This window comes from Podarcis gaigeae (assembly GCF_964106915.1).
Source record: "Podarcis gaigeae genome assembly, chromosome: 4".
Taxonomy (NCBI): Eukaryota; Metazoa; Chordata; class Lepidosauria; order Squamata; family Lacertidae; genus Podarcis; species Podarcis gaigeae.
In genome coordinates, this window is record NC_139677.1 from 94,057,420 (window position 1) to 94,129,508 (window position 72,089).

Here is a 72,089-nt window from a genome sequence, read left to right on the forward strand (position 1 = left end):
AATGGCAACTAACCACGACATTATTATTATTATTATTGCTCTTCTCTCCATTTGCACCAGGGATGCAGGTGGCACTGTGGGTTAAACCACAGAGCCTGGGACTCGCCGATTAGAAGGTCGGCGGTTCGAATCCCCGCAATGGGGTGAGCTCCTGTTGCTCCGTCCCTGCTCCTGCCCTCCTAGCAGTTCGAAAGCACAAAGTTCAAGTAGATAAATAGGTACTGCTCCAGCGGGAAGGTAAACGGCATTTCCGTGCACTGCTCTGGTTCGCCAGAAGTGGCTTAGTCATGCTGGCCACATGACCTGGAAGCTGTACGCCAGCTCCCTCGGCCAATAAAGCGAGATGAGCGCCGCAACCCCAGAGTCGGCCACGACTGGACCTAATGGCCAGGGGTCCCTTTACCTTACCATTTGTACCAGTTCACTAGTGTGGTGTACCACTCAGAATGTCAAACTAGGGTTCAAATCCCCACTAAGCCACAATGAAGCTTGTCGTCTTCAGCGACAGCACCATCTAGACCAGGGTTTCCCAAACTCAGGGCTCCAGCTGTTTTTTGGACTACAACTCCCATCATCCCTAGCTAGCAGGACCAGTGGTCATGGATGATGGGAATTGTAGTCCAAAAAAAACAACAGGTGGCGACCCAAGTTTGGGAAACGCTGAGCCTCTCAGGCTTGTTGTTGGAGTTCAAATAACGAGGGGGAGAACCAGGCACCTTGAGCTCCTTGGAGGAAAAGGTGGGCTAGACTTTAAACGCAAGAGAATGGATTTAACAATAATTAGAGCCTGTCCTAGTAGAGCTGATTCGCAGTGTCACGAAAAGGCCAGCAAATTGTTGGTTGCTTAATTGTTGTCTTCTGTGCACTTCGACGCCCTTTAGGAAGGAAAGCGCTTGTGTGACTTAAAAAATTCAACACCCCCCCCCCCACCTCAGGTCGTCACCAAAATAACTTGGTTATATCGCCTTGGAAATACATTGGGCTGCCTGCGGTGCTGGCCCTACTCCGAGTAGACCCATTGGAAGGAACGAGCCGAACTTGGCCAGGTTTCTGAATCCCAACGCAACTTGACGTGGTTGAGGCGGGGAGAGGAGAAGAAATTTAAGAGTCGCCCGCCTCCCCCCACCCCCGCTGCAGCAAAGTGGTTTAGGCCAACCCCCAGACCCGAATCCCGAATCCCACTCCTCGGGCGGAACCACTGGAGAGAAAGGGGCTGCAACTTCGGAGCCACGGCGGCGCGCGCGCTGACCCTTGAGGGCGCCAAGAGGTTTCTCCCCTTCCCCCCTCCTTTGGAAAGTGGGCGGGGGGCGGAAGGACCCCTCCCTCCGTCTCTCTCCGCCCCCCTCAGGTATGGAGTTCCTCAGGAAGCGCCTCAGCCCCGCCGCTCGCCGCGGAGCCCGCGCTTTGCGCCCGAAGGAAGGCGCGCGCTGAGACCCGCGGCGGCGAGGGGACTTTCTCTGCCTTTCTCCCAGAGATGCAACCATCGCCCGGGGTCGGCTGAGGCTTCTCTCGCCAGCCCCGCTTCTGGTCGCCGCTACCGCCGCCGTTCCTCGCCGCAGCAGCCGCCTCTCGGAGCCCGGAGGACCATGCTGAGGGAGGCGGGCAAGGAGAAGACGCCTCCGGGGCTGTGGCTGCCGTGGCTGCTGCTCCTCTTTCCCTCCTCCGCCGTGCACGGTGAGTGGCCAGCCCGTTTCGGGAGCATCTAGGGAGCGGGGAAGCCGGGACACCCCCCCCCCGCCTCGCCTCGCCCCTGGCCCATTTGGCTCAGTACTGCCTGCACTGACTGGCAGCGGCTCTCCAGGGTTTCAGGTGTGTGTGTGTGAACACACTTTATAGCTTTACCTGGAGCGGCCGGGGATTGAACCCGGGCCCTTCTGCATGCCAAAGGGATGCGCTAACCACTGGGCTAGGGCACTTCGTTTGCTGGGAGGTGCCTTTTCCTTGCCAAAGGCGTTATTTGTCTGAGGTCACTTGTGGCTGGAGTGGTGGGGCAAGGGGGCCAATCTAGGTTTGTTTCTGCACAGCCTGCAGCAAAGAATATTTGTTGGGTTGGATCTGGGTGTGCGGTGCAAGTGTTGTTGTTGTTGTTTAGTTGTTTAGTCGTGTCCGACTCTTCGTGACCCCATGGACCAGAGCACGCCAGGCACCCCTGTCCTCCACTGCCTCCCGCAGTTTGGTCAAGCTCATGTTCGTAGCTTCAAGAACACTGTCCAGCCATCTCGTCCTCTTCTCCTTGTGCCCTCCATCTTTCCCAACATCAGGGTCTTTTCCAGCGAGTCTTCTCTTCTCATGAGGTGACCAAAGTATTGGAGCCTCAGCTTCAGGATCTGTCCTTCCAGTGAGCACTCAGGGCTGATTTCCTTCAGAATGGATAGGTTTGATCTTCTTGCAGTCCATGGGACTCTCAAGAATCTCCTCCAGCACCATAATTCAAAAGCATAAATTATTTGGCGAGCAGCCTTCTTTATGGTCCAGCTCTCACTTCCATACTTGTGGTGCAAGTGTAGCCATGCCTATTCCGAAGTAAGTACCAGTTTTCGGTGACATTATCCAGAATGCATGTGTATCCTGTACTTTGTTGTAACACACTTGTGGGGACTGCCCAGCACAGACTGGGATAGTATAATTTGTGTTTTTGGACCAACACACTAAAAATCAGGTGAAGTCACTCCAAAGTCACATTTTGGTCCCACCTCCACCTCAGGAACTTTGGTACCACATTTGGCAGCGATATCACGAATGGTGGTCAAACCTATGTACAAAAAACGACGTCACACCACGGTCTAGGTTTAAGTGTGGTGTCTGGATCCAAAATGGCACCCAGCCAACAAAGACTGTCACCCCAACTCCCTTGTGCCAAGTTTGGCAATGAAATCTCAAGAAGCGGCCAAACCTATGCCAAAAATGTTGTGTTTCAGTCCACCCTCCTGGCACTCAACTATCATTGTAAACCTCTGGAACCCTTATGCCATGTTTTGTGACGATATCTCAAGAGGTGGCCGAACCTATTCTGGAAAACGAGCAAAATCACGCAAAGAGTTGTTTCGGTCTGCTATCTTGATTCAAAATGGTAGCTAGAATTCAAACACTGATGAAGACCACCTTTGGAAAACCACATGCCAAGGATCTCAAGAGGCATCTGAACACCTGTAGAGAAAAAACGGATAGGCAATGTCAAACTACTGTGGTTTGGATTGGTTGGTTCTCTAACCAGCTTATTCCCACCAATTGGTAGTCTTTAAGCTGTTCCTAATTCCCTAATTTGTTGCTAGCCAAGGTGTGAACATCTTTACATAAAGTAAAGGTACCTTTGCCCCCTCCCCCCCCCATAACACCTACTGGTGTGGAAACAAACAGAATGACACTAATGAAGCCCTACAGATGTAAGTAGCTGGCAGTGGCTGGCCTTGGGGTCTCACGTTCAGTGGAACCCTGTGACACCAAAATTGGGTGCCCCCTGCCTCTCACCTTCCATTCAAAGCTATGGTTGTGCGCCTCCAAGGCTCTGTGCCCAGGGCGACCAAACCAGTTGCACTCCTCTTAAATACGCAGCTGGGGGTGGGAGGGAAAGAGCTGTAGAATGCAAGGGAAGAACAAACCTCACTGCTCACAAAGGCTGTAATGTGAACCTTAGCCATGTTCAGAGTACCTCTGCTTAGGGCATTAGTCATGGAAACAAACCCATATGTTATTAAATCTTATTTTATTTCCGTATATAGTAGAAAAAGAGAAAAGAAATCCTTCTCCTAGGGTAGCGTTGCACAACGTAAAAATAAAATAGGGATGAGAAATTATCACTGTAATCATCACCGCAGTGTTTACTTAGGAGTAAGTTTCCTTTTGTCTAAGTGAGTCTTACAGTGTGATCATAGCCATGCCTACTCAGAAGTAGGTCCTGTTTAATTCAGCGGGGCATGCTCCCAAGCACGTAAGATTAGGGTTGCAGCCTTACTCCCTAGTATTAAGTGTACATTAGGCTGACAGCCCAAGAGATTTTTACTTTCCTTTTTCTGTCCCACTGATGGGACTCTGTTGTTAAGCTTCGGAAGTAAATTGTGGCTGGAGACAATCCCAGGAGCAAACTGTTCACAGGATGATAGCTTTCCACAGTTATTAATTCAGCTTAATAGCTTTAAACACACACACCTGGGGGAAATGTACTTTTCTTACCTGCCATGGTGAATTTAGTGTTTTGGTGACTGCGTGTTTTCTTCCATCAGTGGACTTGCTTGCAAGTAATTGAGGAGAGGTTTGCAGCTTTAGAAGCAAAGGCAGAGCAAGCTCATGTAGCTCTACAAAAGAGCACTCCCAACCTGCAAAATTCCTGTCTCTACACATCCATCCTCCTTGTCGATTTCATAGTTTGTGTGCCAAAGAGAATTTCAGCCACTGCAAATTTTCTCATCTCTGCACCGCTGCAATGTGACAAGATGTACTGCCAAAATTCACCTTCTGCACAACTGTCAAGGGTTCAGTAGCCCAGCCTCCCTTTTTAATCTGGTTATCTTGAGGAGAGGAGATGCAGGCATAGGCAAAAGAAGGGCTGTAAGGTTGCCAGCTGTTCGGCAAAAATGACCTGACCTGCTATTGCGCCTTTAACAGCTGCAGACATGAACAGGGAAAGCTGTGTGTGTGTATATATGTGTGTGTGTGCGTAAATATATTCCGCCTGCTGACAGATGCAGATCAGACATCCATTAAAGACACAGCTACAGGAGCTGCTTCAGAAGCTGCCAGCCCTACAAGACTTTTAACTTTGATTTTTGGAATGCTGTAGGGGTGTAGCAGATGCTGAGCTTTGGGTTGGCAAGTCGTGGGAGGAAGCTGCATTAGTAAAACCAACTTCTTTCCAAGGGAGGTTTTGCTGAGCCTTTGACACCCAGGGTGTCTGAATGCAGAATAACACAGGACTCCTGTGCCTTTTCTTTTCTTTTTTTTAAAAAAAGCCTATTATTTTACACTGATAAGCTCATATAATATACCATTTGCATCAAAATCTGTTTATTTATCCTGGCGACTTCCCATCCTTACATCTGTGATGGTCTAATTCTCTCTCCTCCCTGCTGCCTGTCCAACCTTATCTGTTTATCTAAATCCTATATTACAATCTTTTATTGCCATTGCTCATAGGTTTGAAATTTCATTTGGCTGTATTGCATTCTTATATAAACCGAAAAGGTTCTTGGTTCTTCCACATACTGTATGCAGTGGACGCTCAGGTTGCGAACGTGATCCGTGCGGGAAGCACGTTTGCAACCCGCAGTGTCCGCAACCCGCAGTGCATGCGTGGTTCGTGATTCGGGGCTTCTGCACCTGCGTAAAGTGCGATTTAACATTTCTGCACATGTACAAGCGCCAAAACCCAGAAGTAACCTGTTCCGGTGCGCAACCCAAAATCGCACAATCCGAAGTGTCTTTAACCCAAGGTATGACTGTATTTTGTCTTTCTAATTCCTTATTTTAGCTGTGGGACCTGCCATTTCTAAGTGCTCTCGTAGCTTGAGTACCCATTCCTATTTCATTGGGATTTCTGATGCTTTCCATTTTTTTGTGTAGAGTACTCTGGCTTACCAACTTTTGGGGGGATCTCTCCTCTACGTAGGGACGTGGGTGGTGCTGTGGGTTAAACCACAGAGCCTAGGGCTTGCCAATCAGAAGGTCGGTGGTTCAAATCCCCACGACGAGGTGAGCTCCCATTGCTCGGTCCCTTCTCCTGCCAACCTAGCAGTTTGAAACCATGTCAAAGTGCAAGTAGATAAATAGGTACCACTCCAGTGGAAAGGTAAATGGCGTTTCCGTGTGCTGCTCTGGTTTGCCAGAAGCGGCTTAGTCATGTTGGCCACATGACCCGGAAGCTGTACACCGGCTCCCTCGGCCAATAAAGCGAGATGAGCGCCGCAACCTAGAGTCGTCTGCGACTGGACCTGACGGTCAGGGGTTCCTTTACCTTTACCTCCTCCACGTATTCCCAGAAGAAATACTCCTGGCTTTTTGGGTATATCTATTTTGAACACCTTTTCTAGTTCGTCATACATCATCTTGCAATAATTCTCTGTTACACACATCCACCAGGTATGGAAAAAGGTACCTTCCACCTACATACACTCCCAACACTTATCTGAGACTGTTCTATACATCTTAGCCCACTTGCATGGTGTCAAATACCATAATTTTCCTTAAAGGCATAACAAGCGGTGAATTTCCATAGCTTAGTGGAAGAGGGTCACAGCAGGCAGGTGAAACTTTCAGGCAAGGATGAGAGAAGCTGCAGTTTCTCCCTTGGCTAAAGTAAGGAAGGCACAAAATCCTGACCAGCCTTCACCCTGTTGCACTTTGCACTAGCGAACCAATATTGCAGAGCCCATAGCAAGGAGCCCCAAACTGGCTAGTTTCCTTCTGTGGTGATGACTGCCAAGGCCACGGAAGTCCCAGCAGCATCTCCCATCTGTGTTTGCTGTGTATTTGGAAGAGCGTCAAAAGGAAATCTGAAAGCCTTTATGAGGCCGACCTGAAGGTGCTTAATTCATTTCAAGGCTTCCTTCGAACTTCCATGAAATGCAGCTGAAGATTGTGCAGCACTGGAAGGAGGGCAGGGAGACCCAAGTTAAAATCCACACTCAGCTGTGAAGCTGACTGCTTAACCTTGGGCCAGCCACCATCTCTCAGCCTAGCCCACCTTGTGAAGATAAAATGAAGGTTGTTGAGAGAACCATGTCAGCTTTTCTGACTGTCTTGGGGCAAAAGCAGGGGATAAATTTAGTGAGTGTATAAATTAGAATAATAAAAAATAGGGAGGGAAATATATAAGAACTAAAATAGGCTGTGGCCCCCTGGGCATGTGCAGAGTGGCTTTGTCTCTGTAGTGAGCAGCAACGTTTTGCCATCACCATGCATTGGGTAATAAAGGAGAAAGAAGGGTTTTCATCTTGGAAGGTGAAAAACTCCAAGACGTTTTCACCTGTCTTCTGAACCTCTCTGTTCCCTCAACCTTCTTCGTCTTCTTCTTCTTCTTCTTCTGTGATCACTTGTAGCCAAGTAAGATTGTCTCTCATAAACAGGGTTTTAACAATGAGTCTGTAAGTGACTATGGAGGCCAATTCTGGATCTACCCGGGACATAGGTTTCCGGGTAGGAGTTGATCACGGTGTGGATTTGCAAGCGTGCCTTCCTCTTAGCACGTTTCTCCCTTGTGTCCTGAGTTCGAGTGTCTTCAAAGCCCATGTCACCTTTTCGTAAAGGCTGTTCTCCAATTGGAGTGCTCACAGGCAAGTGTTTCCCAATTGTTGGTGGTTATAATACATTTTTAAAAATTTGCCTTGAGACAGTCTTTGAACCTCTTTTGTTGACCACCAGCATTACGCTTTCCATTTTTAAGTTCAGAATAGAGTACAGTGGTACCTCGGGTTAAGAACTTAATTCATTCTGGAGGTCCGTTCTTAACCTGAAACTGTTCTTAACTTGAAGCACCACTTTAGCTAATGGGGCCTCCCGCTGCCACTGCTGGGCAATTTCTGTTTTCATCCTGAAGTAAAGTTCTTAACCTGAGGTACTATTTCTGGGTTAGTGGAGTCTGTAACCTGAAGCGTATGTAATCCGAGGTACCACTGTAGTTGCTTTGGAAGACGATAACCAGGCATCCGCACAACATGACCAGTCCAACGAAGTCAATGTTGAAGAATCATTGCTTTGACATTGGTGATCTTTGCTTCTTCCAGGACACTGGTATTAGCTCGCCTGTCTTCCCAAGTGATGTGTAAAAAATTTCGGACACACCATTGATGGACTCTTTCGAGGAGTTGGAGATGGCGTTTATAAAAACTAGCAGTGAATAAGTAGAAGTGGGGAGACATGGGGATTGCAGAAGCGCCTCCCATGTGCGTTCACTCTGTCCTGTTTGGCCACATGAACGGGACTTCAGAAACAGCTGGATGTGCTGCTCACTAAAGCAGAATGGACATGCACAATTTTCTTTCTTAACTTTTGCAAGTTGGCAAGAGATTTTTTCATTTTAAACCCGAAGGAGATGAATCTATATGGAGCAGCTTTACTCTTTATAATGAAGAGATAAACAGACGTGCAGTTGCAGCCAGGAATATGTTTTAAGCTGCCACTGCAGGCAAGCTTAGGCATATACTCTCCTTTGATAATATTATTCATGTGTGATGCAGCATTACTAGCCGGCAACTGAATGTGGAGGAAGAGCCTTAACTGTTTAACACTGTCTCTAACAACACCAAGGAAGCAGTGATGTTGTCCCATGTCTGGCAAGTGCTTGCATTGCTGGGGTTTTCAAATCACGTTGCTGCTGCTACTGGAAACAAGTGATTCTTCTTCCTTGCACAAATGAGATTGTCACACCTGTTGAAAGAGGATCGCAGTTCAACCCAAGCTGCTCCTTAGTAATGATAAACGTAGGAAGTAGATAAAAAGAAAAACCAGGTTTGTTTTTTTAAGACACATGTTGACATGAGCCAACAGTGTGACGCGGCAGCTAAAAAAGCCAATGCAATTCTGGGCTGCATCAATAGGAGTATAGCATCTAGATCAAGGGAAGTAATAGTGCCACTGTATTCTGCTCTGGTCAGACCTCCCCTGGAGTACTGTGTCCAGTTCTGGGCACCACAGTTCAAGAAGGACACTGACAAACTGGAACGTGTCCAGAGGAGGGCAACCAAAATGGTCAAAGGCCTGGAAACGATGCCTTATGAGGAACGGCTAAGGGAGCTGGGCATGTTTAGCCTGGAGAAGAGGAGGTTAAGGGGTGATATGATAGCCATGTTCAAATATAGAAAAGGATGTCACATAGAGGAGGGAGAAAGGTTGTTTTCTGCTGCTCCAGAGAAGCGGACACGGAGCAATGGATCCAAACTACAAGAAAGAAGATTCCACCTAAACATTAGGAAGAACTTCCTGACAGTAAGAGCTGTTCGACAGTAGAATTTGCTGCCAAGGAGTGTGGTGGAGTCTCCTTCTTTGGAGGTCTTTAAGCAGAGGCTTGACAACCATATGTCAGGAGTGCTCTGATGGTGTTTCCTGCTTGGCAGGGGGTTGGACTCAATGGCCCTTGTGGTCTCTTCCAACTCTTCTATGATTCTATGATCTACACTACAGACTTTCAGGGGTTTTTTGGCAACTGCTTGGGTACCACCTTAAACTATGCTATCTGCCATGTTTTAATTTTGTTATATTTTGACTTGGAGCTTCTGCAAGCCATAACGATTCTCCCCCCCCCCTTTATTTGGGGTGGTGGTGGTGCTGAGGAATATAAAATACCAATATTTGTTTCTTGAGAGCTGGTGTAGCTAAGACAGAGCTACAATTCCTGAAGGGTTAAGACTACTGGCGATGATGGCTGTGTGCTCTCCCACACTGTTGGAGGCAGTGTGCTTCTTAGTGTCAGCCACCAGGAATCACATGTGGGGGAGAGTGTTGGGGCATGTGCAGAGTGCATTCAGCGCGCCAGCGGAAGCATTAAATTGGACCCAGGCCAATCGCCAGTCGGAGAAGACAGACACCAGGCAGCTCAGTATATTTACTGGCTAGTAGTTCGCAAAAGGTATTCTCAGCAAAAGTTCTCCCAGCAGAAATAGACATATCTGGATTCCACCATCCCCAAACTCCCACGCTACAAATACAGGGCTACTTATACCCTACTTTGTGCTGAATCACTGGCATCAGCCTCTGCCTCTTACCCCCACGAGCTCCTGACCTTGTAGGTGAAAGCAGTTAACCCTAAGCCCTGGCTTTTCTCCCTGCAAGCATGAGTTTACTCCAAGAGAGAGTGCCGTTGCGCTCAAGCCCTGACCACGAGTTTCCTACAGGCATCCTATAGTTGGCCACTTTGAGAAAAGGATGCTGGACATGATAGGCCTTTGGCCAAATTCAGCAGAGCTGCCCTTATGTTATTAACGGTTGTGGAGAATAGGAACTGTGGCTTGCGAAGGGTGCCGTGAGTAAAGTCAGCCCTTATTCTCTTCATCTCGCAGTAATGGGGAGAGAAGAGCAAAGCTGAGAGAGTGTCAGTTGCCGGAGGCTATTTAACGAGTTCATTGTTTATTGCCAAACTGGTCTTGATAGCAACATTTATTTATTCATTTATTTGGACGGCTGCCCCATGCCTGTTTATGGAACTCTCTCCCGAGTGATGTGGGATGCGGGTGGCGCTGTGGGTTAAACCACAGAGCCTAGGACTTGCCAATCAGAAGGTCGGCGGTTCGAATCCCCGTGATGGGGTGAGCTCCCATTGCTCAGTCCCTGCTCCTGCCCACCTAGCAGTTCGAAAGCACGTCAAAATGCAAGTAGATAAATAGGTACCACTCCTGCGGGAAGGTAAACGGTGTTTCCGTGAGCTGCTCTGGTTCGCCAGAAGCGGCTTAGTCATGCTGGCCACATGACCCGGAAGCTGTATGCCGGCTCCCTCGGCCAATAAAGCGAGATGAGCACCGCAACCCTAGAGTCGGCCACGACTACACTCGGGGTCCCTTTACCTTTACCTCCCGAGTGACACATGTCAATTGTCCACACGAGCTACATTTAGGTGACAGGTGAAAACATACTAATTTGCCCAGGACCTTTGGAAGCTGGTGGTGTTGATGCTGCTTGGAGTTCAGGGTTCGTGTTGCTGCATTTGTAAAGGATGTACGCTCTTATTTTGTTATATTTCATTTTCCTGTGTATATTATATCCTGTGATTTAAGCTGCCCTGTGCTCTAACCTGAAGGAAAGGTGGGGTAGAAAATGCCGAAGTCAGCGCAGTGCAAGACCAGAGCAGGAAAACTTGGGTTCAAATCTGTGCGCAGCCAAAAAGCACACCAAGTCACCCTGAGCTAATCGCACGCACTCTCAGCTTGAGCTACTACCTCACGGGGTTGTTGTGAAGACAAAGAAAAGGACTGGGGAACCAGGTACATTTCTCAGAACTCCTAGGAGAAAAGGGCAACATTAATGTAACAATACAGCCCTGTTTGGTAGTTTAAAATGCCTCTAGAGTAGCCAGTTACTTCAGTGATTGCTTTGTTTTGCTTTGAGTGAGGGGGCAATATATAAATATAAGTAACTAATTGAAAACTATTGTTAAAACATGATTGACACTGTCTTTGAGAATAAAAGGGGTGGGCAGGAATCAGAACCCTCCCTTTGGCTCATTGCCTAACCCCCCCACCTCCCCTAACTCCGCCCTCCCCAATTACACACGCTCCTCCATCTTTCCTCTCTTTCTCCCACACACTCTCTCCCTCCTTCCCCACTCCTTCACTGGAGGTTTTTAAACAGGTTGGAAAGCTATCTGCCGGGGATTCTTTAGGTGTGATTCCCACATTGCGAGGGATTGGACTAGATGACAATTGGGGTCCCTTCCAACTCCACCATTCGATGGTTCTATGAGAATTTTCAGTGCAAACAGGAATCTATACCTGTAGCTCCCTCCTCTCTCTCTCTCTGAGCACACAGGCATAGTTCAACCAGGTCTTTCAATAATCACTTACCTGTACAGTTGTGAAAGCTAAAAGAACGACTCTTAGTCATATGGAGGGAAATTTGTTAAAGGATGAGCTGGGGTTTTTTTTCAGCTGTGGAGGCTTATAATTAACCTGTGGATAAACGGGCAGGTTAATAAAGGCTTTTGTAAGCTGGTGTCTAAAATAAGATGGAATGTATAATTGTATTGGCTTTCCTGACATTTTGATTTCATCTGAAGACCAGCTGTAAGGCCCCCGGAGTGGCTGAGGAAGTGGTGCTAGGAAAGCAATATTATTACTACTACTATTATTATTATTATTTAAATCTCTCTGCTCCTGAGTGGCATCCCCTGACCTAAATTATCCCCCATCCCCAAAAAAGCTGCTGTTAGCCCTCCAATGCAAGTACAGTGGTACCTCAGGTTACATACGCTTCAGGTTACATACGCTTCAGGTTACAGACTCCGCTAACCCAGAAATAGTGCTTCAAGTTAAGAACTTTGTTTCAGGGTGAGAACAGAAATCATGCTCTGGCGGAGCAGCAGCAGCGGGAGGCCCCATTAGCTAAAGTGGTGCTTCAGGTTAAGAACAGTTTCAGGTTAAGTATGGACCTCTGGAACGAATTAAGTACTTAACCTGAGGTACCACTCTACCTGTATGTTATCCTTAGCAGTTTCGGGGGGGGGGGGCAATTGAGAAAATGGTGTTGGCTGAAGGCAAGGCTGACTAAGTGATATAAAACTATTAGGAAAGAGGTTGGTCTTAGCCAGGACAGAAGGAAAAATAAAAGTGCTGTAGCAGAGTTATTCCGCCTGACCTGCAGGCACAGGTCTTTTGCTAAGTGTGAAGTCACCAGCATGAGGTATATACCATTCAATCAAACTACAGTAACTACCAAGAGAAAAATTGATTAATGAAAACTAAAGAGGAAGGAGCTTCTCCGTCTTTTCAATTAAGCTGTCCGTGGTTCTGTTAGCTGCTTCATCGTGGGAGATTGCCTTTCCTCACGTGTTAAACGGAAGGGGAAATATTCGATTTAGAAAGTGCATAGAGACAGGGTTCTCCACATTCAGGCATTGATCTCGAGCGCATGCACATGTGTGATCCAGACATTCTCCTAGACACCAAAAGATTTTGTTGTGTGGCTGGCAGGAGCTTCCTGTTGTCCTCCTCTGCCTGATCCTGTCCGATCGCAAATCTCCATTGTATTTGCCCGAATAAGTTTTTGTCATATATTTACGAGGGTGATTTACATATAAGAGAAATAAAAACTATTAAAAACCCCACAAAACCAGCAAACACATTTAAAACAAGACTGAAAGCCTAACAACCAGACACTCGTGGCAAAGATACGTTTGGGAAAGCCTGCTGGAACAAAATATCTTCCAGCTGTTTCTGGAAAGTGCAGATAGTTGGGTCCTGTCATATCAACAGGAATACATAGCAGAAGTGAGGTAGTATATTTGGACATCAGCATTTGAGCATATGTACTTGCAGTGATGGGATGCGGGTGGCGCTGTGGGTTAAACCACAGAGCCTAGGGCTTGCCGATCAGAAGGTCGGCGGTTCGAATCAGGGTGAGCTCCCGTTGCTCGGTCCCTGCTCCTGCCAACCTAGCAGTTCCAAAGCATGTCAAAGTGCAAGTAGATAAATAGGTACCGCTCCGGCGGGAAGGTAAACAGCGTTTCCGTGCGCTGCTCTGGTTCACCAGAAGCAGCTTAGTCATGCTGGTCACATGACTCGGAAACTGTACGTCGGCTCCCTCAGCCAATAAAGTGAGATGAGCACCGCAAACCCAGAGTTGGTCACAACTGGACCCTAATGGTCAGGGGTCCCTTTACCTTTACTTGCAGTGATACACAGAGAGGCAGAAAGATTGGCCAAGAACTGGCATTCACTGGGGTTTGGTTGGACTTTAGTGTGGTAGGCTCTGCTCTCTGGAACTCCCTGCTGCTAGAGGTTTGTAAGGGACTGCCCCTTCCTTTCGGACGTCTCTTGAAAACTGCACTTGTTTAGGCAACTTTTCACAGAACAAATTGCTCTCCTTAACAGACCAGTATCTGATGCTTTGTGGATGTTTTTCGATCACAGTTTGTGGTTATTTATGAACTGGTTTTATTATATTTTACATGCCTTGAGCTGCCTCCAAATACTTCATAAAAGTGCAGGTTATAAATATTTGAACGAAGAAAATATATATGAGGCGCTCTGCGAAGAATGAGGGGACAGCTCCCTACCCCTAGGGGCTTACTGTTCAAAAATAATCAATTTACAGTTAAGCAGTATGCAAACACCACCAAATGGATGGATGGATAGATAAGATTATGTTTACAGGGTCATGTGTACAGTCAACAGAGATCCACTGTAACATTCTTTAATTGCCCTGTGGTATCCATGATTCTGAGTGTATCACTAAAATATGGCTCTTTACCTGCTAGTTCAATGCATATTTTAATCCCTTCCCAGGTGTTCACGATTTTTCCAAGTTAGCCGGAGGCTGTACTATTCTGGGACACTTGCCTCTGGGTGACCCAGTAACAGCCTGAGCCAGATCTAGGTGCAAAATTCAGATGTCTCTTTAAAATTCTTAAAAATTCTCTTTAAAAATCAGAGTTCTGCCTTGGTTTGTGTCTAATCTCCCACCTGTATGTGTTTTGTCTTCACTTTATTTTGCCATCTTACACACAATAGTTTGTCAAATAGTGGTGGTTCTTGTGTGACCAAATGTGGGTCATGATTTGCCGGTTGGGGATATTTTCTCTTTCTGAATACTGTGCAGCTTTTTTGAGGGGGGGTGAGGTTTGGGGGTTGTTTTGCCTGCTTCCTATGCCAGATGGCAGAGCCTGAATATTCTAGACTGGATGCAAGGCCAGTTGCTATTGGGTGCTGTTCTGATTTTTAGATGTTGCTCAAGTCTGCTAAAGGACAGACACTCTCTCTCTCTCTCTCTCTCTCTCTCTCTCTCTCTCTCTCTCTCTCCCTCTCCCTTAAGAGCCAATTTCCGATGCCATATCTTATGCACCATCTGCAAACAATCACTCCCTCTCTGTCTCAGCTGAGAATCTCCTGACTTACAGAGCAGCTTTCTTTCGAATATGTTGTTTTGTGTGAACCACCCAGACAGGGGTTTGTGGTTTTTTTTGCTAGAATCTTATTAAATATTTTATTTCATAAAATTTTCATACAGCTTGATTGTAGAGAAAACCCTCAAAGCAGTTTACGGAAGAGACAAAACAATAAAAATGACCGCTAATAAATTTACAACCATGATTGAACACACACAGTAAGCGAAAGCCACAATAGAGTAGACCAAAATGCACACAAACTTTCTAAACAGCTTGGGCGAGCTTGTCTAAATAAAAATGTCTTCTTCAACAGGCACCAAAAAGAACGCAGTGAAGGCACTTGCCTCATATCAATAGGCAGGGAGTTCCGATGTTCTTTCACACGTGGTGTCACCAATGGTGCTGCAGCATTCTGCACTAACTGCAGCTTCCTGATCAAGCGTGAGGGAAGCCACACACAGAACACATTGCAGTAATCCAGTCTTGAAGGTAACCAGTGCATGAACTGCTGTGGCCACACAATCCAGGCCCAGGAATGGCCGTAGCTGTCAAACCATTTGCAGTTGGTAAAAGTCACTTCTAGCCACTGATACACTGTGCTGCCAGAGGATCTTTGGATGGGATCAGATGAGTCCCTGGGCCCAATGCCTCTCAACGAAGTCAGTTTCTGCCATTGGTGGGGAAGCCCCAACTGTGAGTGGCATTAGAAATTCAGGTGTATAAGCTGGGCGCCAAATAGCTCCTTAAACCAAAGTTGCAGTCGCCAAAACGGAGTGTCTAGCTGCCATTTTGGGGCAAGACGGCTCAAAAGTCTTGGTTTTCTCAAATGATGGACTGACTGTGATTGCTTCTTGGTGAAACATTTGGCTGGTTCAGATTATAACCTAGAACATCGAAAGAACAGTGGCAAGAAAAACTGATGAGCTATGTGGAACTGGCTAAATTGACATATATACTGCGTGACAAGGACAATCGTGACTTCAAGGAAGACAACAAAATGACTTGGGCAGCTTTTGAATAAACACCCACAAATTTATTAGTTGAACAGATGACAGCCAAGGCAAGGATATGTGCAATTTTATAACATGCAGAGAACGATATGTGCAAAGAAATCAGAGAGGGGAGCTGAGGGAAGTCCTTGGGGGGGGGGTTAGGGAAGGGGGAAAATAATGCAATTATTTGGAATGATAATTTGGTACGTTGAAAATGTTTAATAAAAATTATTTTTTTAAAAAAGAACTTTGAGAACTTGAAGAAGAAAAGCCACTTGATGCAGAGACAGCCCACATATAGACTGGCCTATTCTGACCTCTTTTTCCTAATGGTGACTGCTCCTGCTCAGGCTGCACAGAAAAAAGCATTTTTGTTCCAGAAATTCATTCCGATTGTGCAGATAGAATATAACCGACAGATTTCTACGGCATGGGGCATTAGTGTGTGAAAATAGTCCCGATCCAATGATCCCCAGGTGGTGGAGATGTCAAGCGCCATCCTGGCACTCAGGCACCTTCACTTGGTCACAAGTGGTAGGCAGCCAGGTGCAAAATAATTTTGAACGCTGCCTGCAAGAAATACTCCAGTGAATCCACCAGGTGGGTGGGGACTATCGACAGCAGTAACCCCAAAAGCAGGGTGTCAGGGAACTGCCATCAACACAGGGGCGAGAGGGGAAAAGCCGGAAGGATTACAGAGAGCCCCGAAAGATCGTGGGAAGCAGCACTTCCTCAGCGGAGAAAGGAAGCCACGCCTCTAGTGGAGAGGAGATGCAGGGCTCGGAGGAGGCAAGGTGGTGCCAGGACACCTTGACTGAGCAAAGCGGGGAGGAGTTGTTGGGATACTGCCAGGGAGATAAAGTCCATCATGACTCCACGTCGTCTCCGGACGTCCATCAATCTCCCATAGATACGCAGTATCTGCAATTAGCGACACAAGCTCCAGAAATAGATTGCCACATTCCTGGTCTGATGCATGCTCTATCAGCAGAATTCACACAGCGAAAGATGCACAGCAGGAGAGCATATTTACAAGTTTATTCAGCGTTGGTCAGAACAAAGAAAAAAACATGACTGCCTGCTTCGGTCTGCTCAGGCACACAGAAACAAAAGCAACAGGAAACATAAACATCCTGTGAACAGGAAATACGCAGACTCTGTGACTCACAAAGCCTGCTCCCTTTTAAGGTGGAACGGAAATATCCTAACAGGAGGGACATCCTCCTTTACCCAAGCCGTCCCTGTGCAGTAGGCTTCCGCACAGAGAGGGGAGGCGCAGACTGGGGGTCAAGAAACTACTCTCCTGGGGGAGATTTAAGCACCGCCCACTCTCAGATTCTGCCAGTGAATGAGCAAGACTTGGAATAGAGGCACTCTGCTTTGCAAGGGCTTTTTTAAGCACCAATAAGAAAGCTTTAGCACAGACTAGTGAGGCGTCTTGCCTGATTGCTCTCGAGCAACCACCCGATACCCCTTACACAGGGTTTTTAAGGGCAGGGGTTGGAGCACTGGATACTGCCAACCCTTCTGCCTTCACACAACAGCAATGGGCACAAATGTGGGTCTCTTTGAAGCACCAGCATGCTAGCTGGTACAGCCAAGGGGTCCCTTCCTCTCTCTTGCACCTTAGCCAGTGCCAGCTGTGGAGGTGGTGATAGCTACACCTCTCCATCAAGCCCTGGGATTTGGATTTGGAATTGAGTACCTTTAATGTGATACTGATTGCTCTTAGCTCTTTATATTATTTACGTACCACCCTTTGCGCAAGCCGTAGGGCGATTTGCAACAAAGCAGAGAGATAAAAATAGATAAATTGCACGCACATTCATATACGCACACCTTTCCAAATAATATTTCTTCGTCTCTATGTGCCCGTTGACTTCTGTTCTATATACTCCAGTTGGGTTTCTCACAGCATATGATCGGTTAGCTTGCATCTATGATGATGCCAGCCTTTCTGCTGCTTAAAGACCCAACCTCCAGGACAGTTTAGATGCTGTGGCTATTATGGGAACCATAATAAACTTCCAGCTGCACTTGGCTGTTTTTTTCTTAAGCCTTTGCTCATTACTGCTTCGACATTTCCGGTTGATGCAGATCCTGCGTCAAATTGCAGGGTATTTATTTTAAACATAAAAACTGCAGGCGAGTGTTTTCTTTTTGTGTATCAAAACCATAACTTCACTTTTCTTTTCTCCCCATATGGAGTACAGTTTAATGCCTATCATTAACCACGCACTCCTGAAAGAGGTGTATCTGCCGGGTGGAACAGAAAACGTACGCAGGAGCACAACTTGGGAAGGCGCAGGATAATAAACTGTACTATATCTTGCAGAGTAAATGTTAGAGACTGCTTTGGGGAGGGATGAAGAGGGGCTTTGGTTAGTTTACTGTTCCTGAGAATTGGTTCCGTCTTGTGCGCTGCAAAGGATTCTGGGAAGCAGGGCTCCACACATTTGCAATTACTGTGGTACCTCGGGTTAAGAACTTAATTCGTTCTGGACTTCCGGAGGTGGCGCAAAACGGCAATGGCGGTCCTCTTTACCCTGTGAAGAGGGGCTCCGCGAAAAAGGGTCGTCCGCTGCGGCAAAGCGGAGACCCATCAAGAAAAACCACAGGCAGAGCGAGCCTGTGGCCGTGGGACTCGGCGGGCGCCCAAAGCCCCCCCAGAAACGAAGAAGGAACCCCGTAAGGGGCTCCGGAACGTGAAAGGGGGAGCGGCGCTGTGAGTTCATCGCTCTTTTCGTGGATGCAAAGCCGCGCTGCTGCTGCTGATGAGCGCCGACCTTTCTTCTTGAAAACATCGAAATTGGCTGCAACATACCCGTGAGTAAGGGGAACTAAACATCGGATTAAAATTTTGGAATTTGGCTGAAATTTGGCTGAAAACGGGAGGCGAGTAACAGGAAGTCCGTCTCCCGATCTTGCTAACCAGATCAAAGCAATCGTTCAGAAGAGCGCTGAAGCGCTTAAAAGGGACTGTAAAAGCAAAACGAGGGTGTATTTGATAGACTTTGTAGTGAAAAGACGAGCAGGAAATCTTTGTAAAATTTGTGGACTTTATTCTTGGAACCTTCTTCCTAATTTTGAGCTATGCGGAGTTAAAAGGGACAACCCAGCTGTCGGGCTGTCAGTGTGCAAAAGAGAACTGTCAAACTGCTGATACTGTTATTGGAGTTTAAACTGATACATAGACCGAGACATTAACGTTTAAACATTGTTGCTGGGACCTTTCTTGACACCTTGTGGCCTTTTTTCAAGAAATAGAAAGCCCGGGGAACCTTCCTATTGTGCTCTGGAACTACTAAAGATTTAACATAGGGAACATAAGAACTTCAATGGCGGATAAGAGTTCTCTCCTCCCTTGAAACTTTGAAATACCCCCACCTAGAGGATTGTGGAGACATAGAGGCCTGGAAACTGTACTTTATTGTGATTCTCTGTGGTTAAATTGTTTACACTCTGGACTTGTTTGACTTATGGAACAAAAGAAAATTTGACCTTGAACAGAGGCAGGTGTGGAATGAGTGGCTCAGGGAGAACAAGAGCAGCTAAAGCTAAAGAAAAAGAAAAGAAACCAGTGCAACTTGTTCAAACAACCCTATCTCATCAACGAAGATCATCCGTCCCAACTGTGCTGACAGCACAGGAGGTGGAAGCTGAAGAGCCTGCTGCAGAAGATATGGCAACTGGAGGATCTGAAATAGTCCTGAAACAAATTTTGGAACAACTGGCAATTTTAAATCAAAAAGTGGACAATCAATCATCAAAAATTGACCAAGCTACATCCTCTATTAGTAAATTATCTGAGCAGGTTTCCCAGCACACTCAGGCAATTGAAAAATTGCAAGGGGCCACGACTGAAAACTATAAACTAGCTGTGGAAGCCAGTCAAAAAGCAGAACAGGCGAACAAAAGGGTTGATGAGATTAAGGGGGAAGTAAGGCCTCTGAAAAGACAGGTAGGGGAACAACAAGCCTACCTGTCATTGGTTGAATTGAAAAGTAAGGAATATAATCTCAGGTTAAGGGCCATCCCAGAACTGGAGGAAGGAAATTTACAGGGATTCTTAACACTTTTGTTCTCCAAATTCTGGGGGATTGAGGAAGACAAGGATTTTAAAATTGTGACGGCTTTTAGACTGGGAAAATTGATAAAGAAGGATAAGTCCAGAGACTGTTTGGTTATTCTGAGATCAAGAGAGGAAAGAGACAAGATACTAGGCCTACATTTTAAAAAATCTTTGGAGATAGAAGGTAAAAAGGCTGAAATTTACAGAGACATACCCAAACATCTTTTGGATCTTAGGACCACTTATACAGATTTGACCAAACTGTTGAGATACAACACAATCCCTTATAGGTGGGAGTTTCCGCAAGGACTATCATTTACCTACAAAGGAAGGAAAGTAAGAATTAAAACACCTGAGGACCAACAGAAGTTCTTACACGACCACGAGGAGGACCTCCAGAAAGGAGCCGCAGCTTCTTGGCCACCACCACCACCGGGACCATCTCCAAAGCCTACACCGTCTGGATCTGGACCAGCATTACCACCTCCGGGATCGGAGGGAAACCTAGACACCCCACTGTAGACCCACCAATCAGACCAGGATGTCGTTGCAGCTTCTTAGTTGGGATATAAATGGCGGAAATTCTCCAGAAAAAAGAAGAAAAGTATTTCATATTTTGAAAAAAGAACAATTGGACATTATTTGCCTGCAAGAAACGCATGTGACAAGGCTCCACAGAAAAGTGCTAATTAACAAAAGACTAGGCCAAGAATTTATTTCTTCGGACAAAGTGAAGAAAAGAGGAGTGGTGATATATGCAAAGGAGAGCCTGTCACCGAAATTTTTATTTAAAGACGAACATGGCAGAATTTTGGCGATTGAAATTCAGACACAAGGAGAAAATTTTTTGATATTAGGAGTATATGCTCCAAACGAAGGAAAATCGGAATTTTTCAGGAAGCTGCATGAGATTATGTTGGACTACTTAGACTACAACAACGTTATTATGATGGGTGATATGAATGGGGTTGTGTCTGTAAATATGGATAAGTCGCAAAGTGCTAACATAACGAAAGATGGCAGACTACCTAAAACTTTTTTTGAAATGACTGACAATGTGGACTTAATTGACATATGGAGGGTTAAGAACCCCCTAGGAAAAGAAGGAACTTTCTTTTCTGAAGCTCATCTGACATGGACACGAATCGACCAAATATGGATAACTAGAGGGCTGGCACCCAAGACTAGAAAGGTGGAAATCTGCCCAAAAACCTGCTCCGACCATAACGCTTTGAAAATGGAACTCAGACTAAATACAACTGGATCCTTTAGATGGAAAATGAATGACACCTTACTAAGGGACAAGAAGATTGTTAAGAAGGCCCAAAAAACTTTAAAGGACTATTTTGAGATAAATTTAAATACCACTGTGGAAAAAAGAACAATCTGGGACGCAAGTAAAGCAGTCATGAGAGGGTTTCTAATACAACAAAATACGATCAAGAAAAAGCTCTGGAATGAAAAGAAGGAGAAGATATTGGAAAAAATAAGAGATGGAGAAAAAAAACTAAGATCCAGGCCCAAGTCAAAGGAAGTGCTGAGAGAAGTGAAATTTTTCCAAGCACAATATTTGAAATTGATAAATTAAGAGGTGGAATGGAAAATTAAACAAATGAAACAAAGATCTTTTGAATCAGCAAATAAGTGTGGGAAACTGCTAGCATGGCAGTTGAAAAAGAGACATTTCCTGAGGTATTTTCTGTAATCCGTTGGTTTTGAGAAATTGGTCCACCTCCGAATCTTTCTGTGGCCCTTGTGAATAAAGTTCTTTGAAATATCTCTGGATATTTCACTTAATACAGTCACAAATCTAGAGATTGAAGGGAGAATGGTTCAGAAACCCGAGGAAATTAGAAAGTGCTTCCAGAGATATTTCAAAGAACTTTATTCACAAGGGCCACAGAAAGATTCGGAGGTGGACCAATTTCTCAAAACCAACGGATTACAGAAAATACCTCAGGAAATGAGAACAATCCTGAATAGTAATATTACACAGCAAGAAATTGAAAGTGCCATTCAGAACCTCCAATTAGGCAAATCTCCAGGCCCTGATGGACTTACCTCCAAATACAATAAGGTTCTGAAAGACTATTTGATACAGCCTTTGTTGGAGGTTTGTAACCAGATTATGGAGGGGAGGAAGGCACCGGAAACGTGGAAAGAAGCCTTCATCACATTGATACCTAAACTAGAAACTGAAAAGACCCAGCTTAAGAACTACCGCCCCATCTCACTCCTAAATGTGGATTACAAAATTTTTGCAGACATTTTGGCAAGTAGGTTTAAAAAAGTGCTTAATGAAGTGATCCATAAGGACCAGGCAGGCTTTCTCCCTGGTAGGCATTTGTTTGACAACACAAGAAACATCATCGACATTTTGGAACTTTTACAAACAAAGCTTAACACTAGAGCGGTGCTAATCTTTATTGATGCGGAGAAAGCCTTTGACAACATTTCTTGGATGTTTATGAAGAAAAATTTGGAAGGGATGGGAGTGGGGCGGGGGTTTGAAAATGGTATAGAAGCAATATATTCAGAACAAAAAGCTAAATTGATAGTAAACAATGTGGTGACAGAGGAGTTTAAAATTGAAAAAGGGACACGGCAGGGGTGCCCTCTATCCCCTCTATTGTTTATTTCAGTTCTGGAGGTGCTATTGAACATGATTAGAAAGGACCGGTTGGTACAGGGAATTGAGGTCGGAGTGAAACAATACAAATTGAAAGCATTTGCAGATGACCTGGTATTAACATTACAGGAGCCAGTCTCTAGTACTAAAAGAGTGCTAGAATTAATTTCTGACTTTGGTCGGGTGGCGGGATTTAAGCTGAACAAGCAAAAAACTAAGGTTTTAGCAAAAAATTTGACAACTACAGAAACAGATGAGTTCCTGAAAGAAACAGAATTAAATGTGGTTAAAAAAGTAAAATACCTAGGGGTGTATCTGACCTCCAAAAATTTGAATTTGTTTAAAGACAACTATGAGAAATGTTGGTCAGAAATCAAAAGAGATTTGGAAACGTGGTCAAGATTGAAACTTTCCTTGTTGGGCCGAATAGCAGCTATAAAGATGAACGTATTGCCAAAAATGTTATTTTTGTTTCAGACCCTACAGATCGTGGACAAGGTGGAATGTTTTGGAAAGTGGCAGAAGGATATCTCTAAGTTTGTTTGGCAGGGCAAAAAGCCCCGAATAAAGTTTAAAATATTAACTGATGCGAAAGAAAGAGGGGGATTTGCCCTGCCAGACTTGAGGTTATATTATGAATCTGCAGCCTTCTGCTGGTTGAAAGATTGGATTTTACTGGAAAACACTGATGTCCTAGATCTGGAAGGGTTTGACAATGCTTTTGGGTGGCATGCATATTTGTGGTATGACAAGGTTAAAGTGCACAAATTGTTTAAAAACCACATTGTTAGGAGAGCAATTTTAATGGTCTGGACAAAATATAAAGACTTACTGGAGAGTAAGACTCCGAGGTGGCTCTCACCGGTGGAGGCCAAGGCACGTAAGAGACCTAACATGGAGGCCAATTGGCCTAAATATGGGGAAATAATTGAAAAGATTGGAGACAATTGGAGGTTGCAGAGCTTGGAAAAATTAAAAAACAAGGTGCGAGATTGGTTGCATTATGCACAAATTCAAGAAGTTTTTAAAGTAGACAAGAAGGTTGGATTCCAGGTGGAAAAATCGAAACTAGAGACAGAACTGTTAGAACCAAAAAGTAAACTACTTTCGAGAATGTATAACCTGCTGCTTAAATGGAATACTCAGGATGAGACAGTCAAATCCGCCATGATAAAGTGGGCGCAGGATTTGGGGCATAACATTATGTTTGAAGACTGGGAAAGGTTATGGAACACCGGAATGAAATTTACGGCATGTAGTGCCTTGAAGGAAAACATTATGAAAATGATATACCGGTGGTACATGACCCCAGTCAAGCTTGCTAAGATATATCACCTGTCTGATAATAAATGTTGGAAATGTAAAGAGGCGGAAGGGACATTCTTTCACCTCTGGTGGACCTGCCCGAAAGTGAAGGCCTTTTGGGAAATGATTCATAATGAACTAAAAAAGGTACTTAGATTTACCTTACCTAAGAAACCAGAGGCCTTCCTCCTGGGCATGGTGGACCAGAGAGTGCTTAAGAAGGACAGAAGTTTTTTTATGTACGCTACTACAGCAGCAAGGATCCTGATTGCAAAGCATTGGAAGACACAAGATTTACCCACACTGGAGGAATGGCACACGCAGTTGATGGACTACATGGAACTGGCCGAAATGACTGGCAGAATCCGAGACCTGGGAGAAGAGACGGTTGAGGAGGATTGGAAAAAATTTAAGGACTATCTGGAAAAACACTATAAGCTGTATGAATGTTAAAAAATGCACCTTTCAGGAAACTCTAGCTTCAGTAATGTTAAACTAAAGAAATGGAAATTAAGGCACAAGAAGTCTGAGATAGAATAAGGAAATAACTTTATTGTGTTTAAATGAAATTGTACATGATTCGGGTTATAACACATTTGAAATTGGGTAACATGATAAAACGAAGGATACAATAAGTAATGAAATAAGTTAACAAATTGCTGATGTTATGTATTACAGAGAATGCAGGGTTGGGAGGATGTGGGGAAGTCCAGTAGATTTGGAAAAAAGAACAAGAAAATTTGTAACCTTTCTACTTTACTCTTATAATTTGCTCTTTATTCTTTTTTCTGTATTTTACAAACTTAATAAAAAATATTATAAAAAAAGAACTTAATTCGTTCTGGAGGTCCGTTCTTAACCTGAAACTGTTTTTAACCTGAAGCACCACTTTAGCTAATGGGGCCTCCTGCTGCTACAGCGCAATTTCTGTTCTCATCCTGAAGCAAAGTTAACCCAAGGTACTATTTCTGGGTTAGTGGAATCTGTAACCTGAAGCGTCTGTAACCTGAAGTGTCTGTAACCCGAGGTACCACTGTACCCCACTGCTGCCTGGTGAGCAGAATCAGTCAATTTGTTTGTTTTAACATTTATTCCCCCTGTTCTTCCTCGGGAGCTCATTTAACAGCCAAATTAATCCATAGATGCTAACGTTAGAAAATGTCACTTTCTGTCTAATACAGGACCCTGAATATATTAAAATGGGAGCAGAAATCATTATCCAGTATAGCAGCAAATAAAGTATTTTTTCTTAAAGAAACCCCCCCTTTAATATTCTAATAAAACAGCCATTTGTGAGCTGACTGACCCATGTTCACCCAGTATGCAGCATGGCTTAGTGGGGATTTGAACCCTGGTCTTCTGGGTCCTAGTCCAGCACTCTAACCACTGCACCACACAGCACCCCCCAGTACCTTGCTGATTCAAGGCCCCTGCTACATCCAAGCCCTGTTTCAGGAACCTACCTCCCCACAACTTCCCAAGCATGGGAGGCAAATGGGACAAGCAACTTTCAAATACTTTACTGCCATTTCCTATTCTCTTTCTTTTATGGCTGGTTTTGCACTTCGGGGAGGGAGGGTGCTTGATGATTTCTTTTCATGTGCCTTTCTCTGTAAGAAATAACAGTCGAATGTGTTAAAATATATTAGCAACCATCTTCCTCAGTTGCAAGGTGCTTGCGCTTCTCCGTGGCAGAAGGAAATAATTGGTGGGAACATCCAAGATCTGTTCAAAAGCCTCGGAAGTTCATGCTCTTGTCAATGCAAGCCCTGTTCTGCTCCACAGGTGCTGAAATCTATCCTTGATGTAGCAAATTTTTCTCCTCTCTGCTGTGTTGTGGTTTTTTCCTGAAACCAAACAACTTGCTGGCTCTTCGTGGCCCTGAAGGAGCATTGTACTCAGAAATGCGTAGAGCTAAATAAAAATCTTGCGAACATAAATGCCAGGGCCTGCCCTCCTCTTTGTTTGGATTTTTAGCAACTTCGCTCACGATGAATGGATGTGTTTTGTTAGAGGAAATTGCCTTTCTGTATTGGAAGAAAATGTATGCAAAGATAACTCTTTGCCCCTATTTTTCATCTTGTGTATTCTGAGATGCCACTGCTTCTATTGATAAACAATTGTTCTACCTTCTACATGAGGTGCAAAGGGCTTTGCTTTGTTCACCGTGAAGAAATTTGTTGGGGCGTTCCGTTTTTTGGCCTGGAGATGTGCTTGGTCTCTGGCAGTTTGGTTGTCTACATGTACAATGGTACCTTGGGTTAAGAACTGAATTCATTCTGGGGGTCTGAAACTGTTCTTAACTTGAGGTACCACTTTAGCTAATGGGGCCTCCTGCTGCGCGATTTCTGTTCTCATCCTGAAGCAAAGTTCTTAACCCGAGGTACTATTTCTGGGTTAGCGGAGTCTGTAACCTGAAGGGTCTGTAACCTGAAGCGTCTGTAACCTGAGGTACTACTGTATTCTTCAGAGGCACAGTGTTAATTATCCTTCCATAATCACGTTTGTGAGTTCAGCAGAGTGCTTCCCTTTCCAGCTTAAAAGTGAAACAGACTCCCTTCGAAGGCGGTGGACTCTCCTTCCTTGGAGGTTTTTAAGCAGAGGTTGGGTGGCCATCAGTCATGGATGCTTGAGCTGAGATTCCTGCATTGCACGTTGTTGGGCTAGATGAACGTCAGGGTCTACAATTCTGGGTTGCTGAGGATTTGTTGTCATTTATGCATGTGTTGCATTGTGCTTGCTGCTGGATGAGACAGACACCCAGTCTGTCATGGCTTTGATGTCATGGAGGGAGAAGCCCTTGTGTTCAAATTCTTGCTCAGAAATGAGCAATAAGAACTGGCAAACAGTAATCTGATGAGGCAATATATAGACTACATTGTGTTTTATTCTGCCTTACAGAAATGCCAAGGTAACTCCTATTCATATTTATGCTCCCTGTGTTCCCAGAAGCTCAGACAATACAGCAAACTTCTGTTTGTGAGAAGTCAGTGTGGTGTAGTGGTTAAGAGTGGTAGTCACATAATCTGGGGAACCGGGTTCGTGTCTCCGCTCCTCCACATGCAGCTGCTGGGTGACCTTGGGCCAGTCACGCTTCTCTGAAGTCTCTCAGCCCCACTCACCTCACAGAGTGGTTGTTGTGGGGGAGGAAGGGAAAGGAGAATGTTAGCCGCTTTGAGACTCCTGAAGGGGAGTGAAAGGCGGGATATCAAATCCAAACTCCTCTTCTTCTTCTTCTTGTACTGCAGGAGCCAGGAATAGACTAAATCTTCTGCTCCTGTGAGGAACAAAATCCAATATGTTTCCTCACCACCAGAAAGCTTTTTTTTTGGGGGGGGGGTATGCATTGGAGATGTAGGCAAAATCAATAGCTAAGTAATATAATTTATTCCATCCTTATTAATCAAACTTTTCAAGGCTCCTCTGCTTTTTCTTGTATCAGAAATGACCATCCATATTTATCTTAAAAAAATTATGACAAAGAAAGCCATATACATGCTCCCCCCCCCCCAGGTGGGGTGTAATCAACAGTTGTGCCTCACCAGGGAGAACATTCCACAAAAAGGGAGCCTCCAACCATAACCAGACACTGGAGAGACCTGTCAGGAGTAAGCATGGACCAATGGTACCAAATAGTATGGGAAACAGCCCTACTGGAAAAACTAACTAATAAACTGAAACTGACACGGGGACAAACAGAAGAAGACACCTTCACCCCGATATGGCTCCCCTTCATCACATACACAGCCCAACAGGACAACGACAATAATCCACCAACAGCATACAAATCAATATGGCTAACCTGATCCAAAACACCCACCCACCCCACTCTCACACAAAAACAAAGATCACCACAGCCAATCACAAACAAACAATCACACCCTAGGCCAACCCCAGCCCCTCTCACCACCAAAGGAACACAAGTGAACAACACAAACACGCTGACACCAAACTCTACATACATTAAGCATAATAGAAACACTGCTACCCGACCCCACCCCCATCCATCTTCCCTCCCTCCACCCCCTTTCTTTTTCCTTTTTTTTTCTTCTCCCCCTAATGCCTCAACAAATGAAACGGATTTGTAAAAATGTTACATGGGGGGGGGGGGAAACAATGAGGCATTACACTTCTGTAAAACAAGAAAATCCTAAATAAAATATTTAAAAAGGGAGCCTCCACCGAGAAGGCCCTGCCATGCGTCAGTGCCAATGCCAGAAGAAGGCCCAAAGTTTGCTGCATTTGCAGCATCAAGGCGCAAGCCTGGCCTGTGTGTTTGGAGGTCCTGGGCTGTCCCTATCTGTCCCAAGCTACAAGCTCCTCGTGATTCATTCAGCTAATTCATAAGCTTACAAGAGTTTAAACTCATGCAAAACCATATATAGAAAATCAGTACTGTTGCAGATATCTATCAGCACAGTGGGATAAGCTGTCCAGAAACCGAGATCGTGTTTCTTTCTCTCCCATTCCTCTTGCACCGCTGAACTTGCTGTTCATATTTTTGGAGTGTTCTTCTCAAATGTCACACAAACAAAACTTGGAGAAACCACATTGTCCCTTTTATAAATCCAACCTTTTCTTCTAACTGTAAATTGCTGTAATTGATTTTGCATTTTTATGTTGTTGTAAGCCATTCCTGAGCAATTAAAGGCGGGTACGATGACCATAATAAATGATAACACAACACTACCCAAAAACAAACTGTGTGCTGCTAGATCCTAATAATTATAAAGGGAGATACAGGGTGTGAAATAAAAGACCAACAAAATCTGGAGCATCTTGGAGGCGGGGTTTCTCCCCCCCCCCTTTTCGTCCAAAGCATGAGTGAAATTCCACCATTCATTTTCTTGCCATCTGCAGTGAGATTAAAATTTTAAAACTTAAGCCTGCCACATGCCTTCTTAAATATGAAATGTGCTATCAGAAAATAAAGCTGACTGTCAGAGAAGCCTTTGCTATGCCTAACACATTATTAAAAAAAAAAAAAAAAACATTCCTCCAATATTAAAAAGAAGGACCCAAAAGGGGGGGAGGGAGAATTATGTATTAATGGGCAATTACAGGCTTTCTGGCTGGCCATAGCCCTGAGCTATCTAATTGTGCTGAGGAGTAAGGGAGTTTGCATAGTGTCCCCCCCCACCGGACTTTTCCTTTATTAATGTGATTTTTGTGGGCATCATCATAGCCATAATTCTATTGAACTCTGCCAAGAGCTTGACATTTGTGGTGACCCAAGGAACAAACCTGACATTCTCTCTCTCTCTTTTTTAAATAAATATTTATTGAGATTTTGCAGAATCATAACAAAATACAGCGAAAAAAGAGAAAACACAAAACAGAAAAATACAAGATACAAAAAACAAAAAATAGATAAAAATAGAAAGAAAAAAGAAAAAATCCATTATTCCTTTTCTAACTTTGAAGCTCATTACCTTGTTTCCTTGACCTCCTTACACCTCCCCTTTTTGTATTCCCATTTACATAACCAAATCAGCAAATCCTTACCCTCTTTCAATTTATCATCTTTAACTTTGTATCTTAACATGTCACAACTCAAATATTTTCATCCATCAATTCATTTTTGCATACTCTTTCTAACTTTATCACTAATGCCACTTATTTTTAATCCAACATCATTTTAACATTCATAAATTTTACACTGTTTCTGTAGATAGTCTTTAAATTTCTTCCAGTCCTCTTCCACCAGCTCTTCTCCCAGGTCTCGGATTCTGCCAGTCATCTCCGCCAACTCCATATAGTCCATCACCTTCATCTGCCATTCTTCCAGGGTGGGTAGATCTTGTGTCTTCCAAACCTGACATTCTCAACCAAGGCGGTGGGATTTCTGATGAGACTCAAAGCCCTTTGAGAACTAAGTTTTCATGAGTTTAGAGGGAATCTGTTATCAGTGCCTACGCAAACTCAAGCGTTGTTGCTTGCCCTTTTCTAGGAATGAGGGGCTACATTGGCTGAAGTTTTCCCCTCTAGAAAGTCCACTGGCAGTTCTCTCTTTTTTATTTCTTGTCCTTCTTAAAGCATATCTTTTCAGAAGTTTGTATTCCAAAGATGAGCTTCAAAGATTGCTTATCTGAACGTTGTAGATAACCTCAGTAAATCTATCCATCACAAGGAACGCTCCTAAGGCGGGCGGAAGTATATGCCTTAAAACAAGAAATTCTTATCGATGCTATAAATAAAATAGGGGCCCGGAGACTGGGAATGGAGAAGCTATATTTAAACAGCCACAATTTCTTAAGACGTTGTTGAAACTGCAGGCTTTCCATGAGTGTGGTAGATAAGAATTTCTTTTTAGTGAGCTGTGCATTCCTCTTATGGGAAGGGGTTAGAGGATGGAGGGGTTGTGTAGTATAAAATGTACTGTGCCCCCTTGGTTAGCCATATTGATTCGTATGCTGTTGATGGATTCTTGTCATTGTCTTGTTGGACTGTGTATGTGATAAAGGGGAGCCATACTGGGGTGTCGTCTTCTATTTGTCCCCTTGTCAGTTTTAGTTTATTGGTTAATTTTTCGAGTAAGGCTGTTTCCCATACTATTTGGTACCATTTGTTATTCTTGACCTTGCTGATGTGGTTCAAAGGAAAGCAAAGCAATGTGTTTGGCATCAGCTTAGGTCCAGGAGTTGCCAGAAGGAGGCATACAAGGTACCATCCAACCGTCTTGGGAATCCACTCCACATTTGTGTAGGGTTTACTCTTACTCTTTAGCCTCCTTCTTCTCTTGAAGAAGGTGGGCCAGAGTTTTCCTTCTCCTAGATGAGCTACCTTCCTAGATGGACGAGCCGCATCTGCCTCTCACTTCCCTCTACAACACGTGAAGAAATCGCCTTCTTGACCTTTGGATCCATTCTTCATCCTGTCCACTCAGTCTGCCAGAGCCTGTCTTCGCACGCAGGGGAAGTCCCTAACTCACTGAGGGTTTGGGACCCATCGACTACCCTTACCTGGTTTAGGCAGCCATTCTAAGCCTTACCTGGGGTGTGGGCACTGTCATGCGCTGGCAGCGTCTAGCATAAGTGTCAGGGAACTGCCATCGGAGGGACAGGTGGTGGACAGGCTCCAGGAGAATAGGAGAGAATCTGCAGCAGAGGAAGGAACCAGCAGGGGGAGTGCAGGAGTCACAGCGGAGGGGAGGCTCTGGGATACTTCTAGTGAGAATAGCGAAGAGGTAACAAGACCCCCATTAGGAACTCCCACCCTTCGCCGGAAACTGTCACGCAGAGAGTCACGAAGGCGCATGTCCGTCAAACAGCTTTTATGTTGGCGTAAATTCCGTAGACGCCCACTGTCAGACTCTACCAGCGACTGACGGAGTCATGCTTTGGGGGCTCCGTTAGTGCCTCGGTTTGGATGACCAGCCAAACCCCAGAGGGATCAAGCTTTTACGCACAAGCAGCTCACTATCCCATCACAGCAATCTGACAGTCTTTGAAAGCAGCTTGTGCAAGCAGAGGGCATCATGAGCGAACCAGCCGGAACCGGAGGAGCAGGAGCTGGAGCTGGAGCAAGTCCAAGCCTGGAAGAAAGGTACAGGGCGTTGGAGGTCCAGCTGGCGCTGCAAACGGCGAGGCTCGAGGAGAGGAGGGCTCAAGATGCGGATAAAGGGAAAACCACCCCACTTGCCAGACGGGTGCCTGGATTGGTGCAGAAATTTGGGGGGGATCCCAGGAACTATCAAGCCTTTAGGACAGAGATGCAATATGCTCTCAATCTACTGTTTGATGACTTCCCCAATGAGAACTCTAGAGTGGCGTACGTGATTGGCCATCTAGAGGGAGGGGCGAAGGACTGGGTTCGGCCCCTGATGGCAGCCAATAATGAAATCTTAAAGGACACTATGAAGTTTTTTCGCGCCATGGACTTGATGTTTTCCAGCGAGATCGAGCAGGGGGTGGTGCGCAGACAGTTAATGGCGTGTAAACAGGGGAGCCGATCTGTACGTGAGTACTGGACTGAGTTCACCATGCTGATTCATAGACTAGGGTGGGACCTTGCTAGTGAACCTATTCAAATGCTGTTTGAAGAAGGTCTCTCTCCGGCAGTGAAAGATGAACTTTCCCGGGCGCCTAGGGCGGAGTCTATGGATCAGCTGACTAAATCAGCGCTGTCCATAGGAGCACGCCAGGAGGCTAGAGCTATGGAAAAGCGGGAAGGAAAGGGGGAACGTTGGAAGGACTTCCGCATTCCAGAGATTCCGGAGCAGCCTTTCCCGCCAGCAGAGCCGATGGAACTTGGAACAGCGCGCGCGCGCGCAGTTTCAAACACCAGTGAAGGGCGGAAGAAGGAGGGAAAGAGCGGCAAGAGATGCTATCTCTGCCAACAGCCAGGTCACTTTGCCAGAGTCTGTCCGCAAAGGAAGGAATGGCAAGGGATGGCGGGAACTGTTGGGGGGAAGGAGGAAGAAGAAATCACGGAGCAAGTAAAAGCCAACGCCTGGTTGCCAACATCAGGGCACAGCAGCCAGGCCAGGGAGTAGTGAATGTGCCCACGCCGGAACCTCCAAGACCAGCGCTTGTGATAGAGGTGTTGCTGGAACTGGCAAACGGACACCCACTGAAGATAAAAGCGCTATTGGATTCAGGTAGCTCATGTAATTTCATGAGTAAGGAGTTTGCAGCTGAACACCAGATACAGACTATCCCATTAAGTAAGCCTTTGCAGGTTACCACGATTGATGGGAGGGAGCTGTTGGGAGGAGAAGTGAACCAACAAACTGTACCAATGATAATGAGGGTGGCAAGACACACAGAACTGATAGCGTTTAACGTAGCCACCTTGGGAGGAGCTCCTATTATCTTGGGAATGAGCTGGCTGGCACTACACGATCCGCTAGTAGGCTGGCATCAGAGAGTGGTTTCCTTTGGATCAGCACATTGCCTAGAACACTGCAAGGAGGGAGAGGCTCAGGCAGGGGCCAGGGCCACTCTAGCAGGGATGGAAGTGATGGACAAGGGGAGGGTGCCACCACAATACGCTGACTTGATTGACGTATTCAGCGAAAAAGAAGCAGATAAACTGCCCCCGCACAGACCCTTTGACTGTCAAATTAACTTACTCCCAGGAGCACAATTGCCAGTGGGCAAGCTGTATGCAATGTCAGACAGTGAGATGCAGGAGTTAAGGGAGTTCATTGACAAGAACCTCAAGCGAGGTTTCATCAGAGAGTCACGAGCGGTGGGGGGCAGCCCAGTGTTCTTTGTGGACAAAAAAAACACGGGCAAGCCCAGGCTTGTATGTGATTTCAGGGCCCTAAATGCAGTGTCAGAACCAGTGACTTTCCCTATGCCTAGAATTGATGACATTCTAACACGGGTGAGAAAAGGGAAAATTTTTACCAAGCTGGACCTTAGGGGGGCATATAACTTGATACGTGTGAGAAAGGGGGATGAGTGGAAGACCACTATGTTCACCCCCTTGGGGGCTTTTGAGTACCGGGTTATGCCTTTCGGATTACAAGCGGGCTCCGCCTGCTTTCAATCATTCATGAATCATGTCCTGGGGCCACTGCTCTACAAGAACTGCGTAGCGTTCTTAGATGACGTCCTGGTGTACTCAGAGAATGAGGAGCAGCATGTGCGAGATGTAAGAGAGGTACTGAGCAAGCTGCGAGAAAACCGGCTGTGGGTGAAACTGGAGAAGTGTCAGTTTCATACCAGGGAGGTGGAATTCCTGGGGTACCGGTTGTCTGACAAGGGATTGGCCATGGATCCCAGCAAGGTTCAAGCGGTACTGGAATGGAAAACACCAAAGACCAAGAAGGACGTGCAAAGGTTCCTGGGCTTCGGAAACTTCTATAGGAAGTTCATCAAAAACTTTGCCCATTTAACAGCGCCCATCACGGATTGTCTTAGTAGCAAAAAGAAATTTGTTTGGACGGAAGAAGTGCAGCGGGCGTTCGAACGTTTAAAGCAGGCGTTTGCGTCGGAAGAGCAACTTTTGCACGTGGATCTACAACAACCAATGAGAGTGGAGACTGACGCGTCAGACCGAGCGGTGGGGGCCGTTCTTCTCCAGCCGGGAAAAGATACGTCTGAATGGAGACCGTGTGCATTCTTCTCGTGGAAGTTGAACAAATCCGAGAGGAACTACACAGTATACGACCGAGAACTGCTCGCCATTCATGAAGCATTCCGGAAATGGCGGCACTTGCTGATTGGGGCGCAGCACAAGGTTCAAGTCCGAACTGACCACAAAAATCTGGAATACTGGAGAACAGCCCGAGTGCTGAACCAGAGACAAGTGCGATGGGCCCAGGAGTTCTCCAAATTCCACTTTGAGATTCGTTACGTGCCCGGCTCCGAGAACGTGAGGGCGGACGCTCTTTCCAGGAAACCTGAGTACTTAGAGGGGGAGGGAGCGCCTGAGGCAAGGCATGTAATCCCTGAAGACCGCTGGGTGTGTGGGGCGGCATTGGTGGGGCAGAGGGAACTGATAGAAGGTACTGAGAACGATGAATACGCCCAAGAGAAACTCAGAGAGCTCAGGAGGACAGAGGAGAACACAGGGGGGTTTGAAGAAAAGAACGGGGCATTGTATTACAAAGGGGCACTGTACATACCCGATGGGGAACTGAGGGGCAGAGTACTCAAGCAGTTGCATGACAGCCCCACAGCGGGACATTTTGGACAGCACAAAACCATGTGGTTGGTTACCAGGGAGTTTTGGTGGCCCAAGGTGAGGGAGGACGTACGGGAATATGTCAGGGGTTGCGACAGGTGCCAGCGAGCGAAAGGAGAGAGGGTGGCGCCAGCGGGGCTATTACAACCCTTACCCACGCCAGAAAGGCCATGGGAGGCAGTATCCATAGATTTTATGACGGACCTGCCAAAATCCAAAGGCAAAACAGCTGTCATGGTGGTGGTAGATCTATTAACCAAGATGTGTCATTTTATAGCTTGTTCACATGCGGTCACAGCGGAGGAAACCGCCAAGTTGTTTGTAGAACATATTTTTAGGTTGCATGGCGCCCCCTTGAGGGTTTTGAGCGACAGAGGGAAACAATTTACTTCCAGGTTCTGGAGGAAACTTATGAGCTTACTGCACGTAGAACTCAATTTCTCAACTGCCCGGCACCCAGAAACAAATGGGCAAGCGGAAAGGGCAAACGGGATTTTACAACAATACCTGAGGTGTTATGTAAAAGACAGAGAAAATGATTGGGTGGATAAGTTACCTCTAGCAGAATTTGCCTACAACAACGCGGAGAACGTGTCCACAGGGATGAGTCCCTTTCTGGCAAATTATGGGTGTCACCCCCGGGCATTCCCAGGAGAGGGAGGGGAGAGGTGGAGCGTGCCGGCGGCGGAATATTTTTTTGAAGAGATGGAAGCGATCCACCGTCAGCTTCAACTTAACTTAGAGAAAGCCAAGGAAGAATATAAGAAGCAAGCAGACAGAAATAGGAGGGAAGGTGAAACTATAAGGGTGGGAGACCGGGTGTGGTTATCCACCCAAGGACTACCGTTCAAGGGCGGGAGTAAGAAATTGAGACCCAAAAGATTGGGACCCTTTGAGGTCATACAGCAGGTCAACCCAGTAGCATTCAAACTCAGGCTGCCCAGTCACATGAAATTACACCCAGTATTTCACAGGTCATTACTGTCGCCGTACCGAGAGGGACGTGAGTGGGGGGAGCGTGAGAGAGAGGCCACCCAAACGCCCGTGATAGAAGAGAGAGAGTGCGACATGAACGTGGCAGGAATCATTGATTCCAGGTGGAAGGGGAATCAGGTGGAATATCTGGTAGAATGGGAGGGGGAAGTAGAGTCGGAAAACACTTGGGTACCAGCAGAGGTAGTCAATGACGAGGTCTTAATAGAAACATTTCATCAGCGTTTCCCAAGAAAACCGCAACCCGTGGCACGATTTAGAAGGGAACACCTTGGGGACCACCGATGAGGAAGGAGAGTTTGAAGGGTTCCCAGAGTCAGGGGTGGGTGAGGAAGCCGACTCCGACGAAGAAGAGGAAGACGGGGAGAGAGACGGTACGCCGTGGCTAGAAGTGTTTGAATCCTCGGACGACGAGGAGAGTTCCTTCAGGGGCTTTCTGCCCTCACCGCCAGTGGGAGAGGAGGCGGGAGGGGGTGAAGGGGGCCCTGGGGGGGAGGTGGATGTCAGGGAACTGCCATCGGAGGGACAGGTGGTGGACAGGCTCCAGGAGAATAGGAGAGAATCTGCAGCAGAGGAAGGAACCAGCAGGGGGAGTGCAGGAGTCACAGCGGAGGGGAGGCTCTGGGATACTTCTAGTGAGAATAGCGAAGAGGTAACAAGACCCCCATTAGGAACTCCCACCCTTCGCCGGAAACTGTCACGCAGAGAGTCACGAAGGCGCATGTCCGTCAAACAGCTTTTATGTTGGCGTAAATTCCGTAGACGCCCACTGTCAGACTCTACCAGCGACTGACGGAGTCATGCTTTGGGGGCTCCGTTAGTGCCTCGGTTTGGATGACCAGCCAAACCCCAGAGGGATCAAGCTTTTACGCACAAGCAGCTCACTATCCCATCACAATAAGGTTACCAGATTTTTTTTCCAGTGAATCCGGGGACACTATAAATAAATAAATAAAGGTACGTTCGGGGTGTTGGTGCTGCAGCGATGGCGGTGGCAGAGGGGCGGCTGCTGCCTTGACCTCAACCGCCACATTTCCCCTTCCTCCGAGGCTTCTATCTCCTTTCTCCATGAGCCTGGGCAGCCCCTGAATTGTTGGTTCTTCAGTGGTGGTGGTGGGGAAGCGGTGTGTGGTCAGGCATGGAAGACGGAGAAGGAGGGCCGAGAGCAGCAGCGAGGTTTGGGCAGCGCAATGCCTCCCTTCTCATTGGAGCAGCCCCAATCCCATTCCAACCTGCGTGCAAGGAGGAGGGGGCGGGGATCCCTCAGCTGGGAAGGGAGGTTTCCCATTGCCTAACTGAGAGATTCCCCCTCCGCTTGCACGCAAGTAGGAGTTGGGAGGCTGCTCCGATAGGCAGCATGAAGCTTCCCTTCACAGCTTAGTTGCTGGGTACCTACGGGACCGCCTCTCCTGGTATGCCCCACAGAGGAACTTACGGTCTTCAAATAAAAACATCTTGAAGGTCCCAGGCCACAGAGAGGTTAGGCTGGCCTCAACTAGAGCCAGGGCTTTTTCGGCTGCGGTTCCTACCTGGTGGAACGCTCTGTCACAAGAGACAAGGGCCCTGCAGGACTTGACATCTTTCTGCAGGGCCTGCAAGACAGAGCTGTTCTGCCAGGCCTTTGGTCAGGGCGCAGCCTGACTCCCTCCTTTGGCAATCTTTACAAAACTTTAGTTTATGGTTGCCATCAATTTTGATTTTAATTAATTTTTATAATGTTTTTATAATGTTGCACTACTTTAGTGTTGTTAGCCGCCCTGAGCCTGGCTTTGGCCGGGGAGGGCGGGATATAAATAAAACTTATTATTATTATTATTACTGGGTCAAGGAAGGTGGAGGCAGCCTGGAAGCTGCATCTTAGAGCCCCTGCACCATCATCATATGGGGACTTCCGAGCAGCTCCTGAAGCCAGCCAGAGCCAACTGCTCCAGCCTGGCTGCTGCGTTTCCCAGGGACATTAGATGAAATCCGGGGATGGAATTTGTCCGGGGACTTATTCACAAATCTGGGGACTGTCCCTGGGAAACAGGGACATCTGGTAACTCTAGTCTAGCAGCCACTTGTAAGAGCAGAGTGCAGGGTGGGGGTTGAAGGTGGGCATGCGTTTTGCCTCTCAGTGTCCTCCCTCTTTGGGTGTGGGTTGAACAAAAGCTTGTGACGTCGCTGAAGAGACGCACTGCAAAGCTTCCAGCAGCCAACCCCGATGAAAGTCAACATGTTGCCTTTCACAGACGTTGTGCCCCCACCTCTGCAATCTATCACCACTCATTATTTTTGATGCTTATTTTGTTCTATTGTACCTGTGCGCCCATTCACTCCATGCATCTTGCTAATTTGTTCTGCTGAATAAATCCTTTGGCCAGGAATCCATGCTGATTCTTGAGGCTTAATGTAGCCACATTTCCTTCTCGTAGTTCAACATTCTGAGTCAAATTCATTGGCAAGCAAAGGGGCTGCTGTTTGTAAAATTCTGTGTTGTTTCAGAAAAGCTAAGGAGCACTGAGCTTACAAAGTTGGAAGGAGGACATGCATTCTGAGAAACAAAAAAGATTCATTAGTACTGGGACCAAAAGTGCCAAAATTTAAAAAAGATGCTGCCTGATTATTTTGTATGTGGGACCCTCCTCTTCTCCTTTGTTTAACCCAGGGGTCAGCAACCTTTTTCAGCCATGGGCCGGTCCACTGTCCCTCAGACCATGTGGTAGGTCAGACTATTTTTTTTGGGGGGGGGGGAATGAACGAATTCCTATGCCCCACCAATAACCCAGAGATGCATTTTAAATAAAAGCACACATTCTACTCATGTAAAAACACCAGGCAGGCCCCACAAATAACCCAGAGATGCATTTTAAATAAAAGGACTCATGTAAAAACACGCTGATTCCTGGACTGTCCATGGGCTGGATTGAGAAGGCGATTGGGCCACATCCAGCCCCTGGATTTAACCTATACTGTGCTGCTTTTGTTTGGAGATGTTTTAATTGCTTTCAGTTGTATGCTTATACTTGTTGTAACCCACCCTGGGACATTACGGTAAAGGGGCAGGTAAGAAATAATAATAAATAGTCTTAATCAGTGGTTCCAAACCTTTACAAGTGCGATGGGCCCCTTTTAAACTTCATTTTTTAAAAAAAATAGTAACAAAATTACATGCTAATGGCTGTAATTTTAGGCTCTGCTAAACATGAAAAAAAGAAGTGTTTAAATGAATTTGCAAATGTGCTAAAATCAAATAAGGCAGCAAAATTTAATTTACTTATGTATAAATAATTGACAAGCCAGGTAATTAATTCCAAAAGGTGTTAAATATAAATTCATTTATTTCCCCAACCCAATTAGATAATTCAAAAGTTATGAAAGAAATTTTATAGTTATGAATTCATTCATTTATTTCCCCAATATACCCAATGATCAGCAACCCAACTGATCCATCAAATTGGACGAAATACAAATTTAATTATTTCCAAGTGAACTCAACTGAGGCAATCCCCGAAAGAACGAAAAGGAAAACTTTAATTGCCACCAATGTAATACATTCTTAGGTATGAAATGAGGACTTTCAGTTTTATACGTCAATGAAATCCCCAATGCCTGGAAATTAAGCTATTCATGTAAACAATTGATTTGATTCAGTTCTATTTCTATTTATTATTTGTTTATCATTTTTCTAAGCCAGCAGGCATGAGTAGCAAATGCTGCTTGGAACAACAGACAACCCCAAAGGTCTTCCCCACCCCAAAAGACCTAAGATAAATGAAAGCCAAAAAAACACCCCACCCCCGAAGAATTAGGCAACCCCCACCCACAGAAATCATCCTGATAAAGCAGCAGAAGGAATCCCCAGTACTGCCCAGATTTAAGGAGCCCAAACGCAATCAGTAATTAGTAGGCGGAAAGCCTGCCAGAGGTTCACAGTGCAAAATCCACTAAAGTCAGATTCAAACCACTGCCCTGTGTATTCCACCTCCCACCAATAAGCCCTATTTGTAGCGCAACATGAAAGATCAGAAAACCCTGGGCATAACCTGCTTCTGCAGAAAAAAAAACAAATCAGGAAACCTGAAACCCTCTGCATTATCACGCTTTGCGATGGGGCTCTTCAAAGCACAATTCACATTGATGAAGGAAAATGGGGGAGGCATAGGCCACCGGCACTGATCCACATTTCCTTGCTTCCCTGTTGTTGCAAGCTGCTCAGCAACGTCACTGCGGAAATGACGAGGGTGGTGGAGGAAATCACTCAAACCTCCAGCTGGAGGGGCATTAATCACAGACCCCTTGGAAAAACTGCCCCTGGGGTCCATGGCCCACAGGTTGAGAGCTTAGTTTAGACCCACAGCCTTCAGGTGTTGAGTCTTTAAAGGTAAAGGACCCCTGACAGTTAAGTCCAGTCGCAGACGACTCTAGGGTTGTAGCGCTCATCTCGTTTTACAGGCCGAGGGAGCCAGTGTTTGTCCGCAGACAGTTTTTCCGAGTCATGTGGCTAGCATGACTGAGCCACTTCTGGTGAAACCAGAGCAGCACATGGAAACACTGTTTACCTTCCCGCCAGAGCGGTACCTATTTATCTACCTGCACTTTTTGGCATGCTATCGAACTGCTAGGTAGGCAGGAGCTGGGACCGAGCAACGGGAGCTCACCCCGTCGCGGGAATTCTAACCGCCAACCTTCTGATCGGCAAGCCCAAGAGGCTCAGTGGTTTAGACCACGCCTAGTTTTGTTGCAGCCAAGCTGAAAACAGTGCATGTAGCCTGTCCTCACTTCACTGTCAACCTGTCTGGAAGTCAAAGAAGGAAGCTTGCAATACTTATTTACTTACCACTTTCAGAGATTGATATTTTTATTTCATATATTTATATACAGTCTCTAAGCGGTTTGAAATGGGACGCGGGGGGCGCTGTGGGTTAAACCACAGAGCCTAGGACTTGCCGATCAGAAGGTCGACGGTTCAAATCCCTGCGACAGGGTGAGCTCCCGTTGCTCAGTCCCTGCTCCTGCCAACCTAGCAGTTCGAAAGCACATCAAAGTGCAAGTAGATAAATAGGTACCGCTCCAGCAGGAAGGTAAACGGCGTTTCCGTGTGCTGCTCTGGTTCGCCAGAAGCGGCTTAGTTATGCTGGCCACATGACCCGGAAGCTGTACGCCGGCTCCCTCGGCCACATAAAGCGAGATGAGCGCCACAACCCCAGAGTCGGCCACGACTGGACCTAATGGTCAGGGGTCCCTTTACCTTTAAGCGGTTTGAAGGATAATGAACACAAATTGTATGTATGTTAGACTGAGAAGAGCTATGATAGCCACCTTCCAATATATCAAGGACTGTCACATGGAAGATAGAACAAGCTTGTTTTCTCCTGCTCCGGAGGGTAGGAGTCAAACCAATGGCTTCAAGTTACAAGAAAGTAGATTCTGACTAAACACTGGGAAAAACTTTATGACAGTAACAGCTGTTCAACAGTGGAATGGACTCCCTTGGGAGGTTGTGGGCTCTCCTTCCTTGGAAGTTTTTAAGCAGAGGTTGGAATGCCATCTGTCATGGATGCTTTAGTTAAGATTCGTGCATTGAGGGGGTTGGACTAGATGACCCTCGAGATCCCTTCCAACTCTACAGTTCTATGATTCTTGGTATATATAACAAACAGTGGAACTGAGAAACTACAGCATGACACAATGCAATGCAATAAAACTACCACAACAAAAGCACAGCAGCATATTTGTGAAACATCTTTAGAGCCAGAGAACCCTCCCTCTTCAGTTTCTCTCCTGCGAAGGCACATCCTGATTCACTAAATATAACAATCACCCCACTAAGACATACACATCACACTCCCAGTTCTGCCTTACCCAGTTCTGCACAGATCACACAACACTTGTTATTTCAATGTCACTCACCCAATTCTTCTAACAGTACTTGCAAACACTCATCCGCCCAATCACTCCAGTACCAATCAATATCTCCTACTCTGATTGTTCACATTGCTCTGCAAAAGCACTCGAGACAACCTGCATTTTTCATGAATTGCTTGTGAGCTAGGAGATGAAATGGAGAAGGAAAAGGAACAAGGAGTGAAGAGGTAAAATGCATTCATTGTGACCAGCTGCAGGTGGTTCTGGGAGGGGAGGTTCCAAATGGTGGCTGCCAGATCCCATAAGCTGTTGAAGTGGGACCTTTCTCTCTGCCGCAGCCTGGTAGAACGGTAGCCGAACCCCTTTTTCCTGACTCTACAACCAGGTCTTCTCAACCTGCCCTGCCTGACTCAATCCTCTGGCACGGCCTGCTCTGCATACCCCTTTCCGTCGAAAATCTCTTGTCTTTGCGTGCCTGCCTCTTAAACCTTTGTGTTCCTAGGCTAAGAACATAAGAAGAGCCTGTTGGATCAGGCCAATGATCCATCTGTAGTCCAGCACTCCTGGACCCCAAGCACAATAACACACTCCCCTCCTGTGGTCTCAGAAGCCTTGCTAGCTCCAACTGTGGAGTCAAAGAATAGCCATCATGGCTGGTAGCCATCAATAGACTAGCCATCAACTAGGTCAGTGGTGGCTAAACTCAGTCCTCCAGCTGTTTTGGGACTACAACTCCCATCATCCCTAGCTAACAGGACCAGTGGTCAGAGATGATGGGAAATGTAGTCCCAAAACAGCTGGAGGGCTGAGTTTGGCCACCACTGAACTAGATAATACCCTTGAGAGTCCCATGGACTGCAAGAAGACCAAACCTCTCCATTCTGAAGAAAATCAGCCCTGAGTGCTCACTGGAAGGACAGATCGTGAAGCTGAGGCTCCAATACTTTGGCCACCACATGAGAAGAGAAGACTCCCTGGAAAAAACCCTGATGTTGGGAAAGATGGAGGGCACAAGGAGAAGGGGACAACAGAGGATGAGATGTTTGGACAGTGTTCTCAAAGCTACTAGCATGAGTTTGACCAAACTGTGGGAGGCAGTGGAAGACAGGAGTGCCTGGTGTGCTCTGGTCCATGGGGTCACGAAGAGTCGGACACGACTAAACAACAACAACACAAACTAGATAATGAGTGGGTTCCAAAAGCATATTGGGTGGTGGGCTCACCTGACCCCCCTGAAAGCTGAGTCATTGCTGCATACCAGGAAGGGCAAAGTTGAGGCAACAGGGAAATCTCCAAGGGACAAACCTGCCAGTACTAGCAGTAGTAGTGCTGGTTTGACTACACCTGTGTGTTAGCACCATGTTGACTGCACCATCTGAGTCGCAATAGTTCTGTTAGCAGATTAGGAAAGGAATTTTTTTTAAAAAAATACACCTTCTCACTGCCGTGAGAACTTCTACAACTTACACCTGGAAAAATAATGTTCCACTAATAATGGATTGTTTGTTGCCAAGCTGGTCATTTGCTGATCATGGGTGCCGTGCCCTTAATGAAATCTAGTCAGCCAGAGAACTAATATATGGAGTCAGGGGTCATTTTTATAACATTTTTGAATTTGAAAATTCTGCATAAACTTATAATGTGTCAGCTGTTATTTGATAATCTAAGGAAAAGCTTTTATTTGCTAGCGCTTCACTCTTTCCCTCATTTGTCGCTCTGAATTTGCACCAAAGATAGTATTTTGTTAATCTGTGCGACTGTAACAAACAGCATTAGGTTTTGTTATACAGTGGTGCCCCGCAAGACGAACGCCTTGCAAGACGGAAAACCCGCTAGATGAAAGGGTTTTCCGTTTTGGAGGCGCTTCGCAAAACGAATTTCCCTATGGGCTTGCTTCGCAAGACGAAATGTCTTGCGAGTTCCTGCGGGTTTTTTCCCTTTCCCCCCTCTTTTCCTAAGCCGCTAAGCCGCTTAACAGCTGATCCTCTAAAAGCCGCCAAACCGCTAATAGAGCTAATCCGCTAAGCTGTCAATGGGCTTGCCTCGCAAGACGAAAAAACCGCTATACGAAGAGCCTCACGGAACGGATTAATTTCGTCTTGCGAGGCACCACTGTATATTTTTTTAGGTTGGGAACAACAACAATTTCATTACAGAGGTACCTCGGGTTAAGTACTTAATTCGTTCCAGAGGTCTGTACTTAACCTGAAACTGTTGTTAACCTGAAGCACCACTTTAGCTAATGGGGCCTCCTGCTGCCGCCGCCGCACGATTTCTGTTCTCATCCTGAAGCAGAGTTCTTAACCTGAAGCACTATTTCTGTGTTAGCAGAGGCTGTAACCTGAAGCATATGTAACCTGAAGCATATGTAACCCGAGGTACCACTGTAATTTGTTTTTTAAATGACGGCGATACCGGGTATTGGTGGGCACATAAATTCTGGATTTCTGCCTTCAGACATCTGAGTCTCCAGCAGTGACTGCTTTAGCTGGCTGCTGGTGAGCAGCTGTGCAGAATTAGACCATTTTGCTGGATTCAGCGAATCTGTTCTCCTACTGTGCTTAATGCATTATTCTTTTGGCTTTGAGTCAGAATGATATACGATTACTTTTCTGGTCCACTTTCAAAACTTCAGTTTTGCTTTATACACCTCGTTTTTAAAGCAGGAATAAGTTTGAAATAGCTGCTATTTTTCTTTCTTTTTTCTCTCCTTCCTTCCCGATGCATTCATACATATACTTTTCAGACCTTCAGACACTTTATTCGCAGGCTGGTGGCTTGTTTCCCTGGCTCCCTTCTGTGTAGGTGGTTTTAAAATACAGTGCTCTCCTATGTAATTGGAAGAAAAGGCTGCCTGACCCTGTTGCCCTGGTCATTTTCTATTGCGTGGCCTCCCCTCCCTCCTTCGCACTTATTACAATCATGTAATCATCCTCTGAGATGCATTCGCCTCTCCCTCTCCATCACTTCACATCTTATTCTCCGACACCTTACGCAAGAATCATTTGAGGACTCTTTTTCCATATTAATGGCTCTTTAAGTATGGACCGTTAAGGTAACTAAGGAAGTGGCTCTGTGCCAGACAGTGACTCACTCGTATTTAGGAAAACAAAGTGAGCTAGAAGTAGAAGTTGGAGGCAGAGCGGCAAGCTGGGAAGCCAGAGAGACAGAGCCATGCCTGATATCTGGTGGAATCCAAGACTATGGCTATGGAAGAAGCAAGATCCTCTTTGGGGTGTTAACCTGTGAAGCCCTATATAGGCTCGGGTTGTATATATGTGTAAAGAAGCTGTATATCATAAATAAGGTAAAGGGTAGAGGGACCCATGACCGTTAGGTGCAGTCGTGACCGACTCTGGGGTTGCGGCGCTCATCTCGCTTTATTGGCCGAGGGAGCCAGCGTACAGCATCCGGGTCATGTGGCCAGCATGACTAAGCCGCTTCTGGCGAACCAGAGCAGCACACGGAAACACCGTTTACCTTCCTGACGGAGTGGTACCTATTTATCTACTTGCACTTTGACGTGCTTTCGAACTGCTAGGTGGGCAGGAGCTGGGATTGAACAATAGGAGCTCACCCCGTTGCGGGGATTCGAACCTCCGACCTTCTGATCCTAGGCTCTCTGGTTTAACCCACAACGACACCCGCGTCCCATATATCATAAATACACCACAGTATTTGCTGCCTCTCATTGCAAAGGAAACATGAACCCGGAAAAAGTACTTGGAACCCTTGGAATCTTGCACTGCTCTGAGATGTGCAATAATATAAAATCTTGAATGCAATAATAATAGTAATCATGTTATTAATTGTAGCCCATCTGACTAGGTTGCCCAAGGCCTGGTCTCATGTTTTCTGGGGTTGTTTTTTTAAGCCCACCTGTGGTCAGGGTATTTATGGTAGTGGGACTAGGATAACACCTTTCAGAGAAGCCACACAGACAGGCATGCAATATGGTATTAATTTACTCAGAAGTACGTCTCAATTCATAAGAACATAGGGCTTCCTTATACTGAGTAGCAGCAGCAGCAGCAATAATGATAATGATGATGATGATGATGATGATGATAATAATAATAATAATAATAATAATAATAATAATAATACCCCACCCCAGGGGTTGAACCTGGGACTTTCTGTGTGCAAATCAGATTCTCTACCACTGAGGTATTCATGTTTCTTCAGTTCAGTGAGTCTAAAACCCTCTTTATCCATATTTGCATTGGTGAGGCTGCTCCCTCCATTGGTCCATTCTGGATATATGTCAAAACCCAAATGGTTTGTCTTTATGGGCAGGTTTGCATTGCAGCGTTAGTTCTGGTTGTTATTGTTGGGATACTGCCAGGGAGACAGAGGCCATCATGCTCCCACGCCGTCTCCGGACGATCCATCGATCTCTGGTAGAAACGCAGTATCAGTCAATTAGCGACACGAGCCTCAGAAATAGCTTGCCACATTCCGGAGCTCATGCACGCTCTATCAGCAGAGTTTGCACAACGAAAGATGCACTCAGGAGAGCATATTTACAACTTTATTCAGCGTTGGTCAGAACAAAGAAAAAACATGACTGCCTGCTTCGATGTCTCAGGCACAGAGAGAGAACAACAGCTATATAACAAAAGAGAAGCATCCTGTGAACAGGAAATACGGAGGCTGTGACACAACAACCTGCTCCCCTTTTAAGGTGGAACGGAAATATCCTAACAGTTACTAGTTTGCGTTCGTTCCTGACACACTCTGAAATACAGCCATCTGGTTTTCATTAAAAGAGGCCACAAAACATTTTAGCCACCCAGAATGACTGGGGCAACCCAGCCAGATGAACGGGGTATAAATAATAAAATTATTATTATCAATAAGTCTATCTGTGGTTCCCTCAAAAACCCTGAGCCCTCTCAACCTCCTGCTTCCCGTTGGTTGTGAAGTGGTGAGCTTGCTTTCTTTTTCTCCATTAAAATGGATTTAAGAGCTTAAGGAGGAAGTTGGAAGAGTGACGCTCTTTCCCACTTCCTCTTTCAGCTCTATGATGTTTTCAAGGCTCAGATTCATTCTATTGGATCTCACTTTTGCCCATATCCCTCAGAAAAGTGAAGTGCATGCACACACTCTGTCCCTCATGGGTGCGGGGTGGAGAAGAGACAACAACAACAATAATAATAAACTTTTATTTATACCCCACCCTCCCCAGCCAAGGCTGGGCTCATGTGCCCACAGGCCTAAAAAAGACTGGTGGCGGCCGCTGTGTGTATATATAAATAATATATTCTGCCAAAACCGCTTATAACGGCTGGGATAATGACACCATTCTGCAATTTAGCATGGCAGATTTGGGCAGGCATTAGCGTACGTTGTATGAAATTGCAGTGTTATCATTCTTGCATTAGCTGGGATAGAACCCAATTGCAGTATTTCGGGGGGGGGGGTTACACCTGATGATGAGATGCTGCTTATACTGAATCTTCACCCAGCAACTAGATGACACAATTGAAAAGCTTCGGAGAGCTGCAATGTATGGGGAGAGTAGCTTAAGCAAGCTCCAAATGGAGAAACAGGAACAATATATATATTTTTTTATAACCCCCCCCCCCAATTAAATGCGTGTAGCACACCCTGATTAAATTAAAAACTAACTAAATAAATAAAATTCACGTAGCACACCTCAATAAGCAAGCCATTAGATAGCTTTTAGGGTAGAAGCACATAACGGGAATGAAAGCTTCTAATCACTTTGGTTTGTTAGGTTTTTCACAGTTGACGGGTTTTTAAAAAGGCTTTTTAAAAATGGCATTCGAAACCTTGCTGGCTGGCTGAATACCATTTAAAAACAACAACACAGAGACAAAAAACACCCCTTGCTGGCTTTAACGGGGATACGAAAAGGAAATTAGTAAATAGGTTTGCATCAGATATGCAGTGGCAAAAAATACAAAATAAGTCACCGCGGAAAGTGGGGTCGGGGCGTTTAGGAGGATTTGGCATTGTAGAGCCATTGTATAAAGGTTTTTTTCCTTTCCTTTTCATTAAAATAATTGTAAAAAGAAAAAATGAAATTTAAAAACAAAACAAAACCTTGCTGGCTGGCAAAAATGCTTCACTGGTTACATTTCCCCTCCCTTCCCTCCTGACATTTTAATTTTATTCTGCTTTTAATACTGAACATAGAAAACTGCCTGTAGCAGAGGATTATTATTATTATTTTACCTAGGTGTCTAGGTGAACCGCTGATGTGCACAGGTTCCTCCCTTTTTTTCTTTTCCCTCTTGACTCTTAAACAAAGATGTGTTCCAAAGACAACATTTATTTTAAGAGCAAGCCACGAAACAACGTTCTTTGATTCCACTCAGGAGGTGTCAGTCTGGCACAGATGGGTCCTCTTCAGAAACCTGTATTTGAAGTAGTTCCCCTTTCCCCTCCAGTCAAAATAAGGGCCTTTAAAAATCAGCATTGCATTATTCATCAGTAAGATGGCAATAATTTATTTTACTAGTTGCTGGTTGTCACTTTGACTTACGGGGAAGAAAGAAGTTTCTCCCAGGCAGAGACACATCTGGATTGAAAGATCTGTGCAATGGGGGACCCGATGCTCATCTCATCTCTAAGCCCAGCTGCTCAGCTTCTGGATGTGTAACTGTGGTCAGAATCAGAGAATCATAGGATTGTAGAGTTGGAAGGGGACCAAGGGTCATCTAGTCCAACCCCGTGCAATTCAGGAAGCTCAGCTACAAGGGGCATTCATTAAAGATTTCCTCTGACATACTTCCTGTGGACTGAGACAAATGAAACTGGGCACAGTTACTTCTTTCTCTACATGTTGTTGTTGTTGTTTAGTTGTTTAGTCGTGACCCCATGGACCAGAGCACGCCAGGCACTCCTGTCTTCCACTGCCTCCCGCAGCTTGGTCAAACTCATGCTGGTAGCTTTGAGAACACTGTCCAACCATCTCGTCCTCTGTCGTCCCCTTCTCCTTGTGCCCTCCATCTTTCCCAACATCAGGGTCTTTTCCAGGGAGTCTTCTCTTCTCATGAGGTGGCCAGAGTATTGGAGCCTCAGCTTCAGGATCTGTCCTTCCAGTGAGCACTCAGGGCTGATTTTCTTCAGAATGGAGAGGTTTGATCTTCTTGCAGTCCATGGGACTCTCGAGTCTCCTCCAGCGCCATAATTCAAAAGCATCAATTCTCTACATAGCTACCAGCAAGAATCAAACACTTCTCCCAATGTTTTACGCAGCTGTGGAGACCTCGTCTGTAGAAGTCAGCAGGTTGCATCAGAAGCAACACCTTGACCTTGGAAATCAGCATTTCATTGTCTGGAAAAAGCTTTTCCGTCAGAAATAACTCTGCATTTAACTGATTCCATTATCAGATGTTGCTCCATGTTAGCACCCGTAACAGAGAAATCGTTAGGAGTTCAGAGCTACAAATTACCACGTTACCTATGGAGAGATGTATCATTATACATGTGCAGTTTCATCCTGCTACGATAACCAGAAGTAGGTCAGGGGAAATCTTTAATGAGCGACCCTCGTAAAACATCCTTGACAGGTGGCCACCCATCCTCTGCTTAAAAACCTCCAAGGAGGTCCGCAACCTTTCCACTATCTAACAGTTCTTCCTGATGTTTAGTCAGAATCCCCTTTCTCGTAACTTGAAGCCATTGGTTCGAGTCCTGCCCTGGTGAATAAATTCTGGTCAGCTGGTGAGAGGACGCGTGATGAAGCAGATTGATTTACTTTTTTAAATAAAATTATTAATCGCTTAAACAACAACAACCTCCAAGCATTGTACGGGCTCGATGATATATAAAGCACGACTAAAACATAACAGCCAGTTAAAAACATTGACATAAAACGTTTTAAAACAAATTTGAAAAGAAGTGTAACTAAACCGTGGGTCTCGAAAAGTTTTCAGTAGGCAGGATAGCTAGGGTGCCTGTCTGATGTCAACAGAATTGTAGAGTTGGAAGGAACTCAAAGGATTGTACAATCCAACCACCTCCAGTGCAGGAATTGCAGCTAAAGAATTGCTGGCAGATGGACTAATAATTTTGTAAGTTTAATAGGTACCAGGTGATATATTTATATACATACACACACACACACACCATACTTTTCCATGTATAAGACTATGCTTTTTTTTTACTCTAAAATAATATTCAAAATCTGGGCTTGTCTTATACATGGATAGTATCTCCCCGCATTTTCTTAAACTGGAGTCCCCCAAAACAGGGGGCATCTTATACATGGGGGTGTCTTATAGACGGAAAAATACAGTGTGTGTGTGTGTGTGTGTGTGTGTGTGTGTGTGTGTGTGTGTTGCTTCAACCCGAGTTGGCACCCCTAGGGATTGCTCCTAGAAATTCAGTAAGCATTGGTTTGGAGGCGTTTGGTTTTCTGCTACTTCCGCCTCATGGGTAATGACATAGTCCTCAGGGATGGATCCAGGTGACTGACACCAGTACAGCAATTTAAGCAAACAGTGGCAGTTTCAGCACTGAAAAATTTAGAAGGAAAAGGAGCATAGCTCAACTGTGGTAGCAGCCAAGCTGTGAGTGAACTGCAGAGGTGAGGGGAAAAGTGGTTTGGAAGGCTGGTCTTTCAGGGGTGCTCGTGCACTGACTGCTTATCAGCCTTGGGAGTTGGGGTCAGTGGAGTGTGGAACAGAATTATGGTAGATACAACAGGAACTTGGACTACAAAAAAGCAACAGTAGTTCTCAGTTGGCAGAGCATGAGACTTTGGCTCTCAGGGTTGGACTCGAAGACCATTGGGGGGTCCCTTCCAACTCTACACAAACCAGCAAATATTTTGGGGGGCAGCGCATACTGCATTGTCTTCAGTCAGTGGATGCCCCACTACTCCCTGCTGAAATCCTGTAACTTTTTATATACAGTCATACCTCAGGTTGAAGTAGCTTCGGGATAAGTATTTCCGGGTTGCGTTCTGCGGTGACCAAGAAGTAACACAGTGCGTTACTTCCGTGTTTCACCGCTCACACATGCGCAGACGGTCAAAATGACGTCATGCGCAGAAGCGGCAAATTGCGACCCACGGATGCAGGTTGCGTTCGCTTCTGGATGTGAACGGGGCTCCGGAATGGATCCCGTTTGCATCCTGAGGTACCACTGTACCACAAACATTCTGCCTTATTTTTGGTTGCGCTTTTGTTGCACCATAATGCAAGAACAGGCCCCTCAAGGTAGCAGTAATGCAGTGAAACGGGCAGGGGGGGAGCAATGCAGAACAGCCCATAAAGCAGAAAGAGGTGTGTGGGAAGGTCCATTACAAATCTGCCACTAACACGCTACTATTGCATCAATGGCGTGTTGCAGAATGTGCCCACATTCGTTTTCCTTCTCCGAGTTGGCTTTGAGAGGCCATGCGGTTAAAGCATTGGATTAGGACCTAGGAGACCAGAGTTCAAATCCCTGCTTACTGGGTGACCTTGGGCCAGTCACAGCCTCTCAACCTAACCTACCTCACAGGGTTGTTGTGGGGATAAAATGGGGGAAGAGGAGAACCGTGTATGGCTGCATTAAGCCCCTTGCATCCTCATGCTGCCTGGCATTTTTTTGCTCCAGGTCAGGAACCCCCAACACCTTGCATAGCAGCCCTCTTTGCTGTGGGCAGGGAACCACAGCTCCGTTGGTAGAGCGTAAGACTCTTCATCTCAGGCTCGTGGGTTTGAGCCCCACGTTGGTCAAAAGATTCCTGCATTGCAGCTGGCTGGACCAGATGACTGGTCCCTTCCAGTTCCACAATTCTTCAGCCCAAGGGCCACATTCCATTCTGGGAAGTCTTCCAGGGGCCACCTGCCAGTGGCAGGCAGGGACAGAGGCAAAAGCAGGTGGAACCAGAGGCAAAAATGGGCAAAGCAACTATGCCTTTGTTTCATAGGCTAGTTTCTTTGCGCCTACACACCACCTCTCTCTATCTTCCACCCAACATGATCAGAGTTCAAAGGGACCTTCCAGCAAGGCAGAAGTGTTCAAGGTGGGTATGAAGCAGAATTGGTAATGGCTGTAGCGTGCTGAGGGTCCCAGGGGCCAGATAAAGAAGCTGGGGGGGGGCACATATGGCCTTTGAACCCAAAAGGTCCCCATCTCTGATCCGCATTCTCCTGTTCTGGAAACTGCAGCTAATCCAGAAAGCGGCAGCTAGACGGGTGACTGGGAGCGGCCGTCAAGACCACATAACACCGGTCCTGAAAGACCTACATTGGCTCCCAGTACGTTTCTGAGCACAATTCAAAGTGTTGGTGCTGACCTTTAAAGCCCTAAATGGCCTCAGTCCTGTATACCTGAAGGAGAGTCTCCACCCCCATCATTCAGGCCGGACACTGAGGTCCAGCTCCGAGGGCCTTCTGGCGGTTCCCTCACTGCGACAAGTGAGGTTACAGGGAACCAGAAAGAGGGTCTTCTTGGTAGTGGCACCCTCCCTGTAGAACGCCCTCCCATCAGATGCCAAGGAAATAAACAACTACCTGACTTTTAGAAGACATCTGAAGGCAACACTGTTTAGGGAGGTTTTTAATGGTTGATGTTTTATCGTGCTTTTAATTCTGTTGGGAGCTGCCCAGAGTGGCTGGGGAAACCCAGCCAGATGGGCGGGATATAAATCATAGTTAGTTAGTTAGTTAGTTAGTTAGTTAGTTAGTTATTTCCGCTTTGTTTTGCTGAGAGCAGATTCCACTCTAAAAATAACGCTTGCTCATTTCCATTGTGTGGTGACTCTTTTTCATCTTGCTGGTTCTCCTCATCCCACTTCTGCTTGGCGTTCGCGTTCGCCACCTTGTCATTTTCATTTTCAGTGACACAAAGTAGGAACAGAACTTTCAAGGTGAAGTTGTGCATGAGCAATGCCGTGTGAATACAGGTCAGGAGAGAGATGGAGGGGAGAGCAGACCCACTAGCATTTAATTCTTCATCTACAAGGGAAAGCAGGCTGAGCGTGACCCTCTGAAGGTGACATTTTGAGGCCATAAATTAGTGTGCACTGGTGTGGAGCTACAGAACACGTACGTTTCCTTTATGTGCATTTAGGAGAAGCGCCGTAGCTAGGGAGTCTGCTTTGCATGCATGCACAAGGTCCCAGGTTCAATCCCAGAGATTTCCACGCAGGGCTTGGAGAGACTTAACTGCAATATTTTATTACTCTGCCACCCTGGGCTCGTCTCAGAGGAAGGATGAGTTGGAAATTGAATGAATAACAAAATTACTTTTCAGGCAACAGGCTAACATAGAACAAACACCTTAGAGGTTCACCATAGTATTCAGAGAGGAGTTTAGAGGATGGCATGTGAAACAGTGAAACATTGTCCACACAGAGCTCATTTGTCACAATTTACTGATTAATTTCACCTGCTCTGCTTCTGTACCTATGTTCTCTGCCTTTTGTTTCTGTTTTTCTGTTTGCTTACCGATAATTATAAACCTCTTAAGGTCACTCTGAAAGCTGCCGACTCTCTAGCTCATCCATCGCTGGCAAATATCAGCTAGCCCATGATTCTTCTCACCTAGTGTATTAAATTCATCTCACCCAATATATTAGAAATGAGCGGTAGGTGTCAATGCCACACCTTCCTCAACTTTATTACAATGCTGGGAGCAGCTGGCTTTGCTATCTCAATAGAGGAATTCTGTTCTGACTTCTGCTTTAATTTCCTCCCAACACAGGCTGCTTATTAAGCAACCCTGCTAAGGAAAGGACTTGAAACCTGTACCCCCACCCCGATGTTGTTGGACTACAACTCCCATCATCCACATGCTGGTTGTCAAACAACTTCTGGTTCCTCATCCTCCTGTTAAGCCTTAACAAAGGAATGGGGAACATGTGGCCAGACGTTACAGCGTCACCAACCCCAGCCAGCATGGCCAGTGACCAGGGATGATGGGAGTTGTAGTCCAGAAACATGTGGAGGTTCCTCAATCTTGCATTAAGGTCTTGGCACCGTCCTTTTTTTTTTTAATTCAAAATTATAACAAGACATATTATCCAAAAACATATCATCCTTGTCCCCCCCCCCATTTTTCCTCCCTCCCACACAAAACCAACCCACCCCACCCCCCGACTTCCCTCAGTTCCAGTCTTTGGTTTCTCTAAGAATGCTGTTTTCTGCATGTTACAAAGTTATATAGCTCCTCAAACGATTTAGCTGATTATTATCAATAAAAAGTTTGTGAATGTTTATTCAAAACCTGCCAAGGAGTCCAGTTCACTTTGTTGCATCTTCAGATACTTTGTAAAGGGTTCCCATTCATCCTTAAAGTCACAGTTATCCTTGTCCGGTAGCTTATATGTCAGTTTTGCCAGTTCTGCATAGTCCATCAATTTTTCTTGCCATGATTCTTTAGTTGGGGTTTCTTCAGTCTTCCATCCTTGTGCTACCAGAACTCTCGCAGTCGTTGTTGCATACATGAAGATGTTTTTCAACTTTTTTGGCAGGTCTTTCCCTACAATCCCCAACAAAAATGCCTCGGGTTTTTTAACAAATGTTAAATGGAACTTTTTCTTCAATTCGTTGTATATCATTTCCCATTTTTTTTAAAATTACCTTAGAATCCCACCACATATGATAAAATGTCCCCTCCTTTTCCTTACACTTCCAACATATATTTGAACTACTTTTGTACATTTTCCCTAACTGCACTGGTGTTGTGTACCATCTGTACATCATCTTCATGTAATTCTCCTTCAATAGGGAACAATCTGTAAATTTTAAGTCAGTTTTCCATAATTTAACCCAATCTTCCATCATAATGTTGTGACCTACATCTTGTGCTCATTTAATCATAACTGATTTTACCTCTTCATCTTTCATCTCCCATTCTAATAGTATGCTGTATGTGGCCTTCAGTAGTTTCACTTTCCCTTCAATCACTTCCGTTTGAAACCTAGATCTAGTATAACTAAATCCTTTCTTGCTGTCTTCTTTATGTGTTTCATATAGTTGTTGACAACTATAGGACTTAGCACCATCCTGATCCTCACCTGCCTGTCCTGTTGTCCGCAAAGGGTTGGGAATACAACTTCTTTGAATTCAATTTTCCCAGCGTGTTTTCTACTCCTAAAAAGGTAAAGGTAAAGGTACCCCTGCCCGTACGGGCCAGTCTTGACAGACTCTGGGGTTGTGCGCCCATCTCACTCAAGAGGCCAGGGGCCAGCGCTGTCCGGAGACACTTCCGGGTCACGTGGCCAGCGTGACATCGCTGCATCTGGCGAGCCAGAGCCGCACACGGAAACGCCGTTTACCTTCCCGCTGGTAAGCGGTCCCTATTTATCTACTTGCACCCGGAGGTGCTTTCGAACTGCTAGGTTGGCAGGCGCTGGGACCGAGCAGCGGGAGCGCACCCCGCCGCGGGGATTCGAACCGCCGACCTTTCGATCGGCAAGTCCTAGGCGCTGAGGCTTTAACCCACAGCGCCACCTGCGTTTTCTACTCCTAGTGTACTCTAAAGAGAATGACCGAACCCTGTCTCGCATTTCTCTTCCATTCTTAGGGGAGAACACAGAACTGCCGACCTTCTCTGCCACTGCGGGGCTCCACTCTGTACTGGAGGACACAGTATCGCCCGCGTTCAGTGCCACCGTTATCATCATCGTCACAGTCATCATCTCCGGAAGCGCTTACCTGTGTTTCTTGAAATACATCTGCGCCGGGTGCTGCAAATCCACACAGGTGGTGCCTGTTAGGAGACTGGACCCCAGCAGATCGGAAGAGCAAGTATAAGTCTTGGTTCTCAGTCGGTTGTTGACGGCTCAGCCAAGAAGAACTCATGTCCACCTGGTGGATGAGAACGAAAAGACCAGCCTGTTCCTGATGGTGCAAATAAATGTTGGAAGATGTCTAAAAGGGGAAGATAAGCCGCCCAGAAAACACTTGTGAAACTTTGTTCCTTAAAATCTGGTTATCTATATATGGTTTATCTCCACTGGATAACTGATTGACATGGACGGGCCAAAGTCCAGCAAGTCACAGCCTGCAGGGCTACTCTGAGTCAAATGCCTGGTTCCATTCCCTGGAAGCCGAATTCCATTCTTATGGCTAGGAGATGGAATATTTGGGCATTGCTTCTTCCTGTCCCACATACAAGATTTGAAATACCCCTTCACTGCCTGTCACTAGGGGGGGTCTCCCTTTGCAACACCTGCTGTGAGCAGAATGGGTCCGACGTGGTTATGGGGTGGATCAGGTCTCTGGGGCTGAGCCCTTGATTTCCTGCACCTCTCCATCCCTTCTTAGAACGACTTTGTTCCTGTTTTTACTTTGCCTACAAATTGCAGTGCTGGTGAAGATCCCAGGAACCCGCCACCTTAATTTGTCCAGAGGCACCTATATAAATTAGTGCACTGGAAAACTGTGTCATGGGCCTGTGCCCCAGAGTCTTGTAAGTACCTAGCAACCTCACTGGGCCATTCCTAGGTCTTTAATGCTAAAGTCATCATGGTCCAATTCGCCTGATGGAAAAGTTGGTCCATCAAGGGCTTGCTCTTTTGAACTTTGGATGCTTCTAAGACGGACAGCCCACTCCTATGTTGAAAAGAGTCAGTTTGCCTCTAAAGAGGTTGCTCTGTATCTTCTCCTACTGTATTTTCTCCTACTCTTATCTGCATCTGTCAGTGCCGCTTATTTAAGCATAAAAGGTAAAGGGACCCCTGACCATTAGGTCCAGTCGTGGCTGACTCTGGGGTTGCGGCGCTCATCTCGCTTTACTGGCTGAGGGAGCCAGCGTACAGCTTCCGGTCATGTGGCCAGCATGACTAAGCCGCTTCTGGCGAACCAGAGCAGTGCACGGAAACACCATTTACCTTCCCGCCGGAGCAGTACCTATTTATCTACTTGCGCTTTGACGTCCTTTTGAACTGCTAGGTTGGCAAGAGCAGGGACCGAGCAACGGGAGCTCACCCCGTCGCGGGATTTCAAACCACCGACCTTCTGATCAGCAAGCCCTAGGCTCTGTGGTTTAGACCACCGTGCCACCTGCGTTCCGTCTATTTAAGCATACCGGTGTACAATTGCCCTTTGCTATTTCTCTGTTATCAGAGCCTTTCCTCCCTTCAGACAGGAAATCAGTACTGCTACACATGCTGTAAAAACCTTGCTGGCTTACAATGCAATCCTATACAGTGGTACCTCGGGTTACAAACACCTTAGGTTACAAACACTTTGGGTTACAAACTCTGCTATACCGGAAGTAGTACCTCGGGTTACAAACTTTGCCCCAGGATGAGAACTGAAATTGTGGCGTGGCAGCAGCGGGAGGCGCCATTAGCGAAAGCTTGCCTCGGGTTAAGAATGGTTTCGGGTTAAGAACGGACCTCCAGAACGAATTAAGTTTGTAACCCAAGGTACCACTGTATTATGTCTAACTCAGAAGTAAATCCCACTACATTCAATTGTGCTTATTTCTGTGGCGCAGTGGGTCAGTGTGTCTGGCTGTCAGCCAGAAGGTTGGTGGTTCAAGAAGCCCACCCAGGGATCACCGTGGGCAGGATTTCTGCATTGAAGGGGTTGGACTAGATGATCCTTGGAGTACCTTAAAACTCTACAATTCTATGATTTTCCAGGATTTCTGAGGCTGCAACCCATTATTGGGTTCGACTGGACTTTGAGGAGGCATGCATAAGGTCACTGTCTCTCTGGATAACCTACCTCGGTGGGTTGTTGTGCAGATAAAATGGGGAGGGAAGAATCCTGCACTTGAACTCCTTGGTGGAAAAGGTGGTACTGTATATAAATGTAATAAATGTAAGATGTTCATCTGCTAATTTTTTTCAACAGGAGGTAAGCCTATTGTTCCCCCCAGAGGTGCAAGTTGTGTGATTGTGGGTTTTCAGCACCTGTTGAAAATCTTCTCTCTTCACCCATTTGAAGAAAGTTGATTTGACAAAAGCAGAAGTAAATGGATAGGTGCTGTCCGCTGCTCTGGTTATATGGTTTTGTTTTAAGCTTGTTTAAAATCAGTGGCTTAATTTTCGTTTAATTACATGCTTGAGTTACAAGTTGCCCTGGGATCAAAACTGATGAAAGGTTGTGAATGAATGAATAAATAAAATTCCCAGAATCTGTTTACTACTCCAGCTCATCACATTTTGGAAGGCAGGTCGGTCAAAAGGGGTGTGCTATGTTTTTCAGTGGGATTCATTAGATGTTTTCTCCAAATATCTGAGCGATTTAAAATAGTCCACTGTAATATAAGCCAATTCAGAACCAAACCCTTAGATGAAACCAGTTATCTGGGAACGAAACAATGAAAATACTACTACACTCTTGATGAAAGCAGCAAAAGTGAAGAACTAAAAAGCATTTGTAGATAAAAACAAGGCTTAAGATTTCAATCGACACACTTAACCTAGGAGTAAGTGCCACTGAACTCAGCAGGGTCCACATTTGAATAGGTTTGCACAGAATTGCACCCTTGTATCACGAGACACCACCGAACTAATAAATCATAAGAGATAACCCTCTCTAAGCATATGCTGGGTCTTCAGAGCTTTAGAAACTGCTAAAGCAGGTTTGTGTGAACAGTGTTGGGGATCACCTTGCTTCCCTTCTACCAACACATGGAGCCCTCAGGTGGACAGATCCTGGGGAGGCCGTCCCAACTGAGATGGATCAACCAGTATAGCATGAGACTCTTCACCTCATGGTTGTGGGTTCGAGCCCCACGTTGGGCGAAAGATTCCTGAATTGCAGGGTGGTTGGACTAGATGGCCCTCGTTGTTGTTGTTTAGTCGTTTAGTCGTGTCCGACTCTTCGTGACCCCCTGGACCAGAGCACGCCAGGCACTCCTGTCTTCCACTGCCTCCTGCTTTTTGGTCAAACTCATGCTGGTAGCTTTGAGAACACTGTCCAACCATCTCGTCCTCTGCCGTCCCCTTCTCCTTGTGGCCTCCATCTTTCCCAACATCAGGGTCTTTTCCAGGGAGTCTTCTCTTCTCATGAGGTGGCCAAAGTATTGGAGCCTCATCTCCAGGATCTGTCCTTCCAGTGAGCACTCAGGGCTGACTTCCTTAAGAATGGATAGGTTTGATCTTCTTGCAGTCCATGGGACTCTCAAGATGGCCCTCACGGTCCCTTCCAATTCTGCGATTCTATGAGGGATCCTGGAAAGCAAAGCTGTCTCACCAAGAATGTTCTCTCACCTGTTGGGCCGTGTTCTGCCTCCACCGTCAGAGGGATCATGCCATTGGCCTGATCCAGTGGGTCTCTTCTTATGTTCTTAAAGGATATGGACAGTGCAATTGGGATTTGGTGGGTGTGCTCCCATCCCCACACTCTTTGCTCTGTGAATTTCCTCGTGTCCTCAACAACCAGCGTTTTGAATTGGGTCCAGATGTCAACGGGAAGCTGCCAGAGAAGCAATATATTCCCTGTTAAATAAATGCAGTGTTTATTTCTTTAAATGGGTGGATGCGCCCTTCATGGGACAGTTCGCCGGGCTGCACAAAAGTCAAGTTGAAGTGGCCGCCAGAGGGAGCCCCAGGAACGTCTCAAAAGGATAATGGTTCCTGGAGGACTCAGCTGGTTCTCTATAGGAAAATCAATCACAAGCAAAGAACTTCATGGCTGATCTCATCATATGCAAGTCCCTTTTCACCACTAACCCCCAACAAAAAAAATTTCTCACAGCCCAGATACTGTCAGCACGATCCTAGGCATGTCTACTCAGAAGTAAGTCCCGTGGAGTTTAGTGGGGGGATTGCTCTCAAGTAGGTAAGTACAGTGGAAGACAGAAGTGCCTGGCGTGCTCTGGTCCACGGGGTCACGAAGAGTCGGACATAACTAAACGACAACAACAACAAGGTAAGTACAGAATTGTAGCCTCTGGGCTGCGTCAGTTGACAATGCAGATAATTAGTTTTTCTCAGGGCTGTGCATGCCCATCCCTCACCTGCTGCTTTCAAGCTAGTTTAATTCCAAATCCTGCCATCTGCCAAGATGGATATGATAACCTGATAGATATTTGAAAACCCACCCCTTGATTTGCTTATCCATACCTTTCGCTTTGTACCATAAACTGATTGCCGAAGAATTGATGCTTTTGAATTATGGTGCTGGAGGAGACTCTTGAGAGTCCCATGGACTGCAAGAAGATCAAACGTATCCATTCTGAAGGAAATCAGCCCTGAGTGCTCACTGGAAGGACAGATCCTGAAACTGAGGCTCCAATACTTTGGCCACCTCATGAGAAAAGAAGACTCCCTGGAAAAGACCCTGATGTTGGGAAAGATGGAGGGCACAAGGAGAAGGGGGCGACAGAGGATGAGATGGTTGGACAGTGTTCTCGAAGCTACCAGCATGAGTCTGACCAAACTGCAGGAGGCAGTGGAAGACAGGAGTGCCTGGCGTGCTATGGTCCATGGGGTCATGAAGAGTCAGACACGACTAAACGACTAAACAACAACAACAACACCTTTCACTTACCACCCATGAATAAGGAAGGGAGTGGTGATTGTGATCTTGGTGTATGCCCACCCACAACATCACTGGGCAGATGTGGATACACCCCACAGTGCTGAGTCCACCTCCATCCACTTTCAGATGGACACACTGTGGTAATGCAGGATCAGTCCGCACTGAGCTTTTATTTTTGGAAGGAAACAGGTTGGAGAAAACGTTCTTCATAAAAGATGCCATGGGTCTGGGTTGTGTGTGGACTAGGTAGGAGACACAAGACTTCAATGTGCATTGCATGTAGAATATGATGTTGAGTGCACACAGCCAGGGCTGGATTTAGGTTTGATGAGGCCCTAAGCTACTGAAGGGAATGGGGCCCTTTAGATGTCCAGCTGTCCTTTGTCAACAACCTGTTGTCGCTGTTTTTTGTATTGAATATATGCTATGTGGTAATTTATAGGCCTAATAGGTATCTAAAGCCATTTGCACATAACAAAATATGTATTTTATCAAAGTAATTGATATAGAATGAGCAATATATTTTAGGGAGCAGGCTAGCAGGCGGGGCTCATTACTTACATCATAGGAGCCTAAACACTGTTGCTGTATGTAGGTTTTATTTTATTTGTTTTTTATCTTATATTTTGGAAATGTACATCCAGTTTTTCCCCCCTTTACATTTTTTGGGGGCCCCCAAGAGAGTGGGGCCCTACGCTATAGCTTGTTTAGCTTATAGGCAAATCCAGCACTGCACACAGCCTTAGTCTGTGATTATAAACAAAGTGCAAGTCCCTTTCAAGGGAAGCAGTACTGTTGGCACACAACCAAAAAACCACCCCAAACAACCCCAGAACGGTGGTTGCAAAATTCCACACTATGAAAGAAGACAGGCTTTTTTTAATGCAAGGAAGCTTGGGAAAGGCTATAACTCCGTGGAAGAGAATGTGCTCATCATGCAAAAGGTTGCAGGTTCAATCCCCCTAGGGCTGGGAGATTGTTGTCAAAATATAAATTTGTATCATTTAAATTTGTATCCCACCTTCCAACCAAAGATCACAGGGCGGTTCGCAACATAAAAATACAAAATGAAAATACAAAATACGTAATAACACGAAGACAAAAACAAGACAAAAAACGCCTCTCAGCAACACATTTAAAAGGCCATAGGAATGTTAACCCGCCCAAGACCTGGTGGAAGAGAAACATTTTCGCCTGGTGTGCAAAGCTACGTAGTGAGGGCACAAGACAAGCCTCTCTGGGAAAAGCATTCCACAAATGTTGAGCAACCGCGGAGAAGGCCCGTTCTCGTGTTGCCACCTGTGGGACCTCCTGTGGAAAGAGGCGCATGAAGGGCCTCAGATGATGACCGCAGGGTCCAGGTCAGTTCATATGGGGATGAGCTTCGACCGTTTTGCATAGCACACCTGAAGATGGAGCCTTTATTTCTAATACAGTGGTTCCTCAGGTTACATACGCTTCAGGCTACAGACTCCGCTAACCCAGAAATAGTGCTTCAGGTTAAGAACTTTGCTTCAGGATGAGAACAGAAATCGTGCTCCGGCGGCGTGGCAGCGGGAGGCCCCATTAGCTAAAGTGGTACCTCAGGATAAGAACAGTTTCAGGTTAAGAACGGACCTCCGGAACGAATTAAGTACTTAACCCAAGGTACCACTGTAGTTATAGGGCACTTCCAGACTGCCACTATTTTGCAGGAAGGAAGATTTAAGTTTGTGCAACTGAAGTGAATTGCAGTTCTCTGGCAACCTAGCACAACAGAGGTTTGGTGGCCATCTGTCATGGATGCTTTAGCTGACGTTCCTGCATTGCAGGGGGTTGGACTACATGACCCTAGGGTCCTCTCAAATTCTATTAACAAATCCATTTTTTAAAAAGCAACAACCCGTGCCTGTTTTTGCTTTCTGAAACGTGGCGGGAAAATGCGTGGGGTGAACAAATCACCAATGCAAAGACCCCACCAGGATGAATTCCCCTTGCCATTTAACTGCTCGGCGGATGGAACAAATGCTCAATAAAGACCAGATGCAGTTTGACTTCTGCGTAAGCTTTGTTGAAGCAAAGCTTAATGTATTTTTAATATTTTGTTGGAAGCCACCCAGAGTGGTTAGGGAAACCCAGCAAGAAGGGTGGGGTATAAATAATAAATTATTATTATTAATTATTACAATAGGTCTTCTGCAGGCGCCAACAGTTAAGCTTTGAGGGTGGGAATGTAGTTCAATGGTAGGGCTGGTGCTTTGCCCACAAAAAGTTCCAGGTTCAATGTTTGGCATCTCCTGGCAAATAGAAGGGGAAGAAATAGAGGCAGTGAGAGATTTTACTTTCTTGGGCTCCATGATCACTGCAGATGGCGACAGCAGCCACAAAATTAAAAGACGCCTGCTTCTTAGGAGAAAAGCAATGACAAACCTAGACAGCATCTTAAAAAGCAGAAACATCACCTTGCCAACAAAGGTCCGAATAGTTAAAGCTATGGTTTTCCCAGTAGTGATGTATGGAAGTGAGAGCTGGACCATCGGCGAAGAATTTATGCTTTTGAGTTATGGTGCTGGAGGAGACTCTTGAGAGTCCCATGGACTGCAAGAAGATCAAACCTCTCCATTCTGAAGGAAATCAGCCCTGAGTGCTCACTGGAAGGACAGATCCTGAAGCTGAGGCTCCAATACTTTGGCCACCTCATGAGAAGAGAAGACTCCCTGGAAAAGACCCTGTTGTTGGGAAAGATGGAGGGCACAAGGAGAAGGGGAAGACAGAGGACGAGATGGTTGGACAGTGTGCTCGAAGGGACCAGCATGAGTTTGACCAAACTGCGGGAGGCAGTGGAAGGCAGGAGTGCCTGGCGTGCTCTGGGGTCACGAAGAGTCGGACACAACTAAATGACCAGGGGCGCCGACTTATAAAAAATATTGGGGGGGGGCGGGGGCCCATACCGACTTATAAAAAATATTGGGAGGGCCCAAGACCTCCAAACCGCTGCTGCTGGGGGAACGAAAGGGGCGAGCCCCGGGCTGCCCTGACCTTAAGTGAACCTGTGAGGGCCCGCCCTTTGCGGCAGCCGATTCACTGCCGCCATGGGCGGTGAATATTAATGAGCTAGGGGGAATCCCCGCTTCTCGCGGGGCTGACGCCAGCCCCGCAAGATTGTTGATGGGTCGAGAGCCCGCAACCCCACCCCCTCTCTAGATCGGGAGTGGCTTTGTTTTAACTCATTACTGAATGTATTTTAAAAGGTAACTATCGTCAAACAAGGAAAATAAAAAATACCATCATAATTTTGTGATTTTACAAAGCATAATATAACTAATAATTTTCTTAAATTATTGGGGGGGCAGAGCCCCTCAAACGAATTTTTGAGGGGGCTCGGGCTCCCTCAGGCCCCATGGAGTCGGCGCCTATGTAAATGACTAAACAACAACAACAAAGGACAAGTCTGGGAAAGACCGACCCCTGTACTTGCCTGCATAAGGAGAACATGGTTATCTTCTGCCTGTGTGATTCAACCTTACACGTGTTTCCCTTTTCTCCCAAAAAAGCAGAAATCCAGCAGGCAGGGCATTTCCCTTTCTCCATGTCAGAAGAAAACTGCTGGATTTTGTCTGCCTTGCAGGCATTAAAAAACAAAGGAACCTCACAAGGGGGGGGGAGGCAGCCCCACTTGACTTTTATAAGTGTTTTAATAGCGTCTGGGTTGATGCTGAAAACATCCTCTTATATCCTGCAAAAGAAATAATTGTTAACTGAAGACAAAGAGACGCATCAACAGGAAATGGAGGCTGATAGAATACTAATGACCATTTAAGGTGATTGAGTCTGAACCGTTATATAAATACATTCAAGGCTGACATCTTTATCAAGAGCTATTAAATGCTGAAGTGCTCAGAGTAAGAGGAGGTAGAACGCAGAGGGGTGGAAACTGGCAGAGATAAGGGTAAAGAGGGAAGGATGAGAGAGCCAAGTGGGGTTTTCCTGTTTCGTTCTTTTAAAGCATTCCACATCCCCTTATCGAACCAACAGAAGATCGCAGTTAAGAAATTGGGTGGGTGAGGAAGTCTGTCTGAATTAGAAAATAATATTTCTGAGATGCAAACGAGGCAATAGTACAGACAAAACCCAAAGCAAAAAAACTGGAGGCTGGAGAAACTTTGGGCTATGTCTGGTACTGGATAAAGAAATACCAACTTATTTTATGTTTCTTGTTATAATTTATTTTTCATTTTACATTTTACATCAAACAAAATAATTTCGCAGTGAATTTCAATACCCCATTTCAACCTCGCTCACTTTCTGTATTTACATTTATAAGATATCTGCTGCATCTCCAAGTTAAACCTAATTATTATTTATCCACTATTACAAAATTAGTTTTATATCACTGCACGTCTTTACATTAATCCTGCTAATGATTTGATCTGTTTAAATTCATTTTTAAAATATTCAATAAACAATTTCCACTCTAAATTAAAAACTCTTGTCATCTTGATTTCTTATTATTCTGGTAAGTTCTGCCATTTCTGCGTATTCCAGCAGTTTTTGCTGCCATTCTTCTTTGGCTGGGGTGTTATCTATTCCGTCTTTGGGCTAAAATAATTTGGACTGCCATGGATGCATACATAAAATATTTTTTATCTCTCACCACCAAAGGAACACAAGCAAATAGTAAAGAGAACCCACACAGGTGACACTGACACAAAACCCCACACATACACTAAGAAGCATTGTCACCCCACCCCACTCACCATTCCCCCCTCCACCTCTTTCCCCCTTTTCCTCCTAATGTAACACTAAAGGTAAAGGTAAAGAGACCCCTGACCATTAGGTCCAGGTGTGACTGACTCTGGGGTTGCGGCGCTCATCTCGCTTTATTGGCAGAGAGAACCGGTGGACAGCTTCCGGGTCATGTGGCCAGCATGACTAAGCAGTTTCTGGCAAACCAGAGCAGCACACGGAAAACCATTTATCTTCCCGCTGGAGCGGTACCTATTTATCTACTTGCACTTTGATGTGCTTTTGAACTGCTAGGTTGGCAGGAGTAGGGACCGAGCAACAGGAGCTCACCCCGTAGCGGGGATTCAAACTGCCGACCTTCTGATTGGCAAGTCCTAGGCTCTGTGGTTTAACCCACAGCACCACCCACGTCCCTAATGTAACACTAATGTCTCAACAAATGAAACTGACCTGTAGAAAACGTAACTTGAAAAAAGAGACATTGCAGATACTTTTGTAAACCAATAAATCTTCAATAAAAATATATATTTGAAAACTAAAGATCAGGCTTTGCTTCTCGATCAATCAATCAATAAGTTTTTATATTGTTTGGGTATGTCAAATCCTATTATTCCCAAAAGAAAAGGTTCTGGTTTCTTAGAAAAGGTTAAGAATAAATGTGAACTTTAATTCCATCAGCACATGGGTAACGCTGCTAAATTGCATCTTGAATCTGCTTTTCGAAACGACATGGCCATGGGATTATAAATCAGTGTTTATAACAATTATGATTCAAAAATGTGCATTCTTCACCCACCAAGTCTCTTGCCTAAGACTCAGTTGACTGGAGCAAACAGGGCTCCAACGTCTGCCCCATGAGGAGGCGAGCGAGGAGGAAGAGGCAGCCCAATATTTTCTGATGCCTGAGGCCAAGGACAAAAGGGCATCCCTGCCCATTCCGCATGCAGAAACCAAAGGGAGTGGCAGTGGAGTCTTACTTCAACGCTGGTCACGGGGTGTCCTCTACCTGGGGGCAGCAGGCTAGCTTAGACGTTTCAGAGGAAATGTGGGGTGTGGGAGGCTACATCCTCTGCTGGGAATGTGAGAAAAGAAATCATGGTCTATTGTCTCCTCCAGCATTGGTCTTTAAACTTCTGGATCAGGAACAGAAATAGATAAAAGCAGAAACTGGTGTCAACAAAACTCTTCAAAGTGTTTGCATCAGAAGCACTGGGTGTGTGTATGTCAACGTTTGACCTCCGCATCAGGCAGCAAAAATCTTGTGCCGCCACCGTTTCCGTGCTAAATCAATGCAGTGCCTGACCTTTCTTCGCTTAAATAGACTTCAGTGCTAGGATACCGCTAGATCCTTAAAAATCTCAGGCCATAGACCGAGGACATGAATTTGTATACACTTTGCATGTGCTAAATTATATGTACAAGGGCAAATTTAGGCTGGCTTTCAAAGAATTAAGCTGCTGTGCAAGTGACAGGGGTTAAACAAAAAAGGGGGAAGGGGCTGGAGATTCCCCCGGTGCAAATGATCTGGGGTTTTACACACACAATTCTGCACTGGGCCACCCCTTAACAACATCCCTGGTTAAGTGGCTTGATACTGTTCATTGCTGTTTTTTCCTGAGAATTTTTCAACTTTCTGATAATAATGATCTTTTTTTGTTCCTTCTCTACTGTTTGCCTAAAGCGTTCAAAGATCACAAAATGCCAGGACTTCAAAGAGCTTTTTTAAAAAAAATAAAAATAAATCAGACATACCCTTTGTCGTTTCTCTTAACTAGACAATTTGATGAGGCACTGATTTCACCTTTTATAAGCCACAAAGTTCCAGCCACCGTAATGAGCTGAAATAACTTGAAGGGACAAAAATCAAAGGTATATATTAGTAGAGGTGGGGGGTTCTGCCCTAAACCTAAGATACCTATTAATTGCAGAGCAATATCCATAAGATCAAGAGGAAAATATGAGGTCGAATTTGCTGCATCCTGAAACACTCATCTCGGTTTATCATGCCTGGTAATGGGAATACTGTATAGTGCAGCAATATCTGAAGTAAGAAGTACAGGCTGCAATGATATGCCTCTTTCCATCGAGGGCCACATTCCATACTGGGTGATCTCCTGGGGGCCAGAGGCGAAACTGGAGATAGCGAAAGATTTACTAGGCTACACACTCAAAACACCCCTCTCTGCGTTATCAGAGTACAAGTTTGCATTCCTGCCCGGGGAAAACACTGCAGGAAAATGCAAAGCAGAATGTGTGAAGGGTGTGGCACGGAAAGGTATGCTGCCTGCAGGGAAAGGACCAGATGGAGAGGGCCACATTTGGCCCCTGGAGCTGAGCTTCCCCAACCACAAGCCAGCAATGGGAGGGGCCACAGCCAGTGGTGGGTGGGACCACTCTTTCTGCCATCCCCTTCCCCTTCCCCTGCCATTCCATTTTCTCCCATCCTCCCCCCTACCTAAAATTAGACTAAGGGTACATGAAATGAGGCCGAGGGCCACATGTATCCCTCAGGCTTTCTAGAACAGGAGCACTCACTGGCGTTGGACGAGAGGCCAGTTCTTCCTTCCGACAAGGATTTCTGGAGAGCCAGTGTGGTGTAGTGGCTAAGAGCGGTGGACTCGTAATCTGGGGAACCGGGTTCGCGTCTCCGCTCCTCCACATGCAGCTGCTGGGTGATCTTGGGCCAGTCACACTTCTTTGAAGTCTCTCAGCCCCACTCACCTCACAGAGTGTTTTTTGTGAGAGAGGAAGGGAAAGGAGAATGTTAGCCGCTTTGAGACTCTGTCAGGGAGTGATAAAGCGGGATATCAAATCCAAACTCTTCTTGATGTGCATCCAGATAATTACCTCAACCTCCAAGTGTCCCTATTTTCCAGGGACAGTCCCAGATTTACAGAAGCCATCCCAGCTTCTGATTTGATCCCGGAATGTCTCACTTTTCCTTCCCTATTTTCATCAGAGAACTGCTGGAGGGTATGTGATAACAAAAATATCTTATGCCCCAGCCACTTTGGACGCCTTCCAACAAAAATACAGAGGGGGGAAAGGGGGGTTGGAAAACCCAAGCATTAAAAGCTTCCCAAAACAGGGCTCCCTTCAGATGTCTAGCTGTTTACATGACCCCCAGGGTCCGTTTTAACTCTGCAGTTAACTCTGCAGTCTACGATTGCTCTATCAGTTTTGAGAAATTCCAGCTGAATGCCACTGAGAGAGCGTGGCAGACCATAATGAGGATGTCGAATCGACCACTTTCCTTTCCATTCCGGACAAGATGGGCTGCAATCAGATGGTGGCCTCTGACCACATTGGCATATTGGCAGAGCTGCTGTCTGCTTAGATGTCAATAAACTGCTGTGCGAAAGATTGCTGCCCATTTATTTGAACACTGAAGTGAGGTAAAACATTGAGTGTGCAATGTGAAGCCCTGGCGTTGTGTGGTCACCAACAGTGTGGGATGCCAGCACCCAGGGCAAGGAAAGTATTGTGCTCCTAAGGCAAGTATTGCGCCCCCTAGCCAGACCCTCCATGTGCTGCTGCTGCTGCTGCTGCTGCTTCCGGACTGAGTGGGTGGTCCTAGCGCTCTGTTAAGCCTTGCCAGGGAGGGTTTGGATTCAAATCACATGCAAAAATTGTATGTTAGGAGAACAGCACACCGAAATGCTGGCAGATTTGCCCAGGAGTTTGTTGTTGTTGTTGTAGTAGTTGTAGTTGCAAACTCTGGAATTGTGGCAAGCTGAGCTGAAGACTGGAGTAACGAAAAATTCAGAAAAACTGAATCCATCCTTACTCGAACTTTCTGCCCCTTTAACTGCTGGGGCCTCTCCTGAATGGTTAAAGGTTAGGTTTTCTCCAAAACCCATTCATTCCTTTTCCATCTATTGCCAAGGGCAGGATTCTGGATGTTTAAATAAAAATAAAAAACACCCTGTTTTTTGTTCCTATTCTTCCTGTTAAAACAAGCAAGCCCCATGGACCTTTGAGGTGAGAAGCTCTTTAATGTCCCGCCGACAAAGATCGGCACATGCTGTTCTTTCACACTTGCAACCGGAACCATCCCACGATCTCCAAAAGAAAGTCCCGTTCACTTAGAGACTGAATGGGAGTCCTCTGATGGTATCACAAAGGATTCCTTTGCCAGAATTCAGCCAGCGGAGCATTGGTCTCTGAAATACTGCTGCCGTCTGTGGCACCTGCATTGTCCTTGCCATTTTTCTACATATATTTCCACACGCATCTGGTGCCCTCCAAATGTTTTGGACTGCGATTCACAGCAGCCCCAAACGACATTTTTCTGTGGGGCACACTGCTCCCCACTCACCCTGCCTCTGCACCTGTATTGCATGCCTGCAGGGCCGGCCCTATCATGAGACAAGGTGAGGCAGCCGCCTCGGGTGGCAGGACCCACTGGGCAGAGGCGGTTTTAGGGTAGCGTGACCGGTTTGGCTGCACTAGGTGCTGTGTTGCAGGGGGTGCCAAGACAATGCTGTTAGAAAGGAGCGCTGGAGGCAGGGGGCCCTGAACTTCAGTGTCACACTAAGTGCTGCCGAAATTAGAGAGCCCAATGTCTGCCACTGCACTGGGGCAACAGATCTGCCCTCCAAGGAGTGCATCGTCTGCTGCTACTGCTGCAAATTTCGGCTGTGATGGCTCAGGATCCATGGATCTCATTTCAGCACTTTCTGCTGGTGGAATTTCTGCCGGCGAGACTTCCACCTGCCCGTACATTCAGCAGGAGGAAGGAAGAGATATGGGCCGGTGGAATGATACTTCCGTGGGAGACCAGCTGAATCAGAAGCAAGCGGAGGGATTTGGATGGCAGCCTCGGCTGTGAATCGAAAAGCACTGGGTTCACATCTCACCTCTCACTGGGTATCTTCAGAGAATTCATTGTCTCCTTCAGCCTCCACCCATCTCCTGTTTTGTTGCAGATATAGAGGGGCCATGATCCTGATCTGCCTTGCAGGCTTGTTGTTTTGATAAGGCAATGAATCAACTCTCCAAAGTTGACCTTCCAAAATTCATTTTTCTACATAATTATTAAAGGCACAGGGACCCCTCTCCTCTTTGCACCTGGTTATCAGAGTAGCCACACAACACATACAAACACAAAATGTGTAACATCATCAGCTAGTATATTCTTTGCTTCAATGGCTAGCATAGCTTATATACAGAAAGGACAGACACCGGCAAGGAGAAACACAATCCCACATGACCGTTTGGCAGTGACATTCTGCAAGTCACGTGACTTCTCGATCTCATGCATGTGGCCCGGAGCTGAAGGTGCCAGACGAGGCCCACCTTTGACATTTTCTCTCTGCCACCCCCGTTTTCTCGCAGATGGAAATGTCTGCTGTGTGTGCACAAGCCAGGCAAAAGGGTCCTTTGTTTTTTGCTAATTCGTCTGAAAAGAACAGTGTTGAGCCAGATTTTTATCATTCCTGGTGAGCAGCCAGTTTTCTCCCTCCGCTCATGTGAAATGCTCTGCGCTTGCAGCTCAGCCTTAGTGGGGGAAGGGCTGCGTTGCATAACAGAAGGCTCCCGGTTCGATTCCCGGCGTCTCCAGGTAAGGCTGGGAATGTCCCCATAGCCTGAAACCCTGGAGGGTTGCTGCCAGCTAGTGTCAACAATACTGAACTAGGTGGACCAGTGGTCTGACTCAATATAAGGTGTGGGAATCTTCAGGGTGGCAGGAGAAGATATATTGTTTATTAATATCCTTCCTAACTTGCGTTAGCAAGTTGCTTTACTTAGCAGAATGTATTCCCCTTTACACAGCAGAAAACTAGTTGCAAACTCGTGTGAGTTTCTTAAAACAATACACAAATCAATCTGGCTTGTCCAGACTGAAATGTGTTCTAATATTTTCCTGGTAAGACCCCTTGAATCCCTCCTAAAAGAATAAAGACACCACAGTCTTATTCATAAGCAACAAAAAGAAAGTTTACTCACGATCAGGCAGAGCACAGTGTGATCCCTGAAGGCAGGCTTAAGGCTTAAAGCTACAAACTTATACTAACAGGCTTATCCCATAAGGAAGATGGCCTGGGGGACCGCTTGGCTGGCAGCCAGCAGTTCATTCCAGGAAGTTCACAGGACGAAAAGAAGATGGAAAAAAGAGGAGAGGGGCAGCATGCCTTGTCCTTTAACCAGGTCTGGAAAGGTCACACCCACTTATTAGTCACATGCAAGGAAGGATGCTCCAGGCCAGGAGGAAGTTTTGACTGGCTGGACCAAACATTCCCTTGCATGTCCACTCTAGGAAAAGAAGGAATGTTGTACAGTGGTACCTCGGGTTAAGAACTTAATTCGTTCCAGAGGTCCGTCCTTAACCTGAAACTGTTCTTAACCTGAGGCACCACTTTAGCTAATGGGGCCTCCAGCTGCTGCCGCTGCACTGCCGCCGCATGATTTCTGTTCTCATCCTGAAGCAAAGATCTTAACCTGAGGTACTGTTTCTGGGCTAGCAGAGTCTGTAACCTGAAGCGTATGTAACCCGAGGTACCACTGTACTTGACTACTCTCAGTGGATTACATCCCACATAAAGCAACTTGCTAAGCCTTCAGTATGGAAGGAATTTCTGCACTTGGCAAATAGATATAAGTTTTGCAGATGCATAAGAGCACATGTAAAAGGTGCTCAGATTTCAGGGTCATGTTATGCAAGCCACAGAGCAGTTATCCAAGCTGTACCCTGCGCATAGCTGCCAACTTTTCCCTTTTCTTGTGAGGAATCCTATTTGGAATAAGGGAATTTCCCTTTTAAAAAGGGAAACGTTGACAGCTATGACCCTGCGAGGGAATTGTACCAGCTACACCTGTTGAACTCTCATCCTCTAGATAGCCATAGAAAGTTACAGGAGTTGCATTAGCCACCGCAAGAAGCGGGGCCTTCTCTGTAGTGGCCCCATATGCTTTGCAATGCCCCTCCCCCCCAGCTAAGAGGTTAGCACAGATCTTTTTCCTCCCAAACAGCCTTAGCATTTGGCCACCGGGGTTTCATTTGTGGGTTGCGATTGGTCTAATGCATTTGAACAAGTTGCATTTCTGCACAGTGCGGTTGGAAGATGTGGTGCAGTATAGATGCATTAAAATTAATCCACCCCTCCAAAAAAAAAACCCCAAACAAACACAGAGAGAAGGGAAATAGTAACTGCTCCAAAAGCAAAAAAACAAAACAAAATCCCAGCTCCTTTCTTTTCCACTGCCCTATTTCCTGAGAGCTTCCCTTCTCAATGAGAATACATATCTAATATCACATTTTCTCTTAATGTAGCCAAACAAAAGCTACAGGGACCAGGTTCCATGTCAAGGACACGATATGTGTACCTGAAGCTGGCTCTCCCCACAAGAGGTGCCAACAAGAGGCAAGGCAGAGAAGAATCTCAAGTACCGTATTTTTCGCTCTATAACACGCACCTGACCATAACACGCACATCGTTTTTAGAGGAGGAAAACAAGGGGAAAAACATTCTGAATGAAACAGTGGATGTATCATTTTTGGGCTTCATGCTGTGGCCACAGACATGTGATCTGATGGTGAATTTGGGGTGACCCAATGCAAAAATCCTGAGAATTCCTGTGGATCCATGCTTTGTAACCACGTTTTTGCACGATTGCAGCCCCAGGCAACAGTGGGTGCGTGATTTTTCTGGTGCAGGCTGTAGCCATGGACATGCTATGTGATCTGATGGTGAATTTTGGGTGACCCACTGCAAAGATCCTGAGGATCCATGTGGATCTATGCTTTGTAACCACATTTTAAGTGGGGAGTGAAGAAAAAACAAAGAAGGGACATGAGAGGGGTGTGCAGAGAAGCAGCTGGCTAAGAATGCAGGAGAGGGATTTAACGGGAGGGAGGAAAGAAAGGCAAAGGTTTTCCCCCACCCAAGCCAGCCATCCCTCTCTCTCTCTCTCTCTTTCTCTCTCTCTCCCTCCCTCGCTCTCTCTCTCTCTCCCT

The 72,089-nt window shown here is 45.9% G+C and overlaps 1 long non-coding RNA gene across 1 annotated transcript; it reads left to right on the forward strand.

Moving 5' to 3' along the window:
* Window positions 1–1,186: 1,186 nt before the first annotated feature.
* Window positions 1,187–56,737, forward strand: LOC310843846. The gene is made up of 2 exons (XR_014563688.1): window positions 1,187–1,674; window positions 54,489–56,737. It is a non-coding gene; the product is annotated as an uncharacterized lncRNA (long non-coding RNA).
* Window positions 56,738–72,089: the final 15,352 nt, after the last annotated feature.